We start from the raw sequence: 72,089 nt of genomic DNA, 5'->3' as shown, positions 1-72,089 counted from the left end.
ACTAGATAGCTACCTTTTTATCACTTTTATTTCTAATGATGTACTTTTTATAGGTCTTTAACTTTATAATAATTGTACTTCTTTTACTCTGCAGCTCAGCCCGTCCTCCTCCTCCCCTTTGTCCTTCTTCAAGCTCGTTTTCATTCTTCATTAACTGCCATTTTCCATTTCTTTCATTTTGTGTGAGTGTGTCATCTGTAGATATTTCTTCATATTCTCGGGTGGCTTAATAAGCCAGGTGCCCTTCTTTTTCTTTTCTTCACCCTGCAGAGCGGTAGTCCAACTCTGAAGAAAAAAATAAGCCTTATGGTCAAACACTACTTTTTTTTTACTCTACTGTGGTAGGTCTACCCCTACCACAACCTAAGTAGGCTCTACCCCTACTCTCTATTCTCGTCGGCTCTAAACCGACTAGAACTTGTACATAAACTTATCTTCGCGGAGCGGCTGACTACTCCCTTAAAATAAGCCTTAGGTCGTTCATTATTATCTTATTATCTTTTCTAGTGGAGCGGCTGACTACTCCCTTCTATAAAGAAGCCTCAGGTCATAGCGAGGACTTCTTAGGAGTGTGTGTCATAGAGCGTGAACCACATCCCCTTCCTTTGCCAGAGACTTATGAATGCGTGATTATGACAGGAGATGTATGAGTGCAGGGAAGTTCCTCGATCTATTCATCTTCTTCTCCATTATATCACTCATCCTCTCGTTCCATTTATTCATCCCCATTAACGAGTTTGCTCTTTCTTTCTTCTGACTGACTTACCTACCTACTTAATTACTTACCTACCCACTTAATTACTTACCTACTTACTTACTTACTTACCTACTTACCTTACTTCCTTTACTTTCCCCTAAACTTAACTCTTCACAAAAAAAAACTTTTCCGTTTAAGATTACGACAAAGTTTTTTTTTTCCGTGGTTTTTGGGGTAATGTAGCATCTCATACCTGGGTCCTAACTCCCAGTCCTTACTCCCACGGGCTGATGCTCTGGATTCTCCAATCGGCTATAATTCCTTAACGCTTTTGCGTTCTCTTTCTGTCTGATTCTCGTCTTCCAAATTACTCCCTGAAACTTTTGATATAAAATGTTTACTTTCTGGCTATCATTTCTAAATTCTCCCTAAACTCCTTCTACCCTAATACGGCCCTGACCCGTCCGGTTACTTACCTTGCTGTTTTTCTAATCATTTCATGTTTTTATAATAATTTCGAAGCTAATCGACCTAAAATTCACTATAAATTTTCCATTGACATATTTGTTTCTTTGTTTTGACATTATCCGTCAAACTAATAATTTACTCAAAATTCTTTAGCATGAAGTTTAGGTCGTATAGTTTTCAAGTAGTTTGTTCTAAATTTTATCTAAAAATTGTTACTGGTGAACAAATATTTTCAAATATTTTCAAAATTAATAATAAGGTAAACAATAATTCTAGAAAATGTTATCGCTAGCTATATAAGCGGCCCAGCGGACATCTGAATTCAGTTTGCTTCTAGTTCCCAACAAAGGAACATCAGTTGTAAGGGTCCGTGCGGGGCCAAGCCAGGCCCCGCACCATCAAGAAACCCTCGATCGCGCTCATTAAAAGGTTACCTGTGTTCCTGGCGAAGTCTGGCGCTCTCTGCACGCACCCAAGTCCGGTGCTGCTTTGCGGTTGCTCTAGCGGAGCGCCTCGTCTCCTAGGCGCGCGCTATCGGCGCGCCTCGCCTCAACAGGCGCGTGTTGTCACTGCGCCTCGCCTCTTTGAAGAGCGTGCTTATCAGCGCGCCTTACCCAGCGCGCCTTACCGTAGCGCGCGCTATCAGCGCGCCTTACCCAGCGAGCCTTACCGTGCGCGTGCTATCTGCGCGCCTTACTGTGCGCGTGCTGCCAGCACGCCTCACCTTTGCGCGTGCTATCTGCGCGCCTTACCTTTGCGCGTGCTATCTGCGTGCCTTACTCTTGCGCGTGCTATCTGCGCGCCTTACTGTGCGCGTGCTACCAGCGCGCCTCACCTTGCGCGTGCTATCTGCGCGCCTTACCTTTGCGCGTGCTATCTGCGCGCCTTACTGTGCGCGTGCTACCAGCGCGCCTCACCTTGCGCGTGCTATCAGCGCGCCTATCCGTGTGCGTGCTCCTGCCTTGCGCGTGCTATTAGCGCGACTATAAACTTTATTTTATTCTTTTTGTAATTTAAACCATCTGTAGCGTGTCATATTTAGACAATTAGCCGATAAATAAAGAACCTACCCCTGTTATATCTATCTTTTCCTTTCTACCTCCTCACTCCCAGCTCCGTTACTCACTCCTCCAATATACGTGGAGGAGGGAGTAACGTGACAGTTTTTTTAAAAGTTGGGCGCCAAAACTGTCACGTTACTCCCTCCTCCACGTATATTGGAGGAGTGAGTAACGGAGCTAGGAGTGAGGAGGTAGAAAGGAAAAGATAGATATAACAGGGGTAGGTTCTTTATTTAACGGCTATTGTCTAAATATGACACGCTACAGATGGTTTAAATTACAAAAAGAATAAAATAAAGTTTATAGTCGCGCTAATAGCACGTGCAAGGCAGGAGCACGCACACGGATAGGCGCGCTGATAGCACGCGCAAGGTGAGGCGCGCTGGTAGCACGCGCACAGTAAGGCGCGCAGATAGCACGCGCAAAGGTAAGGCGCGCAGATAGCACGCGCAAGGTGAGGCGCGCTGGTAGCACGCGCACAGTAAGGCGCGCAGATAGCACGCGCAAGAGTAAGGCACGCAGATAGCACGCGCAAAGGTAAGGCGCGCAGATAGCACGCGCAAAGGTGAGGCGTGCTGGCAGCACGCGCACAGTAAGGCGCGCTGGTAGCACGCGCACGGTAAGGCTCGCTGGGTAAGGCGCGCTGATAGCGCGCGCACGGTAAGGCGCGCTGGGTAAGGCGCGCTGATAAGCACGCTCTTCAAAGAGGCGAGGCGCAGTGACAACACGCGCCTGTTGAGGCGAGGCGCGCCGATAGCGGGCGAGGCGCGGTGACAGCACGCGCCTGTTGAGGCGAGGCGCGCCGATAGCGCGCGCCTAGGAGACGAGGCGCTCCGCTAGAGCAACTGCAAAGCACCACCGGACTTGGGTGCGTGCAGAGAGCGCCAGACTTCGCCAGGAACACAGGTAACCTTTTAAGGAGCGCGATCGAGGGTTTCTTGATGGTGCGGGGCCTGGCTTGGCCCCGCACGGACCCTTACAACTGATGTTCCTTTGTTGGGAACTAGAAGCAAACTGAATTCAGATGTCCGCTGGGCCGCTTATATAGCTAGCGATAACATTTTCTAGAATTATTGTTTACCTTATTATTAATTTTGAAAATATTTGAAAATATTTGTTCACCAGTAACAATTTTTAGATAAAATTTAGAACAAACTACTTGAAAACTATACGACCTAAACTTCATGCTAAAGAATTTTGAGTAAATTATTAGTTTGACGGATAATGTCAAAACAAAGAAACAAATATGTCAATGGAAAATTTATAGTGAATTTTAGGTCGATTAGCTTCGAAATTATTATAAAAACATGAAATGATTAGAAAAACAGCAAGGTAAGTAACCGGACGGGTCAGGGCCGTATTAGGGTAGAAGGAGTTTAGGGAGAATTTAGAAATGATAGCCAGAAAGTAAACATTTTATATCAAAAGTTTCAGGGAGTAATTTGGAAGACGAGAATCAGACAGAAAGAGAACGCAAAAGCGTTAAGGAATTATAGCCGATTGGAGAATCCAGAGCATCAGCCCGTGGGAGTAAGGACTGGGAGTTAGGACCCAGGTATGAGATGCTACACCATAATATTTCATTTTTACAATTAGGTAAGGCTTAACATTCACAAAACGGGTTCCGATAAATATTAAAGTACCTAGGTAACAGAAATTCAAAATGTCGAAGTCACCGCACGCCCACCAATAAATCGACAGCGCGGTTTCAATCTACGAAAAAAACGATTACGGCGCGAATATCGAAAAACAAATAAGCATAACTCATCGAGCACAGATCGGTATCGATTATTGGAGAGTGGATTCGATTAATTCGAGAGAAATAATACAGGGAGAGCGGTTAATTGCTTTGCGCGCTGATGACTTACTTCGGATGAGCACGGTGTATAGATTTAGTTGTACGAGTATTATTAATTTATGCTAAGATTGTTATTAACAAACCACTGTGCTACCTTAAGAAATTATGGAACGACGATATAAAGATGTTAAGAAAATAGAAATATTGCGGTTTTACTTACAAAAGACAAAGAGTTCGCCGTAAGGGCCAGCTTGAAAGCTAACGAATACCTGTTACACGATTTGGACTTTTAACAAGCATAAACTACCTTTTGCATGAAAATTATTAACGTAAATTGAGTTCAAATGTTCCTTTAACCCTTAGTAGATTCAATTAAACCGTATCATGGAATTTTGGTGGAAGGTGAATATTCGGAAGTTCATCAAAGATATGGCTATTGGCCTAAATCATCGATTAAACACAGAAGTACTGGGTAGAATGCACCGTACCACAGTAAGCGTGTTATTTTTTTCAAAAATGACTAAAACAAAACACAATATTGTCTTCGGTTACCGCGATAGTTACTCATGAAATAAAACTATGAAAACGGATTATATCGCGTATATTGAATTTATAATACATCCCGACGTTTCGAACTCTTTACAGCGTTCGTGGTCAACGGGTGACCCGTCGTTCGAAAGTTCGAAACGTCGGGATGTATTATAAATTCAATATACGCGATATAATCCGTTTTCATAGTTTTATTTCATAAAACAAAACACACTAGGTAGTAGTAGTATGTTCAAGCTTCAAACAATTTTTGGCATTTTAAGAATGATTTCATTTGAAGAACTGAGAGCTACGACATAGTATGTACTAAATATGTATGTATGTATGTATGTACATACATACATACATACATATGTATGTATGTAAATAATTGTAATTGACTTGTATTACAATTATTTTCTTCGTTTGTGTATTGCTCGCTTTAATGAAGGTCTGTCCAAGTGTCCACACACGCGCTTTAATTAAGGGCGCTCTACACCGGCGTTCCCCGCGCTGAGGTTTCAATTTAGCAAACCAAATGAAGAGATTCGCCGACACTGGAAAGGCGTAAAACAATTTTCATGGCCTCTTAGCAGTAACTAACCGGACAGTAGGGCTGGCGATTGTATTTTGAATACAACTAGGAGTGCAGTAAACTTTAATGGATATCAGTCAGACATTACTCACAAAATAATTAATTCAAAAGTTAATTTTCTTTAGGATTTAAGAGCTGTGCTCTTGTCGGTGGAGCAATCTCCAACTCGTCCGTTCCTTTGCCAATTTCTTAACCTTCTAGCACGACCACACCTAAACCTTTTCTTTTATTTGGTTGAAATAACTTTTTCTCGGTCTTTCTCTTCATCTTTTTCCCTCTATTTTTCCTTCTATGATGTTCTTAACAAACAGGTCGTGTCGTAGCAGATGTCCAATTTATATATACAAGTTATGCTGAATATTTATTATTTTATCATCATCATAATGTTCGCGATCCCATGACGTCTCCCATACGGCAATGCGGGTAAAGCCGATGTGGGTTTAGTGGGTAGGACGTCTCCCCCTTTTCTCGCTAAGAGAAAGGAAAGGGAGATGGGAGTTCCACATACCCCCCCCCCCCCCCGACGCCTCTTTAGGTCACAGGGGGTATGTGTAACAGCATTACCATATCGTTAAAAAAAAAGGTATAGTAAGTAATTCGCTGTCAACACGCTTACTTTTTCAGTTATGCTTATAAAGTTTTGACTTTTTTATTAATTATTAACACCAAATGGAAGAATTTTATTTAATGGTACCTTCCGATTTCTTTGCAGATATGTAGGCATGTAGTAAGCAGGTTTCCTAAAGATATAGGTAATCCATTCCCAAAAAATAATTGCCATTGTTAAATGAAATTCTATAGGTATATATATATATATATAATATACTTAAGTTGCACACCTAACCGCTATGCTACAACAACTTTTCTATTGTAGTTATAAATTATAACTAGACTACCTACCATACAATAATATCAAAAATACAAAATTTAATCAATGCCTTATTTTTACCCTGACACATTAACATTTGACTGACATTTAACATCGAATTACCATCCAACAGCCATTGAAATTTAAATTAAAAGACATTTGCAATTCTCTGATTATAATAAAGAAGCTTTAAACAACCGTGCCCCATTTATAATTAACCACAAACACAAGAATAAAGCGTACCACAAACTATTCTACTGGACAATGGTTATCTCCGCCTATAACTTCATTTTGTTCTACAACCGGTGAAAATGCTAATGCTCTGGCAACCCTGCATTGCAATTGGCTATCTGGCTAAATGCCGTGGCCCTTGGGCAAATTAAAACATCAACCGGCGCCCATGTTGGGCCGACAGCTTATCTTTCATATTTTGTCTTAGCTGTCAAATAACGCTCAGGGGGTACCAATTACGGTATCACATAGGTGCCTACTGGCGAAGGGTTTAGAGAGATTAAACTCATTTGCGACTGTCTTTAGTTGATTGGATATTGAACGGAGGCGAATATTGGGTCGTAAAAAATAAATCGATAATAATTTACTAATGCTGCTTTAATAATATATTAAAATGTGACTGATTTGTTTCGTCGTGCTGATTAAACTGTGATACTTGCTACAACGCATAAAGGTCACCTCAAAGAAAATTAATTAGGAAAATGATTCATATTTAATTTAAAGTTTGTGACCATGATTTCACTGAGACACAAATTAAAGGTAGAAATTGTGTTAAAATTATTATTAAATACAATTCATGGTGGTACTACGTAAACGAAATCAATAACTAGCTTAAATCTAAAATAGGCCCTTGAGGCATTGTACCAAGAATGCTGGCGGCATTTCCTCGCTGTATCGCAATGCTGATACGTTGTGCGAGGAAGCCGCCAGCTCTTCGGTCACCAGTTACGTCAATATAATACAATTTATTATGCATTTTATCAGATTTGGTGGTAAAAATGTGTGTTCAATCTTTGATCAGATCTACCTAAACCTACAGTAGTTAGGTAGAATACGTATTGGATAACATTTTTGGGATGATTCGTATAAAGGTAACGTAAGATCTTTACACTTACATAATGATAATGATAATTCTGATGTTTCTGATCATTCGAGTGTATTCAATCCGCTAGTCCCTCTCTGAAATATTCTTGGACAAATGGGCGCGCGGCGAGGATCAGTTATAGGTGGCACTCGGCAATTACCCCGCCGCGCCCACTCAAGTGAATTTAAATTAACTCTTAGCCCCTACCACGAGGAGACGAACAAAACGACGATATTTTCTATCAGTGATTGTCTTGAAACCCTCAGTCAGCCAGTCGAAACATTTCAGACGCTTGAGAATACTAGCATGATTAACACTTCCTGTTGACTTTACTGAAATTTTGGAAAATTACGTGTCTACCTTTATTTTAATACCTTATACCTTTAATATATGAACGTCAAGTTCAAAATAAAGAATTTCATAGTTCATAGTTCAATATCTGCTTCTTACCTTTTTGTATGTAGATAAAAGATTTGGCCTGTTTTTTTCACGTTTGTCACTTTTATTTCAAAAAGGTGTAGTGATTTCTTATAGTTTTCGCTATATTTAAGAGCGGCAAGGGAATCAAGTGTTCTTCAAGAATTATCTCACATTTTGAATGACTTCGTAATGCCATATGAGTAATCTGCATGAAACTAAATAACTATCTTGTCTTTCAGACTTCGATTATTTTGATTTTCTTTGTTTGCTTTTGATTTGGCCTTCTTTTGATTTCGAAGTTGAATGATATAGTGTGCTCAATAAATTTGTTTTTTTTTTTTCACAATAACAAATTACTCTTACTCTAAACTATACTATTCTAGAAACTAACACTAATAATAATAAGTTACACTTCAGCCGTCCCGAAAATCGTCCCGCGACCCCCCCGATGCAAAGGTGCCCATGACGCTCGCCGCGTTGCCACGTTGAACCGCGATGGACAATCTTTGCATCAGGAAGGACCTAGAGCGAGGATCCAAACCCCTCTCCCGCATGCGTCTCCCCACTTCGCTGAAAAAGGCCTTGGCCTCCGTACACCAGCACCCCGTAATTTCCACTGCAAGAGGGACAAATATATAGTTCGCCAGGACCTCATATTTCTCCCGCTTGCGAACTGCAGCCAACTCGGCTGCTGCCCCTGCCGTTTTTTTTAAATATTAACTTTTTTGATTTTTTTATAGCAAACGAGGAGATTTAAAAATAAGTGTAGATGAGTATCAATGGTATTACAAAAGTTGAGTTACAATACATTTTGTATAAAATTAATCGTCTGTGCAGAATGATTTAGGAGTTAATTTCGCGTTTGAGACGAACCGTTTTGATTGCATTAAAATATTATTCCGATATGTTGATTGAAGATTTTATGATGATTGTTTTTAAACTGCGGTAAAGAATAATAATGTAATTAAAACAATTTCATGCTATTAACATTTTACACTACATATAGAGTAATCCAGAAAGCTGTGAAGCAAACCACATATGTGTATTTAAATATAGGTATTTAATTAAAAACTGTATAGGTACGATAATCCTCTATGTGTTGGTTATTGATTATTAATTTATTAGGTACATGCTATTTAAGGTAGCGAGGCATATGATGCGGAAAGCCATGTGACGCGGAAGGTATTAGGAATTTAATGAATGTGGAGGGAAGTAAGAGGAAAGGAAACCCAAGGAAAAGGTAGATGGACTGTGTCAGAGATAATATGAAAAGAAAGCAGGTGAATGACGAGATGACAAACGACAGTAGAGAGGTATGGAACTATGGAGGAAAAAGACACACTGCGTCGACCCCAAGTGATGGGAAATGAGCAAGCAAATGATTAAAGGTAAAGGCATACTAAAAAGTGAATTAAAATTTTCGAAGTCTCATAAACACTATCAAAGATATATGTAACTCCGTAATAAGTCTAAGGAAAAAACGTGCCTCGGAAGATTAAGAAAAAGTTATACTCGAATAGATGGCTCCACACCTTTGGCCTAAACTCGGCTAGATGGCATTGACGAGACCGTTTGATATTTAACAATTTTTCAGTGAAAGAACATGGGTCAAAGTCATATGGCGTTCTAAAAAAACATTTATCCATATACACGGAGGCTAAAAAATAAGTGCATTCCCGTTGCCAGGCAGGTTTTGGGATTCTACTGAGCAACTTTTACTATGGGACCAACCCCGATTCCGAAAAAAAAAAATTTGGCCGTTTCATACATTTTGGCTGGTCCATAAGCCCTCCAGTGGTGAAGGCCGGATATACATACATTTTTTGATATTTTTATAAATTTTAATTTTTAATTTAAATCGTGTGTCGATAGATAGAAGTAAATTTACTGTAACTACAAAATTTGCTATGACAATAATCCTCTATACTATCTATTCTCTTTGATTCTACTATGTAGCTCATAGATGGTATGATGAGACTACTGAATTTCAATAACTGAACGTTTTATTATTGATTATATACCACTATTAGCTGTTGACTAAATGGAAATTAGCTTTGAAATGGAATACCATGTAAAGGTGAGGCCATACCATTTGTCATGTCATAGTTGCACCGGTGGCGTCCATTTTTATATTTAACTTTCGTTCTATGGTATATTTTTAGGGTTCCGTACCCAAAGGGCAAAAACGGGACCCTATTACTAAGACTCCTCTGTCCATATGTCTGTCACCAGTCAGGTGTTATCTCATGAACCGTGATAGCTAGACAGTTGAAATTTTCACAGATGATGTATTTCTGTTGCCACTATAATAACAAATACTAAAAAGCACGGAACACTCGGTGGGCGAGTCCGACTCGCACTTGTCCGGTTTTTTTAATAAAACGGATCAAGGAAATATACAAAAACATTACTTTGAGCATAGAGTAACTTATACTAGAGCGGTACTGTCATAGTAAATTTTGTAACCCCAGTAAATTCACTGCCATCTGTCGACACACTTTAAAACTAAAAATAAATATTTATAAAAATACGATAAAATGTATTTAAATATGCATAAATGATTTTTTTATTTGCATTAATTATTTTTATATGATTTTGACCCATGTTCTTTCACTGGTATGCGTTAAAATTATAAATAACAAACGAAACAGTCAACGCCCTCTATACGAGTGTAGGCCAAAACTAGTGGCGCCATCTGATCGAGAATCAAATTTTCGTGATTTTCGAGGCACTTTTTTTCCTTAGACTGTATCCATCTATTACGGAGTTATATCTATCTTTGCTTTGAGCTACAAATTTACTCGATAAGGGTGTACCTAATTGATTAAACACAGCTTTCGTTAAAGTACTCATTGTGAACATAAAATATAACGCGTCAAGCGTTTCTTGATTGATTTATTGATTGACTTGTGTATGTAGCACGTAGCATTCGATATATTATGTTATGTAATAAATAATAATGGTCATAAATATTACATGTTCAAGTTTCAACACGGTGCTAATTGTGTTGAAAATAATAATATTTTATTTCAAAAAATTGGAAACGCACCATTTCAAGTAGCCATGACGGGTTACTTGAAGCGTTAAACATCAGTAATATAATATCTACGGGTTCATTATATATGGTCACGTGTTTAATATATCGCTTATCGATCGATAAATATTTACTTCGTACTTATGTTTTATAGTGTGAGGTACATTTTAAACTGCAACAAGTCAATAAATAAATGATATAAATATAAAAAAATAAGATCACCCAAGTCATTCATTTTGACTGTGCGTGTGTGCGTGAATATAAGTCCAAACGTGTACGGACCCAAATTCGCAAGTGGTTGGATTTCTAATTCTAATAGAATAAATAGCTTTTTGAAAATCCGCAAGTAGTGCGCAATCAGGGCACATTTTGGTCGCTAATAATCAGCATAACCTCCCTAGACATCCACCTTAACCTATAATTCTGTTGTTTTAAATCCAATACGATTAAATTTTTACAATAAAATTGAAATAATTTATTCGTAAGCACAAAGACAGAAGAGAAAATTATAAAAAAACAGAAAAACAAGCGCATGCCACGCGCTCAGACACAATGGCTGACCGCTAACAGAAAAGGATCAATGGCTTTTGTTTAACAGATTAGGGTCTTAGACGTAAAAATCATTTGATAAGATTCATATTATAATAGGGTCATGTTTTTACCCTTTTGGTTAGGAACCCTAAAAATAATAATTAAAGCGTATTTTTTTTTATAAAAGTACACATTAGTTACACCTGGAGGTCGATTCTAAGTTAACAATTTATTAAGGGATTGTACTGGTTTTGATACGACCTTGACGATGCTGCTCTTATAGTGATTGGCGCGTATCTCACGCGCGACTTTTACTTGATCATCATTCACATGCACTCAGCGTGTGCTTATCAAAATAAGATCAAAACCGTGACAAATTATTAAATCTGATTCAGATTTCTATACTTCCTTATCATTTTTTTTTCTGGGAAAAAAGTTATTTATTTACATAGATATATACAAACAAAATAACATATATAAACGAAATTAATAACTAGCTTAAATCTAAAATAGGCTCTTGAGGCATTGTACCAAGGATACTGGCGGCATTTCCTCGCTGTATCGCAATGCTGATAGGTCACCAGTTACGTCAACCAAATTTCTGCAAACAACTTGTGCGCGCTAGGACCCCATGGACTTAGAATTTCAAATCCGATAAACTCCAATTGATTGAATTGATTGGTGAACACTTTAGTACTTATATTTATCTATCAGTGTGTGTGATTTTTTTAACTTAGCAATTCGCTATCATAGCTTGCAGGTAGGTACTTACAAACCGGTCTTAGTATATTATGTACTTATTCCTTAATGTAAACATATGATTTAACCAAGTGGCATATTTATTTGTTCGTTCCGTTGTTCGATTAGGATCTACCGCTTTGGTGGTCAAATCGGCCCACAAGCTATGCCCAAAGTATGCTAACGATCCAAAGGGTTGCGTACATCTGATAACTCGAATGAGTTATGTTTAACTTTTTTATTAACAATTACCAACTAATGAGTAAAGTTGACAGTTTCGTATTAATTATGACAAATTGTAATGAAGGCGGTCGGTTTTAATTACTTAAAATTTCCGAGGACTTGCCTGTTTCAAAGTAGGTCAATTTCAGTTGTTTGAAACTTTTATCAATTTTAGGCGCAATTCATTTTTTACTTAAGACGATGTTTGCTAGTTTTTTGACCCCCTCCCCTCCACCCCACGGTTGCATTTATACGTTGACGTGACTTGTACGTCGCTGACGTCTCTTTTCGGAGGACGATTTTAATTTTTTTACATTATTTAAATATTCAGAAAAAAATTCGTATAGTATATTTAGAAAATAGGCTAATATATAAAGACACTTTACTTTTTAATTTGTATCTACCAACTCCGTCGCCGTTACCTACACCCTGAACTTTAAATCATGGGAAAAATAAACGAACAAATTTAGGAAAAAATGACATCGTTTTTTGCCTGAACTCTTTCAATTTACAAGTATAGGCACAGGCAGGTACCTACTTGTACAATCAAAAAATACCAACGTGTAAACGACAAGTCCAGGCGACATAACTGCAGTGCAAATTAGACAAAAAGCCGACTAACTGCCAACGGAAGCAGTAAAGCTGTTGCCGCGCATTCCGATCAAAGCACCTCCGATTTCTATATAATACTAAATATTAATGTTTTTATCAAGGGCCTGACACTCTTTGATAGAGAAAGATAGTCTTATTGCGATTCCTATAAGAGGAAAGAGAAAATAGTGCCATGCTTTGTCCTTATCACCGACCGGGATTTTTTTCATGGTCGGGTTATGGCAGCATAGGTAGGAGGCGATGGCGAAATACCGAAATTTATAAGTGAAAGAGAAAAAGAATTATGCTGATATACATTAACCTGTCAATACATGAATATGTCTTTCTGTTATCCCTGGTCGCTCGGTTTCATGTCTATAACTAATATACTATGTCTATGGTTTTTATCGCCATTTTGTACTTTGTCACAGTGACAATAGTATGAGGTCTCTAGCAAGTTTCATATTGAATGTCACTGTGACAAGGTACGCAATGGGTCGGAAATTTAATTCTTTGACTGTACAACATATATTTAGAGTCGGTCCAAGCCAACTCTGCATGGCATATGCAATGACAAAGTGTGGCAATGTCATCATTAATGACAAGTTTCTAAAAATATATGAGTTTTAATAATGGCACGGCCTCACTTTGTTCTGTTCAAGTCGGTGAAAACTTATCTTAGACAGACTCGATCGATATACCTGCAAGCTTAGAGGATATAACCAAACGGAGTAGCCTTTAACGGGCGTTCCCCTCAGGTGGCCAATGGTCATACACAATGTAATGTAACGTTTATCTGACATGGCTATTTTTACGTTACGTATACATTTGACGTTCCCCTCCTCCGAAAAAATCGGCAGACTTTTTTGTACAAAAAATTACAGACAAGGCGTCTTTGTTCGGTTATATCCTCTAAGCCTGCAAGAGTTTTCGGAAAAGGCCAGACTCCGGGCTAAAGAGCCTTAGTTTTTACACTTTCCTGAATTTAGTAAGTGACGACATGACGTAGCAAACGTAGAAGTGAAACGGAGATATCTCCATCGTGTCTCACATATTACGCCGTCCCTCTCGTCAGTCATTCATCGTCGTTCTCTTAAAGCACCGCCTTGGTATCCTTGTCAGTGGCAACGTGCCATATCATACTTCACGCAGAAGTTGGCAACTTAGTGTGGACGGATCTTACTAAAGGGACCCACTGATTATCAGTCCGTCGGACGATATCAGCCTATCAGTTAAAACAAAACGTTGACAGTTCCGAACAACTGACAGGCTGATATCGGCCGACGGACTAGTAATCAGTGGGCCCCTTAAGAGTTGCGCAGTGGTTTATTTTAGATTTGGGGTTAAATCAGTTAAAGTTCTTCAATTAAATATACTTAACATACCTAACATAAATCAGTCTTTTGCAGCTTTAAGCACATTTGGACCACCCTACTCTTCAGCTCTTCAAGCTTCAACCGCTGAACCGATTTAAATGAAATTTGGTACGGAGATAGAGGTAGTTTTTATCGTTCATCATCATCCCACACAAACGAAGTCGCGGGCAGAAACTAGTTGTAAATATTTCCTAAGTAAACTCCTCATTACTTGAAAAAGGGCGTTCCCATCCACCCTACCGTGCATATGTTACTCAACGAGCCATCATTACGAATAACCACCAATTACAATAAATTACCGGCCGCGTGCAGCAATAAACGGCCATTTTGGTAAATAAATAAATAAATGAGTAATTAATGCGCGTTTGTCTGCGTTCGGAACGTCGCGGCATACGAATCTGTGCATTAAAACAAATTAACATTGGCTATGGTTGAGAACATACAGAGCGGCGCTACGTAGCGCAGCGCGGCGTTGTGAAATGTTAAATGTCTGCAAGTTTTTTTTTACTTAATACGTGTCACGCTTTGAAGAGCAGTCTTATCGCTAAAGCCACCGCCACCCAGCCTTCCAATCCAATGCAGGAGGCAACCTATTATTTACCTACGATCAAACCAGGCTTGAAAGATCTAGTTTCGTAGTATTCGTAGATGTTAATTTTATTTCCTGGTATTTTGTACAATAGTCCGAAAATCGAAGAAGGAAAAATTGGAGGCAGGTTAAAATTTATCTTTTTCTTTGGTCCTAGTCATCTGGCCAACGTTGCTCTTACGACATTCTGTTTCTCCATCTCTTGACTTAATGCATGCTCCTCTTAGCATCTCCCCCTTCTTCCTACCACTTTCTCTTCTGATAGTTTTGATGTTGCAGGAATTCCAACAAGTTCCTTCTTCTATTTTTGATGATTCTTAAAACGCTGTCCAATGTCACTGTAAGGGCAGTGGGGAGACACTCCTCCTTTCGGGCAAACTCGGCTCCGTTCGGCTCAGCATTACTCCGAGCAATTATTAGGGTTGGCACAACTTGACGCCCCTTTGCGTGCACGAGCACAGATAAGATAATGACTTGAATTTTGACAACCCTAAATATCCGAAAGGGATAGTGGTAAGGGTAATGTTCGGATGTCAACTGCAGTTGCTTTTCTGTTGGGGTGTCGTTGCTGCTGCGTTACTGCCGAAATTATGACTTTCAATCCGTCACTTTTTATCAAGGAAATTGACAGGTACAGCGATGGCAACAACGACGCCGCAACAGTAATGCAGCTGCACTTGACATCACCTTTGATGTCACGTTATTGTCATTGCGCACAGCTGCGTTGCGATTGTCATTGCATACCGCTGCGTTGCGCGGCGAAAAACTACTCCGTGTGTGCTCCGCGAATATGGAGTGTGCGATTGTTTTTTATTTCGCGACCAACGCCAATTAGTGGACGGAAGCACTGCGATGGAAAAAGTTGCCGGATTGGCTTGTGCCCATTCATTACTACATGAAGCCATAGCACTTAGACGGCCTTATAAACGATCTTGGTCAAAACTGTATGACTGAATTAAGAGTATTGTAATACAATGTTGCAGTTTAGACAGCTTTTTGTACTCCTTTGCAATTAATGTTGCTGTTTAGGAAGTTTTTTGCCAGTTCAGTTCGTGGAATAAATTAATGAAGTGAGTTAATTAAGTTTATTCGTGTGACATTTCTTAATGTTTGTTTGTGACTATTATTGGACTAAAGTTCGACAGGAAGCGTGGGAGACTTCACTTTAAAAATAAATTTAATTTTGTTATTGGCATTAAATGACCATGAATTATAGTCTAATAATTATTAATGACTGAATTAAAGGTATTGTTCCTATTTACACTGTTGCAATTTAGAGAGCTTTTTGCCCTACCTCTGTTCGTCGAATAAATTAATTACGTGAGGTGGATAATTTAACTCGTGTGGCATTTCTTTATATTTGCTTGGATTAATAACATATAGGACATATATTTAACAAGCGTGCTAGTACTCTTTTTAAAAACAAATTTAAAAAACGTGGTTTACCTACCTACTAAGAGCAGCATTCAGTGACAACTGTAAAAACTGTTAATTGCTCACTACAGAGGGTGCTTAGGAGAGAAGTTCTATTAAAAGACTGGTGGCTGTCTTTAGTTGTAGTCTTTTCCGGTATCTAGGTATTTGACCTCCAAAAACATTTATTTTTACTTTATTAGCTTTTTTAACTTTTTGCGCCTACATTTTAGTCTCGCTATGATTTATTTCTTGAGAAATTGACCCACTTGGGATGGCAGAGAGTAGAAATAAAATTCAACCAACTTGTTAACAACACAAACAGACACTATTAATTATTACCAATCATTTATTCCGATATGTGGCAGTTTCTTATATAGGTTCTATGACATACTAGCGCTATCTAGTTTGCGTCGGAATCAGCGACATCTTTGAAGTAATTTGAACAACAAAGTAAACATACTCTATATCGGCTCGAACACCTAATTGTGGTTGGTGCAACCGGCCCTTACTCTACGAATGTTTTTCTTCGATACGATGTAGGTACAGAAAGCTACGGGTGAAGCCGTAGATTTCGTAACACTGTTTTACTAATAGTCCCAGCAAGTGTGGGTAAAATGTTACATATATTTACATTCACTCATTGATTTTATTAGTCGTTCATTCAAATACAAATGCCATACAGCTACATCAGCATGTGTTAGAGTTTTGAATGATTCACGGTTAGTTTCACTAGACTTATATTGACCGTGATATAGATCGTGATTACCTTTTGTAATCACGTAACGTCACATGTGTGTTTTGCATGTAACTTCGTCGAAATATCTGGAGCTCATAAATAATACAAAAGGTAATCACGGACTATATCCCGGTCAATATAAGTATCAGTATATGTTATCCATTTATTTTGGTGCAAGCAGAAAAAAGGTAGTCATGGTAATAAAACTTCAATTTTGTACTAATAATTAAGTATATTTTTTATCGTAAATTTATTTTAACAGATGTATACACTGCAGGGGAAGGCTTTCACATTGTTATTATAAGAATAAATCAACCAGGACACGTGAAACAAATGAAAATTCGTATTGCTGTGAAGTACTTACTAACCCAGGTAAAAAAAAAATACCAAGAGAAAGGAAAGCATTATTTTCTTGTGATAGATTTGAATGTGATTATTTCAGCAAAAAACATTTCATGATAATTTGAATGTACTTACTATGGGTTTATTTTATATAATCATGATTCTACCATCAACTCTTGTAAACTTAGGAACTGTTTTTTCAGTTCTCGATTCTGTTCACAATAATAATCTATAGGTAGGTATTATTTTGTTTCACGGTCCAAAAAGAAAAAAAAGAAAAAACTGTCCCTTAGTTTATATTCAATTTACGTTAAAATTGTATATACAGACAGCGCATAAACCAGAGGAATTTTAAAAGGTAGGTAGTTAGGGAGCTAGAGAGGAAAAAGGTGTCATTTGAAATAAAAGCCTTAGAAGAAGCTAATGTGAGTTGATGTAATAGGAACACATATAAAGACAAAATAAATGTACAATTCTAAAACAATGACTATGGCTCAATTTCTCACAATTATCGCACTAAATAGGACTGTGTTAAAAAATCTAACATCTTAACTAGGGTGAGCTTATCTCTACAATAAGTTAAATATATCAATATTTACATTTACATTTGATATAAATGCATTATCAGGATGACGACGTACGACTTAAATTCGACAAGTTAACTGTTAATGGTTTACACATATTTTTTGATGAATTTAAAAATCATTCCAACCAAACTCATGGGAGAGATGAATTTCACATTTTTTGGCTCTGTTTTGAACGGTATTTTAATCAGTGGGGGGGATACTCCTCCTTTCGGGCTTTCTCGGCTCCATTCGGCTCAGGATTGTTCCGAGCAATTATTAGGGTTGACACAATGCGACATCTCTTTGCGTGCACGACCACAGATAAGATAATGACTTGAATTTGACAACCCTAAATAGCGAAAGGGATAGTGCCATACATTAGAAAGGGACAGCGTGATTCGTCCCTGTAAAATATGTATTGGGACGGAGGAGCAAATAATACACGTAAGCTAGTTGTAAGACCGATTGTTTATTTTCTACCCACACATATGAGTATATATATGACAGTCCCTGAATCGCTGCCAAACTTCAGTTTTGTAGGAAGTGTCCTTTCTGTACGGTAGTACGGGTTTCGGTACCGTAGAAGTACTAGAAACGAAGAAGTACGTAAAGAGAGACCGAAGCCCTCGTACGCGTATACGTATAACGCGTCTGGCCAACTCTATTGTAGCACCTGCAATAGTCTTTAAGACCAAGTTCGGCCTGGCCAGCCACATTCGAGCCCATAATAGGCGTAATCCATAATTGCTGAGGTCGCCGTCATCGAAACCGATGAGGAGGACTATATAGAAGTAATACTAGTACTATTATTTATTCTGTGTTTTAATTACAGCTAAATAATTTACTATTGTTACGGCTGCGTACAAACGAAGGTTTCAATAAGTCATAAGTAATTTATTTGCGAAAGATAGGGTACACATAGGGTGTTAGGATGGTGGATGTTGTGTGTGAATAGGGTACAAAATTTAATGCTTAATAATAGGTATATACCTTTGTGCTATAACTGCTATAAGTATATATATAGAGGCAACTTTTTGTATGCCGAAGGTAGTAAATAACCAGAAAAAATATTTAAGCAAGGTAATTTTAGTTTTGCAACTAAGTTACAGTAACGATGTCAAAATGTCGAATTTAGTTATGACCATTATGACCAAGATATTTTTAGACAATCATCGATGTGTACAAGGAAATAAAGTATTTCTATTTATAGTCCGTTTTTACGATAGAAAAATTTACTTAAAAGAGCTAGAGGAAACAAAAATACTTAATCCAAACTAAACTCTGTTTTATAATTTTCATCTTACTAAATTAAAATAAAGGTAAGGTTAAGCAGCCAAAGTGCATACCCAATTTTTTAATGGAATTCAATTTTGCAGCGGGGTGTACATTATATCTCGAGTATTTCAACCATATTTGCAGTATCCAAAAAACTATTGATCATTTCGGTGGCCTGCTTTTACCGAAAATGACGTCTTTGAACCTCTCAACCGTATACCTATGATGTAAATCTACCAATATTGTAAAAATCTGATAAGAATAGATAGGTACCTCTGATATATTTTTAGATTAGGAAAAAGGAAACAGGTGGTGTCTAACATTACATTAAAGTAATGTAGGCAGGTATATATATGCATGGAAACTATAAACAGAGTTTAGTTTGAGAAATACTTGCATAAATGTACAGAAGTCGAAAAATTAAGTATATATCGCAATAGGGAATATTACGCAAAACTGCGTAGAGGGCATCACTAGCACAATCACAGGGCCTGCCGCGAAACACGAAAATCGAAAGTTCAGTTTCTTCCTCTCTTTCTCTCTTGCGTATTCGATCGATAGATGGGCAGTGGATGGGCAGATAACCAAATTTCGATTTTCGCGTTTCGCGGTAGGCCACCTGTAAACAAACCGCCCTTGATGCATCAATGTCATAGTGAAAACTTATCAAAAATCTGTTTAAGGCATAGTATGGGCATAGGTTGGCTGGAAGAGATCGCTGTTTAGCGATAAGTCCGCCTGTTGTTACCTACCAATTTATATCTTTTCTCAATGTCTGTATCTTTTTTTCATGTAGTGTGCACAATAAAGCATTTTATTATTATTATTATTATTATGTATAATATAACATTTAAAACTTTCGCGTTTTGAACACATATTAATCACATTTAAAATCGGGTCTATAGCGAATTTATTTTGTTACCTTTGTTTTGTGCAGGGGTCGGAAACGTTCTTTTTCGTTCTTTTGTTTATAATTTCATTTTTAATGGGACGTTTTAATAATGCAAAATTGTTTCCTAAATACATGATTCAGTCCTACGTAATGAGCATAAAAAAATTCAAAATATTGGGCTAAATATTTCGGGGTTTTAAAAAAATATCGGTTCCGAGCCCTGGTTTTGTGGACGTTTCGGCACAGGTTTCACTGGTCGTGGTCAAAATAAATTCGCGATTGACCCGATTTTTAATGTGAATTATCAGTATGTATAAGTTACTCTATGATTAAGCATGTGCAATAGTGCTGCACTCTGGCGGCAGAACATTGCAGTAATATTCCCTATTACGTAAGTACTTTTCAGAAAATTTCTAATTAACAGTCAGTTCTCATTGAATAAATATGTAAATGCGTTTTATAGGCATTCATTTAATGTCGTCATGTCGTCAATGAATGAAGTCGTTTAAAAAGTAACTATTTCTTTTAGGTTTTAATACTAACAAACATTCATGAATGCGACGTTTCGCTCATAAACTGTCTCATAAATGTCTATTGCCCTAACGTTTGTTTAAGTCTATATATACACAATTATCAACTATTTTTAAAATAAATTAACTCCTGAATTTAACTTATACAATTGCACTTACTGATTTAAAGTTCGTTCAGTATACTTGTTACCGCCGCTGTTAGAGAAAGTTTTGAATCACAGACAACGAAATTTGAACACTGATTTTAAGATGGCGGCTGCTCGTTTGACGTTTCACGCGTACCCGCGTGCTCCAAACGTCAATGGGGCTGTAAAGAGTTCAAAATGTTCATGTTGATGGCGTGTTGGTGTGTGGGAGGTCCTCCAAGGAAGCTGAGTTGGGGGCGCGTGGCGGCAGCCATGGCGGCGAAGAGCGGGGGCGCGCCGCCTCCCCCAAACAGGGCGAATGATGGAGGCAGCAGCGGCCGTGCGGAGAGACGTAGTTTTTCGATTTCGGCTTCTTGCAGCCTTTTCGCTTTCGCGCGCCGATTTTGGAACCAGATTTTGACCTGGAAATAAAATTGTCTGTGTTACCCATCGTTAACTTAAGAAGGAGAAAAAACTAAAAAGAAAAGCGTGCGCAAAGTGGGTGTTAGTTTTTTTCAATGAGGAGAGTGGTTCGCCTCTTGGTCTTGTAACGGTTGAGTTGAAGTCAATGACTCAGAATGACGACGTGAACTCAGTACGTTCTGCAAGGGTGGTGGTACTGTTGAAGTCCTTTTTGCAACGTGAGAACTAGTGAGAAGGTTGAGTTTGTGATAGCAAAATACGATTAGCACTGAACATACCTGTGTCAGTGAGCCTCAGTGATGATGACAACTCAGCACGCTCAGCGATGCTTAGGTAGTTAGGAACTGCTTATCTCTGAATTTCCTCTCGAGTGCGAGCAGTCGCGTGGTGAAGAATGTTCTTGGCTTGCAATTTAGCTTGTGCAAACGTTAGCTTGCTGCTTTACCTGTCTCTGTGTGTTATACCTAGTTTATAGACTGAACATACCTGAGTCTCAGTAAGCCTCAGTGACGACGAGAACTCAGCACGCTCAGCGATGCTTAGGTACTGCTTATCTCTGAATTTTTTCTCCAACGCGAGGAGTTGCTGCGTGGTGAAGGGTGTTCTTGGCTTGCGGTTGGGCTTGTGTTTCCGAAGTTGGCAGCGCACAACGGGAGGGCCACTGGGAGGCCCTGCTGAGGACAAATAATCTTCATTTAGTTGAGTTTAAGTATGAATATGTGTTTTTGATACTCATGTTGAAGGGATTAGGTAATGTCAGTTACGACCTTGCTTCAGTTACAATGTCGATGGGAACTGACCGTACAGTTCACTGGAGGCCTTAAAAGTACGTGGTGAATTCTTTATTAGGATATGATCGAAACCCAAAAACAAGGCGTCAATAATTCTGGACAGAAGAAGACATATTTTATGTCATATCTCGAATCGATAGATCATTGTACTAAAGGAGCCCACTGACTATCAGTCCGCCGGACGATATCGGCCTTGTCAGTTAGAACAAAAATTTGACAGTTCCGAACAACTGACAGGCCGATATCGTCCGGCGGACTGATAGTCAGTGGGCCCCTTAAGCAAAGCTTAGCTCAGTTTCAGTAGTTCGGTCGGTCAAACAGGTGTTCCGAGTTTAGACTATGCTGGAACCAGTGAATTTTCCATTTACACTTTAATTAAAAATCGAGAGATTATTGTGTGCCAGACATTTTTCTTGATTTTTGCGACCCGAATTCTTATCAACAATATGTATTTCCTGAAAAAACCTAGACGTTCACCGTCATAGTCATCTTTAGGTAATTACAAATCCATTACCAATTTTTTATTTTAATTCCCGGAAGTAGGTTCCAAATCGTAGGACAAGCCATTGCGAACACGAAAACAAATATTATTATTTAATGGCCACCTAACCAGTTTACGAACGAGCCACCCAACGCTTCCCGTTTCAGCGCATGCGTGAAATGCATTATGCAACACTAAATTTTATAGGCACTAACCGTTAGTGTGGACATACTTGACACGTTCAGGTGTGTAAACGGAATAATACCAGTGATGCACCGGCTATAGGTTTGGCCGACTAGACGATTAGCCGGCATCGCCGCCCGGATGATCGATTAGTCGGCTGACAAGTGGGCCAAGTCCAGAATTCTTACATTACTAAGTATAAAGGTTACATTCAGATGGGAAATACAATCGTTTTGCTCCTTGCATCGCGCTTTTGTGATTAATGTGATTATTTCGGCCAGTTACCTACTGATAAAGGTATCTATAAGTCGTCCCGCCATCTTACCACCGTTCCTAACCATCTCAAATAATACAAATAAGAAAGAAAATACCTACTGATGATGATGATGATGATAAACCCTGAATAGGTATTTGAGTAAAATAGTTGTAACACATGATAAATAATTTTTGAACTCTGATTTAAACTTACAACGATTTTCAGTGAGTATGTGATTGCCTGCCTTAAAAACGTCGTAGAATAAAAAGCTCAGATTTTTTTTTAACTCACTGGTATACCAGTGAATTACCTGCCTTAAAAACGTCTTTAAAAACAAATCAGCAGTAACTTATTAAGTATTTATGGCCACAATACCTACTTCAATACAGTCTATTCAAATAAAATTATCTCACTTTTCGCATCAACATTTTAAACTGCCAACCAAACCAAATTAACAGACGCTGTCACATCAACATCGCGAGCCAATTTAATAGACCTCATACGCAAACCTCAAAGCAAATTTTTCAAAATCAGATACGCACCTAGACAATCCAATAAGGATTCTCCTTTCTCGTGCCGTGATAAAATACAACAATTTCAATGGGCACCTGCAGACGTATCAATGCGCGCCACCGAGCTTAATGAAGATATAATATCCATCGCGGATTTATTTTCCCGCGCGCCGCCATTTTGTGATGACAGACCATAGAGCATTTGTGTAATGGCGACCAATTAAGCGAGTTCGGGACGGTTAATAGGATTTAGTTGTCAATGTCGGGTTTAATTGGATTGTTTGTAATCTTTGTGAATGAATAAATTATTATTATATTTTTGCTTGTATGGGATTTGCAGGGGCGGGGGTCTTTTAGAGTTATCATGGTTAGCTTATCTTACTAACTTGTCAAACAAATTAGAACAAAACTATTATAATAAGATGTACCTGAAGGTACATACTTTACACTGGTTTAAGTATAATTGCAGACTACTTTGATGTCTTAATTTGGTAACATGGCGGCCATGGTATGAAATGTGTAGGTAACTATAAATTTACAACTATATACCCACACAAGGAAGACTATGGCAAACACGTTGCGTCACGTTTTTACTGATTTATTAGTTTTGATATGATATACTAGTGTCCGCCCGGTTTCGGTAGTGTCTAACCGAAGTTTCGGTTTCGGTAGGCTTCGGCATAAAAACATATTTTGGGCGAAAGATTCGGTTTCGGTTTTGGCGGTTTGGTTTCGGTCGGACACTAGTATGTACCTACAAGACACTGTTTATTAACATATAGTACACTTTCTGTGCATATATGCATTGTAATAAGTAACAAACGCGTAATTAAAAATCAATCAATATCACAAAAGGCGGTTAGTTCGTGACCGAGTACTTATTTCCTAATTCGATTTCGAATTCAAATCAAACTTCCTGCTAATAATAATGTGCTAATGATATAAAATATCAAGCGGCTCTCCATAACTTTTCTTCCCTTCTAATTTTCAGGCTTTGCCTCTTCTTAAGCAGATATTGGACAAAAAAATTGTTCATTTCTATAGTGCAAACAGTCCCATTCGGTTAATTTTAGACGTTACCATACAAACGGCTCATGACTGTGGCCAACGTTACCGAGGGAAGTTAGTTCAGCGTACAATTCGCAATAGTTAGTAGGGCTGTGCTATATTTACTCGTATAAGCAGGACAGTAGAAGAAAAGAAGGCGGAAACAGGCTCAACATGATGATGATGGCTGATAGAGCAAAGTGTTTCCCGCTCATCTATAAATTTTCTGATTGTACACCTACTAAACCTGTGTTATGTACAATAAAGTGATTACTACTACTACTACTACTACTACTACTACTACTACTACTACTACTACTACTACTACTACTACTACTACTACTACTACTACTACTACTACTACTACTACTACTACTACTACTACTACTACTACTACTACTACTACTACTACTACTACTACGACTACTACTACTACTACTACTACTACTACTACTACTACTACGACTACTACTACTACTACTACTACTACTACTACTACTACTACTACTACTACTACTACTACTACTACTACTAACCCGAGCCCGCGGGGTTTTGGCAACAGCTAATATTTAGTTCCTTATTTTATGGTCGCGCTCACTTGCTTACTTTTCAATTCAATTAACAATGTTTGTTTCAGACTAAATGCCCATAAATAATATATAAAAAAAACAATACACTTTGCCACCACGTGACAGTAAGAGACAAGTGCCCTGTCAATACCGATGCGAAATACTAGTCTGTGGCACAGACTCTTTGCACAACTACAAAGCCAAATAGCTTGATCTTCTTTTTGGGCACTTTTAAATGCAATACATAAATTAATAACCAAGTAGATATATTAATGTATATGTAATGTAAGGCTGCGTTTCCACCAGAGATGTGCTAAGCAGGACGCATAGCGGTAAAATTCGACTATTAATCGATACTTAGTATACCTACTTATTTGTGTTAAGAAAGTTACTTTCGTTGTAAAAACAATGCTTGTAGTAAAGATTCTTCCCAAAGATTCACCAACTGTAACCGAGCCGAAATAGGCCGGCGTACATAATGTCGCCAAACGCGCTGTACTCAGATCCAAGATAGTATTGTGCCGTCGCCAATAAGCTGCACCGTGGCAAATATCAACCATCAACATATGGTATACCACTTCAAGTTACAAGGACGTAGGTACAGTCGGCTTCGGAAGTTGCGGATCAGACTTTTTTTATTGGAAAAGGGTAAGCATTCACAATCTCACCTGATAGTAAGTGGCGACGCTATTTATGGAGCATAATACGCTTATAATTATTCTTTAAGTTTAATTAAAATATATATGTTGAACAATTATATGTCTTGTGGCATATATGTACATACCTACTTTAAAACGCAAATTGTAGAAATATATGTCGGGAATTGTTGAGAATTTGTGAGATGAGATGAGAGATGTTAAATCTTAGTTCAGTTCAGTTTATTTATTGGTAAAAATATTTTACAGGTCACACAGGTACATTTGAAATACGACAGTTATATACAATTAAATATGATTGATAAAATACATTGGTCAAAGTTTTCAATTTCTTAAATAATCATCGTGCAATAGTTGTCACTTGTCAATACAATAATATTTTAAATAATCTCTTTCATAAAATCATCAATAGAGTAACATGCTTGGTCAAGGAGTAGACATTTAAGTTTTTTATTAAATATTGAATCGCTTTCTGTAAATTTAATGTCAGTAGGAATTTTGTTGTATATTTTTGGCCCGATAACACAGAGACTTTCGGGCCTTCGCGAGTCGTTGAGTAGGAGCGATTAGCATGGGCATTCTGCGGCTGTCTGCGTCGCGGGTACAGGTTTTTTTATATGCATCTAGGTTTGCTCTAACGTATTTGCATGCTTCTAATATAGTTACCTATATGTTGTACTCGTAGTAGCTAGGTATCGTTTCACAGTGTATTAGTTATAACGGTAATGCTGTGTAAAGGATGACTCACGTTAGACCGGGCTGTGATCGGGCCGGAGCTTCCGGCGCTTCGTTTTCTATGGAAAGCATCACGTGATCACCTGTCATGTTATAGAAAAGTAATAGCCGGAAGCTCATGTCATAGAAAAGTAAGCGCCGGAAGCTCCGGCCCGGTCACGGCCCGGTCTAACGTGAGTCATCCTTAATACTTACTCAAGTTACTCATACTACGAAGTTTTTGACTCTATTACCAGTTCAAGACAAACACGACTAGACATGATCTGGAAAAAGACCAGAATAATAGAGTTGATAAAATGACGTGTCGTGCCATATTATAATGCTAACGTGTGGATAAGCAATCATATACGCATACCTAACAAATAAATTATTCTTCTTAAATTATTTTTAATTAATTATTCTAAGACCTACCACAACGTTTTGTATGGTAATAGGGGTCGCGGTTTCAATAATAAAGTTCACCCATATTCATGAATTCAAACATTCCCGAAAGGAAATTGAAATATTAACATGCGAATTGATTTAGGTCCAGACAATAACGGCAGGTCATTACTCCTTATTGGCAGCGAATTTCATTAAATTATTAATAGTTTAGTAATGCAGTTTGCAATCTAATCGCGTGTCCTAGACAAACTAAAGAACCTATACATATACACGGTGTTACTTGAGCCACTGAAAACCTGAGACATCCCAACAGATTTTTTTTAATTCTAAACTCATCTTGAGTATTTATTCTTTAATGCGATAAATATTTAAAAAAATATTCGTTGTTTAGTTTTCTTAACAATTCTATTCGACTGGTAATTCTACACAAGATACTTCGTCGTTTTAGTGACATCAAACAATTGCTAGTTACCATCGTAAACACTGTTAACTGACCATTTGCATACCTTACTGCAACGAGATACGAGATAAGGTTTACCAATGGCCAGTTAAGGGTGTTGCTCATTGACAAATAACGTGTCAAATGCTAGTTATTGATATTGCATTACAAACTTGTAGACTGAGCATGTAAAAATAATGAAAAAAAAATAAAAAAAATACCCCCATTAAAATATAGGTAGCGCAATCGATTCTCCTATCGATTCTGAACAAACTGTTTTTAGGTTTTCAGTGGGTCATGAAACTCCGTGTATACGTTGTAAATCCACCATTAAAAGAATGGTATATTTTAATATTTGTTTTATTTAAATAGCGCCATAAGCGCTAACATAATTTGGTTCTAGATGTTACGTAAAGAACTTTGAATCAAATATGTCCTAACAGTAACACTCTTAAGAGTCACACGATCACGCCCTCATAAAGCCGCTTCCATACAATCGAAGTTACGCTTTTATTTTAAAACGTCATGCAACTTGACATAAACATTTACGTAACATACTCGTATTAGACATAGAACTACCAGAACCAGAAACTACCAGACGGTAGTTTTCGTTGATAAACATTGTTATATAAAGAAAATAGACCGTGTAGAAGTTATGTACGGAAAACTAGTTATCTATTTTGACTGGGCAATTACCTAGTTAGTTAGTTTTACTGGGCATTTTCCGCAAGTCGACATCCAATGTGCCTATTTTGCGTGAATACGAGGTAGGCCTACTCTAACCACCCCAGCTCGTCCATGAAACCTAGCAATGTCTTCAGGTTGCTAACTGCCTCCTTCAGTGTGCACGGATTCCCTACCAATTACCTAGTTAAAGACACTTGATAAGTTGAGCATAACTGAAATGAAGTGAAATCATGGAACTGAATCGTATTCTCAAAGAGTTTACTTAAGATAGTTGTTACAAAAAACGTCTTTAAAACAAACTAGATAAGTAGGTATTGTAGTTTTTAAAAGGTATCTAAAAATCTAAATCTTATGAAATGATCTGAACTCTAGATATTGACTTTCGTCTCCCTTCAATAAGTTATGTAAATTGTACCTACAATTATGCAATTAATACATACATACATACATATAATTAGTACTTTAAACACAGATCACGTATTTTAGAAAAATAAACAAAAAACTTATCGATAACCGAAGAATTGATGCGTAACAACGCAGCACCCGGAATAGATAATTTATATTTTTTTTATTCTATAATCTATGGGCATGGCTTAGCTCTATGCTCTATGGTCGCTAGTGGCGCGTGGCCCGCTAATGGTTATGGCCGGAAAATGACCGGAGATGCATTTTCTTGCTAATTACCGTCGATGTAAGTGCCGACGTAATTACACAGATACTAAGAACATGACGTTTTGACGATTAATGTAGTAAATTCCTTTGAGTTTTTCACCAAATACCTACTATCTTACATTGTGTGTAGGGTTGCCATATGGAAAAATGGAATGTCCTGACAAAATTTTGGACATCACCCTAAAAATCATGATACCTATTTCCTGGACGGTAATTTGTTTACAAATAACCCGCCCGACATCGTCCACGATTTGACGACCAGTACCACGATAATTCGTTAAAATCCCTTATTTTGAAACCTTTCATGGGCCACAAGTCCCTTGATTCGCCACCATATGCTGTAGCTTCAATTTGCTTTCCTGTCCCCCACTCCAAACTTTTGGCTAGCATCTAGTGATTAGTTAAGGTTTCTAAAAAACGCAGACATAACAAGAACCAAAAATTCTGACATGTTAGGGGAAATCCTGGCTATGGCAACCATAATTGTGTGTGATTTATACAGTTAGCCCATGGTCTTTGATTGCTTGGGTAATATACACGCGATTTAAAAATTTATCTTTCATAGAGTTTATTCCTACAGGTGTTTGCTTTACAGATACGAGTATAAGTCTCTCTAAACTTGAAACTAACCCTGAATCATTCAAAACTGTTAGGTATAAGACGTAAAGACCTACTATTACTTTACATATATATATATAAGTAATTATATATATATATAAAGTTTATTTGTAACTCCTTAAACTGAAGAATAAATATGGTTATAAAATTATTTATTTGTTAAAATATTTATTCATCAGTTACCTGCTTAGTAAGCAGTGATACCGGATAGTCGGCTTTCCCGACTAGTCGGCGACTAGTCGACGTCTAGTCGGTACATCCCTACTGCTTACGCATTTGATAGGAACTTGGTGGGAGACTGGTCAAGACCGGGATAGTTAGGAGGAGGGAAGCGTTTGCCCAGCAGTGGGACACTCTAGGCTCATATAAATAAAAACATGTTTGTATATATTTCTTTATTTATTTTTATTTATTTAGTCACAATCATCACATGCACAAACTTACAGCTAAGATACCAAAACGCTTATGCGGTAGAGATATTAGATACAAAAAAAAAGAAATAAAAAAAAGTTTAAAGTAGTTTATTAAAAGAAGTTGAAATACTTATAGTTAAATTGTGCATTTAAAGATATTGCCGGTATTATAATTTATACATCAAACTATATTCGCTATTTCGTAACCTTTTTGATATTATAGGAGTAGGTATAAAGTATTAAAAGTTAGCCAAATTAATTGTCATTATGTTGAAAACAAAGAAATTACTGCTAAAGAAAGGGGGTTAAGCTAATATTCCTTAATACCCCCTAAACTTTAAAATATCAACTCTTACTGAAACAGAATACAAAAAAAACTACCTTAAAAGGAAAAGTTATTCGTTGGGCGAAAATTAACCATACAGTTGTAAGGTTAATTACCGAGTAACAGTGGAATTTCAGAATTCCAGTCATTAAAGTAAATTAAGGTAAACTCAAAGTAGAGATACCTTTTATGGCTCGTTGGTTTTCCAAGTATCTGATGAAAGAAATTAATCAAAAAATGCTTCCACACTTCATTGGGCTTTTCTTTTTTTACTACTGAGTAAGTAGGTAAATACTGCCTATATATGGTATAATTTGTAGTAAAAAGGACGAGACATTTTTCGATTATTTCTTGCTCTTTTTTGCCTTTTTGTAAACAAAATTGTTTATTTTAATTTTTAGGCTTCCTGTGTTTAAATGGAACCCATATATGTAGTTTCCGTCGTGATCTCTGCCCAGATGACTGGCCGCATTGCCTCTCTATCCAGCATGGTTGATGAAAATAATACAGGACACTGCAGCCTCGAAGGCCTATCCGAACTACCACTACTATTAATCGAGTCGAAACGATCTTGTTTATAATGATATCAAAATGAATGCAACCTTATTTTCTTTTGTTTATATCATTTTATTCCTTTAAAACCCAACTTGTTGATAAAATAATGCTATAAGCAAAACCGGCTACTGATTGTTACCACAGACTTATAAAGCTGCTGTTAAAGGCGGCGCGGAAAGGAAATATATTAATACTTAATTTATAACTCAGTTATTGTTTGTTAATCAATGGTTAGCCGTAGTTTTATGTCTGCATTCGAAACATAATTAAGACATAAAGACGTTCCTGGAAGACTAAGAAACTTTATTAAAATTAACAAAACAACCAAACTCAGTTAAAACTCTCAATCATTATCTTATCGCATAAAATTGTGCTTTTATGACAGCTTGACAGCAGCTTACGGTGGCAATTCCCTGTAATTATACAATTATATGTCGTAGCAAAGTAGTTGCGACGTTTCTACGCATTTTATTGTATTAGGAAACGACGACGGGTAATCATAACGTTGACAAATACACTCGCTAGGTATTTACCCATTTAGATATAATTTATACTGGCGATATCTATATTTAGCCTGCGATTTCATAAAGTTGAATGATTATGATGATTGTTAAAAACTAAAAACTGCCTACTCTATTTCCTTTTCCGGTCAATCTATCTACATATCAAATTTTATCTTTTATGTGTGAAGATGTAGCAGATAGATAGACTTTCGCATTAATTATATTATTTAGTAGGGATTTATTTTACCTATTTAATTGGTATAAATTCTATATTAAATTCTCTTAATGGTTTTGTTAGATTTTTTTCAAGTTATAATTATAAGTAATGTTGTGTACCATTTTGCAAGAAGCGCTGGTGGCCTAGCGGTAATAACGTGCGACTTTCAATCCGGAGGTCGCGGGTTCGAACCCCAGCTTGTACCAATGAGTTATTCGGAACTTATGTAGGAAATATCATTTGATATTTATACCAGTCGCTTTTCGATGAAGGAAAACATCGTGAGGAAACCGGACTAATCCTAACAAGGCCTAGTTCCCCTTCTAGGTTGGCAGGTCAGATGGCACGATGGCAGTCGCTTTCGTAAAAACTGCCTACGTCAATTCTTAGGATTAGTTGTCAAGCGGACCCCAGGCTCCTATGAGCCGTGGCAAAATGCCGGGATAACGCGAGGAAGATGATGATGTTGTGTACCATTTTGCGTGTAAATACAACGTTGACAAAGGGTTATATTATTATTTAACCCCACCTATTTCATCAAAATATAAAATATAAAAATGAAGCACTCGGGTTCAAAACCTAGTAGGGGCATTTATTTGTGTCTTTATCTCAAATGAGTTATGGATGTGTTCTATATATTTAAGTCTCTCTCTCTCTCTCTTCATAGCTATCAATCCCACATGGTGGTGGGGTCAGCTTTCCTGCTTAACCTTCTCCACTTCGCACTGACCACGACATCGTCCTCGGATACTCACTCAGCTAGACAGTTCTGTTGAAATTGTCACAGATGATGTATTTCTGTTTCCGCTATAACAACAAAAATACTAAAAACAGAATAAAATATTTAAGTGGGGCTCCCATACAACAAACGTATTTTTTTTGCCGTTTTTTTAGTATAGGAGTTCCATACTACTGTGAAACTTGGGCGCTCCAGGGGCTAAAGGAGGCAGTTAGCACTTAGCACAACCTGAAGACATTGCTAAGTTTCGCAGAGGAGCTGAGGTGGTTAGAGTAACGCTACCTCGTGTTTCACGCAAAATAGGCACAATTTGTCGATTTGTAGAAAATGCCCAGCAAAACTACTTACGTTTTCTTTCAAATTCCTATTCAAACTGAATAAGTAACTAAAATAGTTACAATATGGGTCCACGACTTGTTATTCAAGACGAAAACTCGGTCTGTTTTTCATTTTGTAAATTTTTGACTCGTCCCGTTAAATAACCTTTTCTGTCTTTAAATTGTACCTAAATACAGATGTCAAACACAATGAAAAAATCAACCTTAAAATACAGATGTCGCTAGTGACGTTGTTCACAGTTGCAATTGCTAAATTCGCGTTGATTGGCGGATGGTCAGCTGGCGAAATTGGTAACGCATTGGACCTGCAATCCAACGATGTAGGTTCGAGTCTCGCGTTGGCCAGAGTATGATCATCGATGATTTTTTCATTGTGATTGACATCTGTATTTGCAATTAAGAAGGGAATGGTATTTTTTTTCATATTTTCCTTCATAACTTTATTTTTTTCACTAAGAAAAAAACAATTGCTTTGTAATGTTCAATTTGAGCTCTTTCAAATGATGTCCCACTTGACCTGGTAACTAGTTTGAATTTTCGCCCCCTCTTTAAATTGGGTATTTTCCATAATTAATAAAAAAAATACACTTTAAATATGTCTGGGTTGTTCATAACTATTTTGAATTTCAAATCGATAGCTGAAGTAGTTCTCGAGATATTTAGCAATGTGACAAACAGACGGACGGACAGTCGCACCATAAGGGTTTCTTTTGTACCTATTTGGTACGGAACCCTAAAAAGGAAAATATATTTACATTTAACCTTTTCTGTACTTTAAATTGGAACTTAATTTCCCCTTTTTATAATCTTTATGTAACCTTTCGTAAGGCGTTCCAAACATCCCGACGCTTGTTCGGTCTAAACGCAGGCAGAATTTCACAATTTGTCCCCGCTTTTTGCCGCTCAGTAATTGGCGCTCACCTGCGGAGGCACTCCGACGCATCCAAATATGGCAACCTGCTCGGACATTGCGCTTTTTAAGAGTATCTGACAAATGTGTAATTATTTATTTAATATTGGCGGCGGTACGTTTTTGGGCACAATTCGCGTGCCGCGCGGACTGGCGAGCCACTCAATGTGTTAATGCCGTATTTAAAGATGGCCGACGTGACTATACCCCTCGCGGCGAATGATGGTCTATGACAGTTCCTTCAAGTCTCTTTTGGATTTAAAAATCAATCGATAAAATATGTTTTTACCGTATTTTTATTATAAACCCTCAAGAAAGTACTAATCTTCCAAAAAATTACTACCTACATACATTTTACGTGAGAGATGCTCCTTAAAAATGAGTCATTGGGACCATAATTCGCCGCGAGAGGTTGGTAGGAAATTACCAGGTAGGTAGGAAATTACCAGGTAGGTAGGAAATTATCAGGTAGTTACCCCTTTTTCCGCATAAACCAGTATAAACATGTTCTCTGATTATGTGTAATTGTTACAGCTAGATCTGGAGGTCAAGTTATATTAGAAATAAGCTCACTGTCCAGACGAAGTGGTTTATGAATTAAGCGACTGTGAAAGTGTTACAGTTACACTCTACTATAAGGTACATCTTATCTTGTCTTGTTGTTGTCTTGTTGTAAGGTCATCTTGTAAGTTAAATAATTAATTAATTAGGGTTGATAGCCTGTTTATAAATAACTGCTGCATGAACATGATTCATGTGCGCAGGAATAGGTAAGTAGACAGATTTTCTTTAAACTGCTTTTTGGGAAAATCTGCTTATTTTTTTTTTTTTGAAACTAGAATTTTACAATTGTAGTATATAATTAGCTAGGCAGTAAATAATTATGTATATAATAATTGATCCAAGTTGGTCTTTAATAAATGAACCATTAGTATTTGTATTTATTTATTTATTTGTAAGGATTGCCGTAAAATTGTAAATAATGTATATATTAGTTAGAATAGAATAGAATAGAATAGAATAGAATAATGTTTATTGTATAACTGTGTACGTACAAAGGTGGTAATTAAAAATAATAAGTATCAACAGTTGCCTGCTAGGGCGTACAATTATGGTAGACAATCTACCTATCTTAATTATATAATTGTTCTAGAAATGTAATGTTTCTTTTTACGTATAGTTTAAGATCTCATTCCCAGTCCTATTATACTTAGTCAACGCTATGTACTCCATAATTGTCGTACTGTATCAGGTGAAGTACTTTGACACAATTTTAATGCAACATATGTAATACATACGATGTGGCTGTACTTAATAAATAAAATAAAATAAAATAAAATGAATTTATGTATATATTTATTTAAAACTCAGTTCACGCTATACGCTATGAACTTTGCTACCTACATACTTTTAAGTTTTAAAAAGAGAAAAGTAATACAAAACACACTTTAACAATAAAACTTATTAAAGATCGGTTACTGAAAGTCTGGCAATTTTAACGGATTTCAAATAGCTTTTTTTAATTCAATTATTTTTTATAAAGTTCAAAATCCAGTTATACTTTCTTTAAACTAAAATTACATATTTGATACTATAATAATGGAATAAACCGTTAAAGTAAAAAACAAATTGAAGTTCTGTACTTAAGTAGATTTTCTAAAGAAATATTTCAACTAAAAAACAATGTGAACGCTTGTCTATTAAATGCCATCTAGATAGGTACTATACTATATTCTCATAGAACCAGGTAGATTAGAAATTCCAAATTAAAAAGAAATTAATCTACATCGAGAACGGCATTAATTAATTAAGTGTAAGCAATTAAGGTACTGTGTCGTGGATTGTTTTTCTCGTGTTTCGAGGAACGAGGGAAATCGCGAGACTGGCCGCGTAGCCAACATGCCAATCGCTTAAACTCCGTAGCGATCGGAACGCAACTGTTATTGTCGCACTAATACGGAAGAGTGATAGAGAGACAAAGTGTTTCGTTGTCGAAGCGATAGCTATTGTCACCTTGGCTAGGCCTGGTTAAAGGCTTCTACAAACGTTGCAATAAATGACGTGTGATCTTAGATCATTGCCGATGCCGGCAAGTAGGTGCAAAGAGGATATAATAGGATAGAGCGGTACTGTCATAGTAAATTTTGTCGCCACACTAAACTCACTGCCATCTATCGACACACATAAAAATAATATAAAAATGATTCTTTTTATTTGCATCAAATATTTTTATACGATTTTGACCCATTTTCATTCACTGATATGCATTTAAATTGTTAGATAACCGTCCACGCCGTCTATCCGAGAGTAGGCCAAAGGTAGTGGCGCCATCTGTTTATAAAATTTTCTTGATTTTCGAGGCACGTTTTTTCCTAAGACTGTATCCATCTATTACGGAGTAGGTGCAATCTTTGGTAGGTGCAACGAATTCAATCGGTCGGTCCCATGCGATTATCGGTGACGTTTAAAGAGGCTATTAGAGCGGTTTCGCATTACGTCCGATCCGAATCCGATCCGAACCCGTGAAAATATGGTCCGAAGTAGCCGTAGAACTATTTCTATGGTAATTTACGCACTATGTCATCCGATTTCGGAAAGAAATCAGACGGATCTAGTGCGTAAATTACCATAGAAATAGTTCTACGGCTACTTCGGACCATATTTTCACGAATTCGGATCGGAAGTAGTGCGAAACCGCTCTTAGATTTACTTTTATTTTTTATTTAGGTATTAGGTACAGACAACAGTACAGACAACATTTAATACATGAATACAATAATATAAAAGTGGTAGGCTCCATATTGGAATGCCATCCAAAGTATGCACAGCAAGAAAAATAAATAACAATGAGCAAAAACTATCCTAAAATTATAAAAAAATAAACAAAATATTTTACAAACATACTAAATTATAAAATTACATACATGATTGTAACATTTATTTTAATTATTTCCAAATATGCAAGTTTACAGTTCTAAACCAAAGCACTTACATACTACAATAAATCATATTATTAAATGCTAAACATGTTAAATTGCTTACCATTATTGTGCAGTATGATGGCCAAGAACTAACGACTTGCTTCTAATAGATACTTTATGAGCATTGTGAGTTAAAATAACGAATGATGGCTTATAAATTATATAGTATAATGAATGAAAAATGCATACAGATTTTTAGTGGCCATGAAGCGGCGGTAAAAAATAGTAGTTTTAATTTTACAAGCGTACCCGAAAGAAGCTCTTGAGTCAAAGCTCGATTAGGCCTCCTATCTCATTATATTATGTTTTAAAGCCTTACGGAATACAGTCACTAAACATTTTATATTTACTATTTCATGTATCATCTGTTATTCAAAGCAGCATTACCTACAACCTACCTACGTTTGGGTCGATTTATTTTTGTATACTAACCTAAAAAATATATAAAAGACCCGCGCTTGCGTTTTATTTGTAGATTATGATTTCTGAATTCGTTTCAAGTTACTACCTTAATTAACTATAAACCTACCGTAATTACGTAATAAGTCAAAGTAATGATTCTACAAATTGACAAGCCACCTTAACGTAAATACAAGACGACATTCACACGGCTCACTATTAGCGCTCAGAGGTTGCTGTTCCGATTGCTTACCTACTTATATGAGTGCCCGCGACCAGTGTAAATATGCTCTCGGATTTTAGATATTAGTCTATAAACATGTTACATATGATTTTACATGTTAAAGACCTTACGGCGTTATTCATAAAAGTCTGTCAAATATAACTCTATCAACTCGCTTGTCCCTATCCATCATTTTCACATTTCTGTTTGTTAGATAGATACAAAATGTAACGTATGTTAAAAAGAGGTTGTTAAGTATTATGAATAAACAATATTTTTAATACCTAAGTTGTAAAAAGTGCACTCGCAAAACCCAAATGAAATAATGTAATCTGAATATTTTTTCCTTCATTTTCATTTCCGTTACCAAATTTCAAAGACGTTGTACGGTGTAATGGAATGGAAGACACGAAAAATGTATTTAATAAAATGTATGGGAATTTTGTGACAATTGTTTTTCTTATTAATATCTAAAAAGCTCGTGATTCTGACTGGAAATATCATAAAAATTCCCAAATAGTGTACAACTTTGAATAAAATCTTCCATATGTGACTTGCTAGAGCTCAGGAAGCAGAAGAGAGATTCCAGTCCTAAAAAACTAGCTTCGAACTCGGAAATTTGATCAACTCTATAGCGCTTATACATCTATACGGTCGCCGGACACTTTTTGTAGGGAAACCGACCGGCTTTTCGGTTTTAGTTTTCGAAATAAGCGCTTACGGCTGCGTCCCTGATACAGCTTAATAACTATATAACTTTTTAAATACGTACAATTTTTATCCTAAAGCTATAAATTACCTCATATAGTTACATTGGTTCACCTGAGAGTTTGACGCGCCGGAGTTTCGTAAGCAATTCGTATACAAGACAGATTACAGCATATATTCTGTACTCTATCTCCTAAGAATACAAGCGAAGTTCCTTTACCAAGCAACCTCCGTCTGTCACGATCTTTCCTGAAAGATTGACGTGAACTTTAAGCCGAAGGGTTAAGGTTCAAATTGCTGATTATATGTAAGATTCTGGAAAGTAGTGCCAATCTTGTATCACGCGGTATCCGTAATTGCGATACTTTTATGGTAACTTGGGAATTTCTAGCTTTACTGCGACATAGATCCTATTAAGTGTTGCCACGTGCATAAAAATTTCTGTTAGTGCGCTGGCGAATTTAAATCAGAGTTAAATTATGGGCGAGAAGTGTAAGTTTATGGGACAGATTATAAAATACTACGTAAGATTTTTATTTTACTGAGTACAGGTTGTCGTGACTCGTGACTTGACACAAGTCGCATCAAAATTACCTACGTAGAGTACCAAATTAAGTTATTAGTGCGTTGTGTAATGAAAGTTTTGGTCGGTTTTCTTGTCCGTTAAGTTGATTTTAAGCGGTTTTTAATTAGTATTCCATTGCCCATCCAAGTTCCGATTCAATTTTCTTAAAAGTATGAGCGTTTTCTAAACTGTATGCACATAAAACATTTTATCGAAAAAAATCTATATCGTTAATATATTTAAATAAATAAATAAATATTATAGGGACATTCTTACACAAATTGACTAAGTCCCACGGTAAGCTCAAGAAGGCTTGTTGACTCAGGAATAAATATCTGTGTTCATCACACAAATAAATGCCCTTACCGGGATTCGAACCCAGGACCATCGGCTTCACAGGCAGGGTCACTACCCACTAGGCCAGACCGGTCATCAAAATTCATTTAACAATGAATGAATGAATGAAATTGTTTAATCCAGAAAATATTTCCATATGAGGTTAAAACATTTACAACGAATTACATAACAAACAATGTCCTATTAATATTGGTTCCATTACTGTTTTCTTCATTGTTAAGATCGATAGAGCTAATATATCTGCTTATGCAAATCCCAAAAAAGTTAATCAAATAAATAAATATCAAATATAGAGTTTTGAATGATTCACGGTTAGTTTCACTAGACTTATATTGACTGGGATATAGACCGTGATTACCTTTTGTATTATTTGTGAAATATGAGTTATGTGAGTTATGTATCGGGAGCTCACAAATAATACAAAAGGTAATCACGGTCTATATCCCAGTCAATATAAGTCTAGTGAAATATCAAATATCTTTATTTTGCATGAAATATGTATTGAGCAAAAACTATTATTTGACTTCTGAGCACCTACATAAAACATATCACTGTCCCAGTATGAGCAGTCATCTTTAAACTTAAGTCATTGTCAATAGAGATGGCAGCGGAGTGTCATCCATTGGGCATTAGCATGTCGAGCACTAGGACGTATACTTTACAAATATTTATACTAGTAGCCCGCATGATTTATTAGAAAACATAACGCAAATAATTTACTAGGTAATGTATAATTACACAAGTTCAAGTCATTTAAAGTGCTAATTGGTCACAAAAAAGTGCAGCTCTAAATTTTGCAGAAACTTTTATTAAATCTTTCAATGTCTAATCCAATCCCGTAATTGCTGAAAAATATTGAAGTCATTGAAATTCCATAATGAAATAAAACAGCCAATTTTTTTGGTTAGTACGGGTTTGATCCCATAGTTAAAATTGTTCTGTATGTCACTTATGTCCTATATTTTCACCTCGCCACATACGGCTAAGGGTTGAATAAAACACGCTTTATAATGTAAAACAAGCAAATCCTAAAAAGTAAACAAAATAACCCTAATGGTCGGGGAGCCCAAGAGGGGATTTTTGTAGTTACTCGAGCGCGTCAGATTAAGATATGAGTGATATTTTGCTACCCCGTGGAGTCTACCTTTACCAATTTTAGCCGTCTATGTTGAGCAGTGTAAAACGCAGTGCTAGGAGAGACCGCCGAGTGAGAGCCGCGGAGATAGCCCAACGAGCAGAACGTGCAGCTACCACGGGGAACATGAGGGAGCTGTACCGTGCTGGTAAGGAGCTATGCAACAAGCCACTACCCAACCGACCCATAGAGGACAAAGCGGGAAAGGTTCTTACCACACAGGAAGATCAAACATGAGCACTTCGCTGAAGTCTTCCATACCGCAGTCGACGGTGACAGCGAGTTCGAAGCTGATGAGAACAAGACGGTTGCTTTGAACATCAGTGTCGAGACTCCAAGTAAAGCCGAGATATCGAAGGCAATAAGAGCGCTCAAAAGTGGTAAAGCACCAGGCAACGATGGCATACCAGTAGAAGCTTTAAAAGCGAATTCGGAAGTTGTGGCCGATATAATGTATCCCTTGGTCTCTGCGATATGGGAAACTGAACAAGTGCCGGAAGACTGGAAAGAAGGCCTAGCTACTAATAAAGTTGCCCAAAAAAGGGAACTTGTCCCAATGTTCCAACTGGAGAGGAATAAACCTGTTGCCGGTGTGCTCCAAAGTCCTCTGCAAGATCCTGTTACACAGAATGGCGAGTGCTGTCGATTGCACGTTAAGGGACGAACAGAGTGGATTTAGAGCAGAGCGGTCTTGCATTGACCAAATCAACGTTTTACGTATGATTTTGGAGCAGTGCAACGAAATGCGCAGCGAACTCTTCACTCTGTTTGTGGGCTTCGAGAAGGCGTTCGACAGAGTCAAGTGGGCAAGTATATGGCGCATACTGAGGAAAAGAGGTATACCAGACAAGATCATAAAAATTACACAAAATCTTTATATGGGTTCCTCTTGTAGACTTATGTATAAAGGGCAGTTGTCAGACCGTATACCTGTCACGGCTGGGGTGAAACAGGATTGTTTGCTGTCGCCGTTGTTGTTCCTTGTTGTTTTGGATGACGTGATGCGCAGAGTAACAAGCCAAGAGAGGAGGGGGCTCCCGTGGGTTAATGGAGGAAGCCTCGAATACATTGACTTTGCCGACGATCTTTGTTTACTCGCAACATCACGGGAACATCTTCAATCCAAGGCCAATGATCTTGCAGGATTTGCTGCAGACGAGGGCTTACGCATAAACTGTTCGAAAACAAAGGACATGCGCCTTAACACCTTGGATGCAGCGCCAGTATATGTCAACGGTGAAGCAGTTGAGCAAGTTGAGCGATTTACGTACCTAGGGAGTGTGGTCGATCCGTCAGGGGGAGCGGACAGCGATGTCGAATCGCGCATCAACAAGGCGCGAGCAGCATATGCGCAGCTGAAGCCTGTATGGACGTCCACCGTGATAACTCGTCGTACGAAAATCAGGATGTTTAACTCCACGTCAAGTCGGTCCTGCTGTACGGTTGCGAGACATGGCTTGTGAGGAAAGATGTCACCAATCATCTGCAGGTGCATAAACAAACGCCTGCGACGCATTCTAGGGATTTACTGGCTACGAACCATCTCAAACGTCAGACTATAGCAGATGACTGAGCAAAAACCCATAGGACGTGAAATCCTTGAAAGGAAGTGGCGTTGGATCGAACACGTACTCCGTAGGCCGGACAACCATCTGGCCAAGCAGGGTCTCCGCTGGAATTCGGCTGGCAGTAGACGGTCGGGGAGGCCGTGTACTACATGGAGGCGATCAGTTGAGAAAGAGGCTGGCTCAACTGGACTCGACTGGAAAGAGCTGGAAGTAGCCGCTCAAGATCGTGACAAATGGAGGATTCTTCTGCGAGCCCTATGTCCCTAATGAGGGATAACAGGAATACATCATCATCATCATCATCATGTTGAGCAGTTGGTTGCTGGGGGGTTCAACAAATCGTTAAGCAGATTGTGGATTTAGTCATTTTAGTCAAAATTAATGCTATAATTGTGCTATTACTAAATCTTACAATTATTTGTACACATTTCCTTAATCTGACGGTTTTAATGTGAAAATCGGGCGTCGAAATTGTGGTCGTCAGATTAAGAAAATGCGTACAAATAAGTGTCATATTCAGTTATAGAAAAATTAGAGCATTAACTTTGACCAAAACGACCAACCCTCTGAAATTTAAAAAAATCTGTAGACCTGCTCGGTGGAAAAGAAAACTTTATATAACCTTTTTTTCTTCTTATCATCTAATCTTTCGATTCCAATAGGTCTCTACGACGCTCGAGTAACTATACATTTAGCATCGCCGGCTCCCCAGCTATAAAAAATCCATAAAACCATGACACGGTCACGTACGCCATCGAAAATGGTAATTTGCTTTAACCGCTGACTGTATATACAATTGTACATAATACGCTACTTCTAGTTTTCTAGCTTCAGCTGGCCCTTAACGAGGAATCCGCTAGGCGAGCGCTAATTTCCAATAACTTTTTCTGTTATACTATATTTAATCGCCATTGACATGTGTCATGATTTATGGCTACCTGTCAAACATGGCGACTGTGCTGTCACAGATGGTTCTTTTTTGACGTTTCAATGGCGACAGGTTTGGAAATATGGAATATTATCAAAGTGTCGTACAGTCAGCAACAAATAGTATCTTCCACCCTCAAATACTTTTCACTACTTTTCAGAATATAAATATTATCTCGACAATTTGCATTCAAAAGTATCTGCAATAGTTTAATTAGTCTACATATAGAGGGACGGTTTTTGGTCTAGAAGTCTTCTAGAAATCACCACTTTCGCGCTTGTCATCTCATATATTTGTGTTCAGGACATCACACTGAATGCACTGATACCAAATATACCCATGTCTGCGACGACATGAGCGAAAAGTAACCTAAAGCCTGTTCCGCCAAGCTACTAATAGTAGATATATATCTTTTTTTGTTAAGTTATTAGAGAATGGTTGTCTCTGACCAATGAAGACCAAACTAATGCCTACTTTTGACGCATAGTCTGGTACGCTAACTTTTGATGCTGATTGTACTTATTATTTGTCGGATGATTGTGGAATAAAACTAAATAATAAGCTCCACATTTATGTCTATGCTTGAAAAAAAGTATACAGCCAGCTAGTCACAAAGGCGATCAAGAATATTTGAGAAGGTTCTTAAGTCATTTTGTATATTATACACAGGGGGTTTGGTTGGCCATGTCACCAGCATGCGCCCGGCTCGATGGGCTAAATTGGCACAGTATGGACCGTACGGTACTACCTATCAATCTCCTTGATACTTCATCTTGTACAAGATGAAGTATCAAGGAGATTGATAGGTAGTGACATCGACCACGTAAACAGTGCAGCAACAGTGTTGCAACTGGCAGGGAAAGGGAACAAGGTACTTAATGTACCTACTGTTTGGGGCAAATCTTTAATTTTAAGCAAAGTAAAAAAACACTTCCTAAATAACATTCGATGGGACTCAAACTTTGTACATCTAAACAACTTTTATCAAGCAGATACGTCTGTGAGTGATACCTACTACATTTTTTAATGTTAAAGGAAAAATGGAAAAATCCCACCGGACCGGTGTTCCCAGTGGGCGTAAGTTAAAAAGTCTTGTCTTCAAGTTGTAAAATTTTTGGTTTGGTTTCTAGTTTTTACTAAGATTCACGAGCTCTTCCTATCGTAATAGGATGAGAAGGAGAGTGTCCCATGATGTTTATTTCCATTCCGTTTCCATTTTTTATAGACTAAAGGAACGGTAACGGAATTGAAGGAATGAAAAATGTGTGAGTAGTGTTTTTCTCGGGATCAAAAAAGCTCCTGATTATGAGTACAAATAGCAAAAAAAATACTAAATCTGAAAAAAGTGTAGTGTACAGCTTCAAAAAAATAGCCATGGGTCATCAGTTATCTGCGACTAAGGCCTGTGTAACCTGAGTCAAAACGGTGTACAGCTTCAAAAAAATTGCCCTGGGACATCAGTTATCTGCGACTAAGGCCAGTGTAACCTGAGTGAAAACGTTGAAAATTAGGTTTAAACAAAATAAATTCGCGATAGACATGCTAAAATTATAATTGTATATAAAAAGGTAATGCTGGTAAATGCAATCGCGACACGTGACCAATCGCTGCATCGATAGCACTCTTCTATTTGATTGGCTGCCTTCACTCACGTAATTGGCGCAAATCGGGGACTTCACGCTTCGCCGCGCCGGCCATTTCATTACCTATTGCTGATTTATTATTTGATAACATTATTTTTAGGGATGCGCGAGATATGAGGCACCTTACAAGGTTTACCGATGGTCAAGTTTGCCCCTGGATAGTCTGGATGGTACGAGTATTAGTCCTTAATTTACCCTCCTTCCTATTTCCAGAGTAAATACTCTGGAGAGCAAAGGTGGACGGATTTCAGGTGCTTTATTGCCACTAGATGGTAAATAGAACTACGGACAAGAATGGATTATTTGTTTGCTGCGTTTTTAATGAGACCTGTCATTAGTCTAATTCTGCAATTTCTGCAGTTTATTTATTTAAAATTAGTAATTAGCCGCGCTACAGCATGTAGAAAATTTCCTGTTTGCGTATTTGAGAACATAAATTACAATGGCTGTAGAGATGTAATGCATAATTGTGTTCCATCGTATTTTCACGGAAACGTACGAACGTGTCTTGCTGTTTCAGTCAGTGTCAGTAAAAAAGTACTGAGGTTGACTGAAGTAACATGACAAATACGAACGTTTCCGAGAAAATACGATTGAAAACAATTATAATTTGCACTACATATGTACCTATCATACTGAGGTCGACTTTTCTTATAAAACACTAAATGGCCGTAGCGACGTAACCACTTGACTGTCTTGACTTGTCATCTGACACAAGGTGTTAAGTTCCATTGAAGTTGTAGTATTTTGAAATCATGCTAAAAGTGATTTGCGTCGAAAGAAGCAGAATGGAACCCTTGAAATATAATCCAATTATACATATTATAACCAGCACCGATAAGGTTTCAATAATTTCTTTTCATTACCTATTGATTATTTTTTATTTGATAGCAACCGATGCATGGCGTAATTTTAAACTTGGGAAATTAAATTGTGCTGTGTCTAATGTGCCGTGGAATAGATTTTTTAAACGCGATAAGGGCTAAATTAAATTATCGTATTCGTAACAACATTTAATACCTTGCATTTATTTAATACGCACCGTGAAACCATCCTTTTTTCCCTGAAGGGTAAATTTTCCTACTACAAAGTCATGAATTTAATAGGTACACAATATTAATTCGTGGTTTGACGGGTGGCGATGACAATATCTACGTTCCAAGGCAAATGTGTTAGACGATTTAATAGTATGTAAAAGCTAGTGTTAAGACTCAATCGCTGACATATATTCGAGTATACCCGGACTCGGGTGTTTGTAAAATTTAAACACATCCATGATCCATCGAGTTTAACAATGATAAATCCGTATCCTGCTCGATTGTGAATTCGTAATAATTTTATTAGAAAGTTTTGCGAGCCATTATAATTAATATTTAATATCAATTTTGTAAAACAGTAAATAACATCCATGCATAGATCGTGATCGGCAACGCAGGCTTCGTCAAGTGGACACAAAAGCAAATCAGCAACAGGCTTCGTCATCGACTTACAAATAATGTAATCCGCAACAGGCTTTGTCTAGCTTAACCACTAAATTAAACTATTTAGGCTATGGTGCCACCCCGGACCGTAGCCGGCCCAAACGTCCCCATGACACTGGCAGCGTTGCCCCGTTGAATTGCCAAGGAGATCTGTTGGACCAGGTACGATCCGGAGCGAGGATCGCAACCCCTATCTCTCAGTCGCCGACCCAATTCCCACACAAACTCCTTAGCTTCCGCATCCCAAGGTCCTGCAGTCTCCACCGCAACTGGTATAAAATCATACATTGGTTCCAAGGCAGAGTGCTTCGTATGCTTCTGTTTAGCCGCATACTCCGCAGCTGAACCAGCAGCACCGATGGTGTGACTCAGATGGTGATGGTGATGGTGTGGTGTGATTTTGTAAAAAGTGAACCAATTTGAACATAGGTTAGAAGACCTGGATGCGAGACATAAGCCCTCTCCTACACGTACAACTTCAACTCCACTGCGCGTCGTGTAATACTGTATTATGGGCCTTGTTTGTGCCACATCGACCAAGTGTGATCTATTGTGGCGGCCCTTTAAAGTTCATCTATCATCACTAATGCCCATTGAATCTAGAAATTTCCTTATTCTTTGGGCTGTAATGTGCTGTACCTCATTGCTTCGCCTCAGCGCGTCGTGTAACCGCGTTTTAAAAACGAAGTTTGAATTTGCGAGCCATACCCAGGTGAGGGGTCCTGTCACGGTCGCCATGAGCCATGAGGTGAGGGATAGAGGGGTAGTCGAGTGAAATACAGGCGCTCTATAGAATCCGTTTTCTACTGTCAATATAATAAACTGTTTCCTCTCTCCGCTCTACATCTATATATCTATGCTCTATGCTATACCTACACTACACCACACAGGCGTTCCATAATCCGGATCCCGAGAATAAAAATTGACGGAGCCGGACACGGCGAGGAGAGAATGATGATTACAAATGCCCGCACCGACAAAGGTTGTGTCGTGTTACGCGCAAGTCCCAATTTCGTGTACATTCTTAAATGCCATCGGACCTAAACGGAGCGTCAATTTATTATACACTAATTGGGAGTTAAGAAACAAAAACTATACTTAATTTAATAACGCGGCTTTACAAAATAGATCATTTATTACTTTACAAGATATCATTAACAACACGTTGAAAAGGTTTTTGTTTTCAGTAATGACGTCGAACCATTTATTTTGACAAGAAAAATGAAGTGTTCGAACGCGGTTGACAGAAAAAGTTGGGTGTTAATTATTAAATGCCAGTTGGTGTTTATTAATGATTCGTATTGGTTATTAATTTCAAATTGCTACCAGTTATTGGAAAAACTAGTTTTATATTATTGATTGTATTTCATCAGATTGGAACAGCCAACCAATAATTAACACCCTCCATTGCGCCAGACACTTGGGTATCTTAAACTCGTTTCTATATTTTGCAGGGGCTCAGTATGGAGAATCTTTCCTATTTTAGCTGTACCTATATTAATTGGAGAGAGACGTATAGTCTAGTCGAAAATAAGGAGTTCTAGAGCAGAGCTCAACGAGGGTGCGGAGTGTTAGGGTCGGCAACGCGCATGTAACTCCTCTGGGGTTGCGGGCGTAGGTACATAGGCTTGTCTCCGACGTAGTATAAAAAAAAAAGACTAACGCAGCGTGTTACGTAATCGAACAACTCGCGACAGCGAAGCGGCGCGGCGCGGCGCGGCGGGCCCATGCATGGTGTTCGCGTTCGCAACGAGATCGCCCACGTATCACATAGGACACTTCTATATAGGTATAGCCATTGACATTGACATGAACCTGTAAAGTAATTTCTCGATATAACTAATTACCTTTTTGACGTTTTTTTGCAATGCTGTTTGTAGTTGCCGCGCTGCAACACTACAGCAGTACCTAATGCTGGTGTAGTATGAAACCAAATGGTACCTTAAGACTAAAGTGGTAGTGGGTCTCACACATTGCACGTAGGCCGTATGGCGTATGGCCACTGAGGTAGGAAGGTTTGAGTGCCAACCCTGGAATACGCAATGCCAAAGTTCAGAATAATGTGCCTGAATATTAGAGAGAAGGGTTAGCCCTATAGTTGACTGGTAGATAATGCCATTTGTAATTTTTTTTTTGTATTTTGTGCAATAAAGGTTAAGTAAATAATCTTTTTTTAGAAGAAGATTATCGATTTTCGGTTAATTGAATCGGTATTTCATGGATAAATTGCGAAGTGGAAACGTAGAGACTGCGGAAAATGCTCATGCTGGTGTATGATGGTTGCGAGACACATGACAATCTGAAATGGAGTTAAATAGAAAGGACAAATGATGTAAACAAATTTTGTTATCTATTTTAACTAGTAAATTATATAAATAAAAGGTTTAAGTCTACAAACTGTTGATAGAATCATAGTTGTCCACAATAAGTGCGAAATGAAGGTAAATTGGTTTGTTTGTTTGTTGTTTACATTATTTGTTATTATTGAACTACACTTTATCTAATACTTTCAAGTTTCAACCCCCCTGTGTGAAATAGTGACTTTTGCTATATCTAAGTTTAGAATAAATTTAAAAGTGGAAAAATTACTGCCTTGGATGAGACTTGAACTCCGGACCTCTGGATCGATACTCCAGCGCTCTGCCAACTGAGCCACTAAGACCTCATCCGTTAACATCCTCATTCATTCTCGTTTAAGAAGTGTAACGCTCTTACGGTAGATGTCGCAAGGATCCCCTAGAACCATATGGTGGACAGATTCGCTGGCTATGGATGAGGTCTTGGTGGCTCAATTGGCAAAGCGCTGGAGTATCGATCTAGAGGCCATGAGTTCAAGTCTCACCCAAGACAGTAATTTTTCCACTTTTAAATTTATTCTAAGCTTAATAGCGTCGTTTGCAGACGTTTCTGCTTGTTAACAATTAATTTTGCTTTATCTCTCCATCATATGCCTATTGGCGGATCTTTAGCTTTACGGCCACCCCACACTAGCATCTTCTGAGCGTCGGCGTCTAGTCAGCTCTATGGAAAATAGCGTCGCTGCGCAGTTGCGCCAACGTTGCGTCGATCAGCAGCCATAGAGTTGCCGCCGACGCTCAAAATACGCTAGTGTGGGGTGGCCCTTAATGGTGCGGCCAGTGTGATCTCTTTCATTTTCCTTGGGTAGCGAGAGACGCCAACACGAATATTCGCCGAATCCCGATATTTGTGGCCGCACCCTTAGATCTATAAACTGGTCTGCAGTAAAGGCACTAAACGGACAAGTTCTGTTATTACAAATATTCATGACATGCTTTACCATTCTTGCAATAAAAACTTTATTTTAATTCCTTTAGACCATGAAATAAAACTATGAAAACGGATTATATCGCGTATATTGAATTTATAATACATCCCGACGTTTCGAACTCTTTACAGCGTTCGTGGTCAACGGGTGACTGAGGAAAGATTACAAAATGCAAAAATACCCACATACTAAAATAATGAACAATCATAGACTACAAACTTTAAGGCTGGTTGTACATGCAAAATCGGTTCATAAGGCTAGTTATACACTATAATTATTTTTCAAGTAAAGATATATATATATACGCGATAAAAATAAACTATGCCGGCTCCAACCCTACACCACGGACCCGAGAAGATTTAATTCCCTCCTAAATTGTAGGAGGGTATCCCAATATGGGACCGGCAACAAACTCGGCGGGACACATCTTTTCAAAACATCAGAATGTCCAGCATCATCCAACACTACGGTCTCACAGTCTATGTCTCGCTTGCTCCTTTATCAGGTGGACTACAGGATCCCAAGCTGGTGGTAGAGAAAAGCCATCTTCCCTATTAAAGTTTGGATATTTCTTAATCTCAATGGCCTCGCGCAGCATTCTGGGTATGTAACGCTTCTCCTTGGCAAGAACCAGAGGCTTATCAAACTTGATTGAGTGATTGGCTTTATCCATGACATGCTCACAGACAGCAGACCTAGGTCGACGGTGCTTGACATCAGCTATGTGTTCCTTCACCCGAGTGGAAATGCTCCGTTTCGTCTGCCCGACATATGATAGGCCACACTCCTTTAGACCACTTAGGTAAGAATATTTGTAACAGCTCTCTTAACAAGAATAGATACCATTTTAGTCACTTAGGTTTTCTATACAAGGCGTGTAGTACCGGTGTGTTGTACAGTACCGGCCAATAATATATCACCTCCATGTTTTTACGGTACAACTTTTTAGGGTTCCGTACCCAAAGGGTAAAAACGGGACCCTATTACTAAGACTCTCATGAACCGTGATAGTTAGACAGTTGAAATTTTCACAGATGATGTATTTCTGTTGCCGCTATAACAACAAATACTAAAAACAGAATAAAATAAGTATTTAAGTGGGGCTCCCATACAACAAACGTGATTTTTTTGCCTTTTTTGCGTAATAGTACGTAAACCTTCGTGCGCGAGTCCGACTCGCACTTGGCCGGTTTTTACATATTTGTAAGTGATTTCCACGATTTCCACCTCACTACTTTAGGTAGTCTAGTAGTAGTCCTTTGTGCGAGCGAAGAGAAAAATTGGTCTCATGTAATGGTTTTTTCATAGTTATTATTTTTTAAATATATAGTCTACTTAATTTTTTTGTTAGAGCTTTTTTAGTAATATGCCGTCTCCTAATGTCATTCACAGTATTTGTAGTATTCACACATTGCAGTATTCATCATATATGTATTAATATTGTAATTATTATTTTTATTACAAACTTTTATTGTAATGTAAGGTCAGGGTGGCCAAATCCGTCAGCAGATCATTTCCGTCCAACGGCGTTTACGGGTATTCAAACAATAGTACACACTTACTGACTCGATAAGTAAAGCAGAGAGAAAATAGGTATAATAGCTACTCGGGTACGGGAACACATAGCTGATGTTAAGCACCGCTAACCAAAGTCTGCAGTCTGGAAGCATGATAATGGGCAAAGAGTACAAAGACGTAATAAAGTTTGATAAGCCTCTGGTTCTCGCTAAGTAGGAGCGATATACGGCGCGATTCGGGAAATGAATTAGAGATTCACTAGATATGAAATAGTAAAGATATGTGACATCCTACGGGTAAAAGTACCTTATGGCGGTTGACGCCAATTAATATTGGATGGCGCCAGCCGCCATAAGGTACCTTTTGCCGTGGGTACGTTTTACGAGAAATGAAATATGTCGTTCCAAAGTCAACACAGTACCTACTCGTAAATTATTTAACTTTCAAATAGGCTTACTATTTATAATTCAGTTGTCCTCATCAAGAACTTCAATGTCATTACCTAGGTCTTTTAAAACAAGCATATGTAAACAAATGATCGTCTTCACGTTTTTAATTGAACCTATTTGAATACAAAGGCGACCTTATGGCTTTTTTTTACTCGGTCATTAGCATGGTAAATAAGCAATTACTAACTAAGTAGTAAATCTAGTGATTGTCTGATTTGAATAAGGTCTGGTTGGAATTAATTCAATGAATCAACGAATTTTAGTAGCGGAAAATAATCTATAATATTTTTTCAGGTACATTTGCATAATATTTTTGGTTATTTCTCTTTCTTTCAATAATTATAACATACATTAATTGGTGTATGTGGAGTCCCCAATCCGCATTGTGTTAACGCGGCTGCTTATATTGCCACGTGCAGTGAATGGGACGTAATTATATTTCGTCGTGATAATGATACAATCATTGTTTACATGATATAAAGTCTAATTTCACGAATTTTCGAATGAATGCCTGCAAAAAAATAGCAGTATGATAGTATTGTCTTCGGTTACCGCGATAGTTACTCATGAAATAAAACTATGAAAACGGATTATATCGCGTATATTGAATTTATAATACATCCCGACGTTTCGAACTCCCCCGCCCGTCACCCGTTGACCACGAACGCTGTAAAGAGTTCGAAACGTCGGGATGTATTATAAATTCAATATACGCGATATAATCCGTTTTCATAGTTTTATTTCATGAGCAGTATGATAGATTTTTTTCCGCTAGTGTACAGGGGGGTCCAAACCTCGACATCCAAAATTTTTTTTTAGATTCCTCACGTCGTGGGCTATCAGAATATACTCCATCTAAGTTAGCCGATTTTTCGTAGTTTTCGGGTTATTATATTTTGAATTTTTAAACTTCCGGGGCGAACCAATTTATTTTTTAATTCGCAGCCAAGTGAGGATGGATGGTTTTTTAGCACCTGCGCCGTTTATAAAGTATTATCTGACAAAAATAAACATTCAAAAAAGTCCAATACTTTTTTTTTAAATAAATTAATTGATTCACCCTGGAAATTCTTAACAAAAGTTAAAAGTTCAAAAATTCATAACTCGAAAACTACGAAAAATAACATTGAATTCTCGTGCTCATTTCTAAATAACAAAAGAAGATTTTTTTGATGAACTTAACGAATACATTGACTTCGTTTATACAAACATTACCATAACATTGCTTTACAAGAAGCCCAAGCAATTACTGCAGGTTCAATCAGACAAATGAAAACGTTGACCGCCGATTATCATTGGCTCATTTCAATTTAATTGTCTGAACTAACTTTTTACTTTCACTTTTCCTATATCTCGTTTTTTGGCGTTAGAAAAGACCACACGAACTTGCCGTGACTTTTTGTATAATTTTTATCCGGAAACTAGATCAGTGAAGGTCGATCTTACTTCGGATCCTCTACTATTACCATGAAGAGACATACGCACAGACTGACCGTAGTGACCGTGGTTTGTTGTAATGTAATTAATTATAATTGATGTATTTATTAATGAGTTACACGCTCGTGTAGACGTAAGTGGAGTGTCTGTCAAGACATGTCTGTCAAATGAATTATATTTAAATAAATGTGATTGTCTTTTAAGAGGGAAGAATACGTACTCGTCCATACAAAAACAGAAAATGTTTTTCCACTTCTAAATATTTTCCATTTTCAATAATTTTTAGTACGTTATTGACACAGTGAAAAACTTGGTTTATAGGTTTTCCTTTTTTTCAAAATTTGCAATTACCAAAAAAATATATTTAAAAAGCGAAACCTGTAACCTAGAATATATTATGCTGAAGCGATTGACATCATTATCAAAGTGATTTGTTAAGATTTAGTTAGTGGTAACCGTTTTCTCCCGAAATGGAAATTTCATAGAAAAAGTACCGTTATTTCGGTAGGATCACAAAGCTTAACCCTTCTTCCCACTTAAACAAAATTACACATTATTCATATATTTACTTCACGCAGTTAAAACGTTTTCAAGTCAATTCGTAAGGCTAAATGTTATTTTATTACAATATACATATTAGTTGCCATTTAATTCGAACCTTTCTTGAACCAAATGAAGTACTTAGCAAGTTAGCATTTCTTTTCTTTCATAGTTTTTTTTTAAACAAATGAAATTCATCCCAATTTACTTATACAACAAGGTTCAAATTAAAAATCCGAAAATTTTGTATTGTGGACGAGGATAAAGGTAAAATGACAAATATAAGTGGAAATTGGTTGAACCTACTGCACCTTAAATGCGATTACGTATAACGTATTACTACCTATTGCTGAAATTTCCATGAGAGAATCCATTAGAACCATTACTTTGTGTCTTGACACAGATTCGTTTCCTAATTACAGCTTGTCACTATTCCAACCGCGTATCAGATGGTGTGTCAGGCGGATCGTCTTTTGTGACCAGTCTCTGCTCGTTTGTTACGTATTCAATTGTTGCTAATGCAAAAGTAACTATGTATTTTTTTTATCGTATGACGATTACAATACTCTGTACATTAATTAATTATTTTACAATGTAAATCTACATTTTTCCAAGTAGGTAATGGCTGCACGCCTTAGGGTTCATCCATTAATTACGTCACACGAATTTCTAGGTTTTTTGGCCCCCCTCCTTGTCACATTTGGCAAACCCCCCCCTGGTGTGAAGTCACATTTTTTCAACGAAATCGGCAAATGGAAATAAGTATTATCGTTCCAAAAACTTGTGACCCCTCCCTCCTCTTTGTCACAACATGTCACATTTTCTTAACCCCCCCCCCCCCCCCCCCCCTCTTAACGGGGTTTTAAAATCTTTCACTGGGATATCGTACTACAATAGTGGGCATTCCAAGACGATATGTCGAACAGTTATATGGCAACCGTACTGTCTTCCAGATCTCGCGGTTTTAAAGTGTTATCGACTAAAACAAAAGTAATGGTTAAATTTAATAGTACCATAATAAAATCATAAAGAAATACTTTTAATCGTCCCTCAAAAAGTCTGATTTGCACAGCAGAGAATACTGTTTCGCAAATGCTGTAATTTTTTTGCTGTGTTAGTTTTTAGGTTAGGTAAGTATTTATTGACGATCGTTTAATTTTGAATAACATAATATTTATATCTTAAAAATAATACTGAACCAAAAATTAACTAAGGAAATATAAAATTAATCTGAAAATATGTAGCGGCATGTATTGAAGATACTGGCAACATTTATGATTAAGTACAATTTTCTTCGTAACATTTCATAAAGTATTTTAAAAGTGCAAGAACGTACGTCACTCGTTTCCAACGCAAATCTGACAAGTTGACCAATGCGGTTCTCGATAAAGTTCCTCGTCACGGAGCAAAGCGTGTCGATTGACTTTAAAAATGTCAGTGACCCGTTTTAATAAATTTCATAAGTCTGAGTCTCACAAGAGTTTTTTATATTTTATCAGCAGATCGTAATGATTATAATTTGAAAAAACTTCCAACCATGGTTCCAAAATCTTGGTTGTATCAAACCTGGTAAAAGAAGGTGGAAAGTTCCATAATTACGGATAAAAGGGGATAGTCGAATCACAAAAAAGGAAAACGTGTAGGGCAATTCCGCCTACCTTCTAGACTTTTTCTGTCTTCACTAGTCAGTCACGAAGATAGCTGTAGTACCTATAAGTAACCGCGCGAATGTTACAATGTAACGATCATGGCAATTACCACTTCCCGAGTAGTTACTGGACACCTGATAGCGGAAAGAGGCACGAAAGAAGCCTGGCGTCCGTTAACTCTATGAGCGGACGACATTCTAATAATAAAAATCTTTATTGCTTTTAACCTTAGATGTTACATATTCTAGCTCTGGATCGGATAAGTGGTGTATTCGACAGGGGGCCTGCCCTGAGCGATAAAAGGTCGAAATCAGATGTTAATTTTGTGACAGCACATTATAATTTCTGCTCATCTTAGCCCTTTTCACGGTCGCATCATAAAAGAACTCAGGCGTATCCAAAAATTTACGCAGACACTAGTTTTCCGAAAATCTGTGATCTTCATCCAAGGAAATTTTACCGAAAATCTATGTTTTTTCGAAATAACTTGACCCACTCAGCACAAAAATTCAGAGTAACCCATAAGCCCTTTACACACCGCTTCTTGTATTGGCACTCACGATTTGTTGTTAGGGTTCCGTACCCAAAGGGTAAAAACGGGACCCTATTACTAAGACTCCGCTGTCCGTCCATCTGTCTGTCTGTCCGTCTGTCACCAGGTTGTATCTCATGAACCGTGATAGCTAATAGACAGTTGAAATTTTCACAGATGATGTATTTCTGTTGCTGCCGCTATAACAACAAATGCTAAAAACAGAATAAAATAAATATTTAAGTAGGGCTCCCATACAACAAACGTGATTTTTCTGCCGTTTTTTTTTGCGTAATGGTACGGAATTTTTTGTGCGCGAGTCCGACTCGCACTCGGCCGGTTTTTTGGAAACCGAAAATCTTTTGTTCGGGGTCTTCGCCCTCGCCACTTTACAACAGAAAAAAAAATCTCAGATAACTAGGTAAATACTACTATCTAACGCTATAGACAAAAAAGTATTTATCCCACTTTCCGATTTTGTATTAAGTTGAAATTGAGTCACCTAGATTAGTTAACTTAGGTGACAAGGCAAAGTTATGATACCATCAAGCAGATGATGGAGATAAAACAATTCGACCTGATTAAATTAACGCTCGTTAGAATCGTCCTGATAAACGTAGATGACTGATGGTAAAAAGTAGAGTCAGTTATTGCTGCTCATTTTTTCCCGGCCTATTTAGCTTCTTTAGAAAACTGCAAAATTTCACATGAATGTCCTGTGACATGACGTCAACTTACCATTGGGTGATCCAGTTCGGAACATAGGGTTAGGAGCCATCCAGGGGAACGCTCCGAACGGCCACGTCGGCGGCGGGCCCTGGTACAGCCGGGGCAGCATCGGCTGCGGCACCACCACTCCACTCCTCTCCGTCTCCTCTCCGTTTCCACTCTCCCGTCCTTCTCTATCGTCTTCCTCTCTCTCATCTCCCGCGTTGGAGTCGACGTCCTCGATGTCCACGTCACTGTCGTCCGTCTCGAGCGTGTTGCTCTCATCGTTGCTGTGCTCCTGGTCCTTGGAGGGCTCCTTGCTGCCCAGCAGCGAGTCCACGCTGAAGGATATCCGACCCTTCCCGCCGCTGTCCGCGGCCTCTGACCGCTCGCATTCGAGCGAGGTCTTCATTTCATCTACTCAGCATTTCAGATGTCAATACGCCATCTTTACTTAAAATTTTGCAAATTTTACCGTTAAAACGACAGTTCAATTTGGATTCTAATTGAGTTTAATAGGATTCTTATTTGGTTTCCGGAAAAACGTCCGACCGTCGGCGGTTTTCAGTTGTTGCAAAATTTCCAGCTGTCAAATTTAGAGCATTGGAAAAAAATGCACTATCGACTGTTAATTGATATACACTCAGAGTCAAACTTCACTTTGAGGCACAGTCACAATCGCACAAATCGCGTCAACTATCGGATTGAGCAATCGGATATTTAGTTTCCAATTTGTACGAACTCGCGCAAATCGCGTGGAAGCGCGGTGAAAATCGCGCCAGCATTGGGGCGAGTGCCGACTTCTCTGTACCGAGCGAGAGAGACGGTATTATACACCGAGGAATTTTAATAAGCGGCGCGGCTAGAGCGGGACGACGATACGAGCCAACATGTGTGTAAACGCGATATTGAGTAGGCGGGGCCCGTCGCGCTCAAATTAATACTCTCTGTGGAATACGCCTTATAAAATAAAAAGTGTGCAATATCTTTTGAGTTCTATCAGAAACTAATAGAGTTTAAATTCGCTTGGGTTTATAAATAATAAACTGACGTAATAGAGTTGAGAGTGTCGGATTGCAGCAGCTATTGTGTTGAATGAAAAAGGAGTAAATAGACTGGTGCCGTAGGCGGAGAGGGGCTTTACGATTTAATTATTCGCAAACGCGGAGGCATTTTGTAGCTCGCTAATGTCTCATTGTCATTAGGCCCGCCATGTTTGATTTGTTTATGACAGTAGGTGAGAACGGGTGACGTTTTGGAAACAAAACGTTATTTGTTGGCAGTTGCCTCGGAAGTGGGCTGGCGCGCTCCTATGAAATTCGAATGTTGGAATTAATACTGTTTTGTATGAGTTAGAAGTTTCACTTCAACTATCTTATTGGCTCAGCTATGTGTTTGTAGTTACCTATTGATGTTTAAGGGGATTTGCGATAAGACATACACAATTTACACAAAACCGTTTACAATTAACCGGCAAAACAATCGATAACTTTCGATTTTATAGTCATGCTCTAATTACTAATATCTATAGATATAAAATATTATTTAATGAAATCTGTTAAAAATAACTATAACTAGGTACAAATCCACCTCATGGATTTGATCTTGAGATTTTCAATTATGTGACTTATTTTTTACGTTCTACTTTTTGCACTCCAAATAGAATCTTTAATTTTGAAAACTGAATTTATTATTTATTTATAGTAATTTATTTTTATTAAACGATAACGAAGCTTGCTAATTGTCATTAAATTTGTCCCGCCATGTTTGATTTGTTCGATTAGGTGAGAACGGGTGGCAGGAAATTGGAAAAATTTGGAAACAAAATAACAAAACGTTATTTGTTGGCAGTTGTCTCGGAAGCGGGCTGGCGCGCTCCTAATATGAAATTCGAATGTTGGAATTAATACTTATTCTTGAGTATGAGTTAGAACTTTGTTCAGTTGATTTTCAGTAGATACCCTCCTACCTATTAACCGTAGAATAAATTGAAGAAAAATTATGTTAAGCCACAATAGACCCTGACTGTAACCGCACCGGACTCTTTCAAATATGTACAAATGTTGTAGGTACTTATACTTTTACTATATATGTTCTACTTTTATTAATACTTCACTTTTAATACATAATGATACCACCCCTTAAAAGCTACATTTTATCACTTGAGATTCGTTGAGGGTGGCGTTAGGGAAATATTTTGGTACTTATTTAAAATTTATCGCTGAAAATGGTTAAAAAAATATTTTAATGGAAGTGGCGCTTGTTAGGTAAACATTAGTGTTTTCCGTTCGTTAGAATATTTTAATCTGAAGAAATTTGAATGTTAAATGACAGTTGGTAGGTATAGGTACCTAATTTTCTGTACTTCTAACTATGCCAGTTTACAACATATTTATTAAATTATGAATCTCCTATCGTAGAAATCAAGTAAAAAAATCGAAATTAAAATAATTAAAATAGGTGCCATTTTATTTATTTATAACTAAGCTGGCAATTTTTGTAGCTACAGCATTTCTTCTAAAAACTTTAGGTTTCAGGCTTTGTTCAAAATACAATCGTAACTACCTAATTACAGGTAGGTATCCTTTAGATGAGTTACCTACTTAGACTGGGTATGATAAAGTATCTATACCTATGTCTTACCATAAGTCTAACAGATGAAATGGGCATGGGATATAAGAAAAAGCAAAACGAATCGTTTCAAAAATTAAAATCTGCTATATGAATTATGAATGATTCTATATAGGTAAATGCTACGCCAAATATTGCATGCTTTGTGAAGCAGAATGTAACATCTTTATATTGTAAGAACTTGTTTTGTGTACTACATTCTTGCAAATGAATAAATGATTTAAAGATTTTAATGATTTTGTACCTGCATAATTAACTATTATTTTTGCCAGATAATGCTTTAGATGCAATAAGACAATAATTATTCAATTAGGTAGTTAATTACTTATCCTTTACAAAACACTTAATATTGAACCACTATTTAACAATACTGTTAGCAACTATAACTACATTGCTACATACATGTGTACCTCGTCACAAAACATGAACACATATTTATCAAACCAACCATCGCATCAGACAAACTACTCGACTTCTGTACAAAACAAAAACACCAGCTATGTAAGACCCATCACAAAATTAAATCTCCCAAATCAAATCGTTAGCGCCATGTCACTTAACACCGCGTTAATCCGATTACAACGATATCTGCCATCTCTTTGTGAACCTACTATAATGTCCCAATTTAACATCAACCCAAAACCTACCTTATAACCATCCAATAAAGTTTAAATTGTAGTGATAAAGTTTGGGGAATCCGCAAAATATTCTCTTATCAATTCGCAAATATTAATAAAAGGCGATCTTTATAAAGCGCTCAAACGAAACTCGACCTTCTGTAGCGTGAATAAGATTGGTAATTAAGTTTTATGGGGACTGAAAAGCGTCCCCTCCAGCCAATTACTGTAATTTAATCGCACAGAGGGATTACCGCTATTCTCATTGCTTAGTTAGCTAGCTTCAAAGAGATAAACCAGCTAAATGTTACTCCAATGCTTGGAATTAAAGCTAATTTCGGAAAGCCTAAGGTCTCCATTTTTGGCGCGGCGTGCAAGCAGTACGTGACGCGCGCCCATCTTGAACGCTACTTACTTGCACTGTTAGTGTCAAAATTGAGACCTAGGCTCTCCGAAACATGTCGCGCGAGTGACTAAAAACACGTGAGTTAAACCGTAAAATTAGCTTAATGTTCAATGCTTGATTTGCGACACTTAAATACTGGTTTTGTTAGAGATTTTGACTCGCATCGGGGTAGGTGATGGAATAAGACCCCTTAATTGAAAGAGTACGTAATGATAGGCCAATGCGGGGGTTTATTACGGAGCTGTTTATGTGCGACAAGGGGATTTGACGATTTTCGTTAACGACCGACATGTTAATAGCTGAACAACGCTGTTGTTGTTATTTTCAGGAGATCTGTTTGACTGTTAAAATTGAAGCGCGTGAGACGATTATAAACCTGCGGTGTCAGCATGGTTGCATTTTTATCCCCTGTCACTATGCTTGTCACTTTCGCACTTACATACTTGTTAGACCATGATAGGCATCTTGACAGGCGATAAAAATGCTACCGTGCTAAACCTAAGCCCGGTCGGTAGTCGGTAGTGACCCTGCCGACGAGACAGGAGGTCCCGGGTTCGAATCCTGCTAAGGGCATTTATTTGTGTGTTTATCAAAAATATTTATACTGAGTTAAAGTTATGGGTGTTTTTGATGAAGTAATGATATACAACTATGTATAGTGTATTAGGTATATGTATCTTCGTAGTACCTACTCACAACATATGCTTTTGCCACGTGCGAGAATATTATCCTACAAAACAAAAATAAATAATGTTCCTTTTATCTGACACGATAAGTGAAACATACCATGAAACTATAGAATAGAAATTATACGACGTTATAATTTTAGAGAAACAAACAGAAAGAAAAATACAGTTAACCAAATATTTAGTAATAACAATCCAGGTTAACCACATCATTATTAAATATAATAAATAATACCTACAAATTACTTATTTACTTGTTTGTGTAACAAATTACTTGTTTGTGTGCCTGATTTCCTGTGTTTTAACAGTAATTATTAATTATCGTAATAAGCGGGGATTTCCAATCTGCCGAATTATTTAGGCCGAATATGTAAACAAAGGTTTTCCTGGAGTTATCGGCGATTGCTACTGGAATTTAGTATTTTTAACTATACTTACTTAATTAAAATGCGCTCAAAAAGGGGTTAAAAATTAAAACTGTTTAATATGGTCAAAAACTAACTGAAATGGTTAAATATTTACTTACATTAATAAAATAAAAAATAAATAAAAAACCTTTTTCAGTGCTCGCAGATATGTTAATAAACAGGGGGGGTTACCGCAAAAACCGAAATTCGCAAATTGCGGGGATCTTTCTCTTTTACTCAAATGAAGGCGTAATTAGAGTGATAGAGAAAAATGCCCGCAATTTTTCTCTATCACTCTAATTACGCCTTCATTGGACAACAATCGGGGACATTGTCTCTAATTTTTTTTACCTCGATCCATACGAGCTAAACTCCGCCTCCCATAAATAACCAATTACGATGCATTAAGGATTCTTTATATTAATAATGAAAAGGGTAAAACAATAACGCTCTATCCTATACATTCTCTTTGATGTAGGTAAGTAGGTATAGGAGTGAGGCATGTCGCACGATAAAAACCGTAATCACAACAGGCCTTCTATAATTAGTTATATAATTACATCACACTAACATAGATATAGGTAGCTTAATAATAATTTTTGTACTAACACTATATGGGATCTGTGTCTGAAATAAATATTTTCAATTCAATTTCAATTCAATAATTACATTTAACAGATACAATTTTACCTAGCACCGCACAAAACAATCTCAATGCAAATTACAGTGAGAACGCAATAAAAACTGCCATTAATAATAACTTTTAATTACAACCCTGCCACATTAAGCTCAAGTAAATTGTGAGATATTCCATAAACTGAACTCGAGTGGCCCTCGTAAGGAAAGGGCTTAAATTAAATTTATACTGGAAATAAGCGATCTTTTTAAATAACGACTTTCATATTCGGAGAGCGGACAATTTAGCGGAGATGAGGGATTTTTTTATTAAAAAGTGGGGATGATATAACTGCCCTAAGTGGGGAGCGGCGGCCATTACTTCGCGCGAAATGAGTTTTCAGTTACAGAGTTTTTTCAGATGGGTACGGGGTGATTGTTTTTGAGAGGGAATTGGTGATTTATAATGATTTTCAGGCAAAGAGAGTATATTGCTGATTATTTAGAATCGGGATTTTGATTAAGTTATTATCAGGAGTCAAATCGACTGAAAACTGTATCTAATTAGAATAATTTTTTTATAAGAGTGAGGTCATCAAGTTAACATTTTTTTTGCAATCGCGAAAGTGCTGTGTTTTCATCAAAAATAAGACTGATTCTAATAAAAAAGACAGTGACATATTACTTATTCTGTGACAGTGTTCTCAATTTTCCACTTCTTAATGATTTCGATTCAAAACGAGTACCTATACAAAATATAAAAAGTCACACAGTGTAATACGAGTAGAAAGTTGAGCGACTTGTAGACGATAAAATATGGCAGACTAATAAAACTATCACTCGCTATGCAATTATGACGTGTAATATCAAATATTATTATTAATAAATGAGTATGAGTATGAGTATGAGTATGATGATATTTAAAGTACCAACTTCCCTTGCAAGTAACAGGTTTGCCTAAATGCGAAAATTCGATTTCCCAACACCCCGTGCACGGCAGAAAATGGCGGGCTAATAAAACGTGCGTCGCCCGCTGTCATCGTAAAAACATCCCGCCTTAATATTCCGCCTTTGTTCTATCCGCCCGCCTATTTATTCGTTTTCACTGCACTTTTCATGCGGAAGTTGTTTTTCTATCAACACTCGAAATAGTACATTGTGTATTGGTAGTAAGGGGGGTAAACAAGATTTTACGAACGAGTGTGAAAGATCGTAATTCCTGTACTACCCGTGGCAAACACGATGTTTTTCATCCCACTTATGAGGAAAACAAGGAAAATATATATATAACTTCTGCCTTATTTCAGACGTACATCGAAATTTAGGAATTACGGACCGCATCGCCTGGCAAGTGTGATGAAAAATACTACTATGAACCTAAGTAATAGTTTGTAAGAAGAGACTCGAAATAGTTGCCGGTATTTTAACGCAGGGAGCAAAATACGCTTTAATTTTTTTCAAGCTTTTCTTAAGACCCATCTACTTACTATGTATTCTTTAAAATAGTTAAGTGTAAATAACAATGTACCGAATTTTAATTCAGTGCCCAGATTTTGTATATAAAGTGAGATAATCCACGACTAAACAAGAAAGGATTTTTGTCAAATAAATTCACACTTCTTCAACCATCTAATTTTTTAAGCAACCTTTGTAAAGTACTAAAGATGTTAAAAAACCCTTTGACATTTTTTCCAAAAGCGTCCACCAGATGTCCCGACCGATTTTATTACGATTTGATGCCATAAATAATTAGATTAGTCGCGTATTTATCATCAAGGAACGATCTTTCGTGAGACGTCAGCCATTCAGCAAACGGGTGATGCTCATGGGACCCATTCAATGCCATACAAGCATTCAGAAGCCACTAATGTTATCTAAGACTTCAAGTTAAGATGTCATATTCGATTGACTTTACAAATATATCACGTGTAGTTTAAAAACTAAATGCCAAGCGACTTTTGATCAAACTAAATTGACAGAAGAGATGTGGTACTCTTTTAGTAGTGTAAGCTTTTCTTTGTTGATATAATTTTATTGTTGTTTATTGTCGTTTTTTCGCATCACGTTTTTGTGTGGAGTCAAAAGGTGTGCTTTACAAAGGCCTTTTTGCACGTGTTTCGAGCACGCGTTTAAAATCGATTGGAGCTTTCAGACTCGATTCTCTTGTTTTCCATTGTTTGGGCTATTTATGGCACATTAGTCATAGTTAAGATGAAACCTGATTTCAGCCGTTAAAAACCGTGCTAAACGTTATTTTAAATATCATTTTGAAGGGTTCACATTCATTTTATTTCAAGGAACAGTCGAGTAATGTTGACTTAGAAATTGTAACTTAGGTAACTAATTGATAATGATAATTTTAGGATAAGGTACACCTTGTAAATCTGCACTACTCGTAAGTGATCGTATGAATAGTATCATATCAATATCAAGTACCATACCATAAAAAAATCTAATTTGAAAACCGTTGCTCTAGTAACTAGTCTAGTTCTTCATTAGTTTCCTATCAAACTATGAAAAATTGTCGGCCATATTTGAGTCTTCATCAGCGTATAAGTAGTCCATAACATGTAAATGTGGGTATGTAGGTGTTGAATGGACAAACACAATATCATTAGCAAGTTTAATTACTCGATAAAGCCCGCGTGGGACCCGCTGCTTTCTCAAACCTCTATAAAATTATCGACTCCCTTAACAGTTATCGAATTCAAAACTAACTAAATACACCAACGACTTGGAACGTATGGACTAGGTGTTAGTAATACTGAGACTCACTGAAGTCACTGACTGAGACTGGGCTAAAAAACCCAAGGTAGGGCAAAAGGACAAGTGATAATTTGATGTAATATTACCTTCAAATACTTAGAATTTCCGATTATTGTTTTTTTACATTTAATTTTAGTTTTTGTCTGCGACTTAGATACAATTATATCATATCTTTTTGAGTAATTTATCGAAGATAAGTAGGTATCTCCATTCAAAATTACTAAGTACCGGAAATAAGACGGTTACCTTTATGGGCGTTTTCTAAAATAAATATTGAAAACCTGATTCTCACAGATCGTGGTTATTTTGGGTTCTTTCAACTCAGAATCACTAGCATATTCAATTTTAATGATAAAAAAAAATGTCCCAAAAATTTGTACCTATGAAAATTTAACGTTCCACTACGTCACGCACATACAAGTGAAAAAATTGTTCACACTAAAAGGTGATGTAATGGAGTGGAAATTTTGGGACATCTTTTTTTTAATGGTGGGATAGAGAATGCTGTCGATTCTGAGTAGAATGAGCCCAAGAATGTCCAGATTTGAATGATTCAGGTTTTCAATATTTTTATTTAAAAACGCCCTTATATGTAGATCATGTCAGTTTGAATTACGTTATTTTTGAAGTAATTGCGTGTGTTTAGATTAAAGCTAAAACCGAAAGCCTTAATAAGGGCCACAGTTGAGCTTCCAAAATGCATATCCACACTTATTTTGTCCACGGTTGATTAACAGACATTATCGAGCGAGCTTCAAGCCCCGAGGTACTCCGGACCACACAGGGCGTCAAGCTCCTTAAAAGCACAACAGTTAAAGGCGCTAATGTGAAAATATCACAACGTTCCATTTTTAAACAAACACCGGTGAGCCATAATCCTCAAAGCCGGTGGCGCCCTGTTTATTTGCAATTCGAACGTTACCAAACCTATTCTATATTCAAAAATCGTTACGTTCTTTGTTCGGTTAATATTTGCTGGGGATATAATGCGTCCATATCAAACTGAGCTCCATCGTTTAGTTCGTTTCTTTACTTGTGCTACGTCCCAAAATCTTTTATTATCAAAGCGACTTAAAGGCTTTTTACTAAGGCTCAAAATCGAATGTCATTTTTTCTAAACAGAGGCAAAGTGAAGAGCGGTCGAAAAATGTGGGACCTCGGTAGGTCTGTCTTTAATGGTAGGTTTAAGTGATGAGTTTAAGTGGTAGGCTAGTGTTTGGATGTTCGTATGTTTGCTCGAGGGATCTCTCAAGTTTAACAAGCGGGTTTATTTTTACTTACAAGCCGATGTTTGAGTCGCTCGTGTATTTAGTGTTAAGTATTTGACGTAGATTTGACTCGCACGAGTTTTTAGCGGAATATTTAGCGGGTTGTTCTTGGGGTGTTGTTGGTTGTCTTTTTTGTTGGGGCACTTAAACAGGCACAATGAAGTTAACAAGGTCTCATCACTAAAAGGTATGGTGTTTTGAGGTGTCTTGGAAAGTGGAATACTTACCTAATCAAGGATGTATACAGGTTTAAAGTCAGGGGGGGGGGTCCCACGTTTAGAAAAATATCTACTGTTATTGTACCCATGACCCATACTTACCTAATCCCTTGTGAGTTCTAATCATTATAATTTGTCCCAATCATAATTTCAAGGCTTTGAGCAGTCACCAATCATTCGTCATTATTTACATTTTTATTTATTTATTTAGAATCTTTATAAGAGGGGAGAAGCGGTTTCTATGTGTCAATTTTCAGCTAGTGTGTGTCTGTTTAATACATTTAGCGCCACTTGCACCATTCCACTAACCCGGGGTTAACCGGTTAAACCGTTAACCCAGTGTCAAATTGTACTGGTAACCATTGTAACCCCAGGTTTTTAGGTGGCGAGTCTACATGCTAACATTGCTCGGACTTGAATAGAACGAAGTGTGGGAGTATTATAAACATCATATTTTCATAAAAACATTACACTAATGACAGTAATGACATTTCCTTACTTCGTCCTTGCAAATTCCACGCAGAGTTAGCGTAGTCCGAATTTAACTGTAACTGTTAATTGACTCCTATTAGCAGCCCATTATTTTCTGAAATAATGTTCTTTACATTCCTATTCACTGTTTAACTGCTAACTATGTATATAGCAAGCTTAATAGAATTCCGAATTACGTAATCAAATTAAATACCGAATGCTGGGATCGAACCGACATTAACTGGGACCCCATTTCCACCTCATTACTCGTTAAGGGCCCTATTATGTACTTTATGTATTCCTAAATTACCCATCACTTAATGGCTGTCTGACAACTGGAGCTCGTACCTGAGCCGATTAATTCAGTTTAAAATAAACCTTGCGTTATGGTAGTAGGGTTTAAAATTGTATTGACGGTAAAGTCAAATGTGAGGTTCAATAAGTAAAGAGTCGATAGGGATTCTAACTGTGGGGGTCTTACCCTATAACCAGTTTAAATGAACTACCTCGCCCCGTGGCATTTTGATTAAACACATACGTAGAGGGGTGTGTAGGCTTGGGTGGGGGGTCAGGTAATACTGGTAGTTTAATTTCATAATCGAAGTGTGATTGTATGATTACGCTTGTTCAAATTTCGTTTAAGTCGGTGTTAATGTTTACAAGTTGGAAATTGTGTTTATTGAGTGTTTATTATGATATGGCACCTACTTATGTAGATAACCTTATATTACGAGTATCGTATTATCTAATTGAAATTTATATGACACACAGCCACACAGGCTTCATCTACAAATGTTTCAAATCTTTATTTAATTGTGATAGGTACGTATATACATAGGTATAATAGATATGATTACTTACTTTGAGACAAGATTAGATTTTGATGAATTTGAATGGTTTGGATACAATTTGGGACACGAATAGTTTAAAACCTCTATAAAAAATCGAAAACTTTTTATTCGCGCAAAAGATGATACAGACTCTCAGGTGCATTCTTTGCTCAGAAATATCCATTTTTTTGTGAAAGCCGCAAAAATAAACCTTTAATATATCCAAATCTTTGAAAACTGATTATTCTCCATTGATTCTCAATAAACTGACATTAAACAAATCACCTAATAAGTTTCAAACTTCGAAAGAATGAATGAAATGAATGAATACAAAAATGAATGACAATATGACAGTCCCAACCGCATTCTTAAGAAGCGAGATGACCTAGCGAATTCGATGGTTAGGGTGCCCTCGATTTGGGATGGCGCGGACCCAGATGTCCAAACAACACCCGTTTGACTCTCTTTGTGCCGTCAAACGCCGCGCCGGTCTATTGTAAACGGGACTATTATTGAGAGTGCTTAATATACTCCTGGTGTAGGGTGACCAGTAATCCGAAAGTATGATTTTTTATTTATTTATTTATCATGCACTTTTCCAATATTTTTTCAATCTAAATTATCGGTAGGGATTAGTTTGTAAGTATTTTGACGAAGTGTGTGTGTGTGCCGATTTAGTTTTCTTATAGAGTTAAGTAGGTTGAAATCTTGACGAGTTTTTTTAATGATGTAGGAGACAAACGAGCTAAGCTACTTATAACTTAATATCGTACGAGTAGATAGGTACATATTATTAATCTGGCTTAGGTACTTACTCATTATTTTAGCAAAAAAGCTAAAATATCTACGTTTGTTACACGAGTTCTCTACTTATCTTAGTACCTATAGTATGCTAAATAAAACACTATTATAATAGGTACCTATTTCTATAATTGACGTCAAACATTTTGAATGAGATTCGTTTAAATGAGGATAAAATAGACATTTGGTATGACCATAAATTAGCTAATATTGTCTTCGGTTACCGCGATAGTTACTCATGAAATAAAACTATGAAAACGGATTATATCGCGTATATTGAATTTATAATACATCCCGACGTTTCGAACCCTTTACAGCGTTCGTGGTCAACGGGTGACTGAGGAAAAATTACAAAGTGCAAAAATACCCACATACTAAAATAATGAACAACAATAGAATAGTTTAGAATAGAATAGAATAGTAATAGAATAGAATACTTTGCATGTACAACTAGCCTTAAAGTTTATAGTCTATGATTGTTCATTATTTTAGTATGTGGGTATTTTTGCACTTTGTAATTTTTCCTCAGTCACCCGTTGACCACGAACGCTGTAAAGGGTTCGAAACGTCGGGATGTATTATAAATTCAATATACGCGATATAATCCGTTTTCATAGTTTTATTTCAAAAATTAGCTGTTTTATAGCCAATTAATTATTACAGTGTGCGGATTATTTACAAGTTTAAAATACTGCTTCGAGGTTCCTACAAATAATTGTAGTCATTTATTTACCTATAAAAATGCAATAAATAGGTATGAAGGAAAGGTAAGGTTATGGTTTTAGCAGTCGGTGTATATAAGTATTTACCGTAGCATCGACTTAGCCGAATTTGGCAGTGACGTTTCAATTGATTCGATTTTGTGATGATTTTTATGATGTTTTTAAATATGCTACATATTAAGCCGAATTTGAAAGATGAAGTTTTGTTGGCTGTTACTATGGATAGTATGTCTGCAATAAAAGGCTTTTAATTTTTAATGGGTTTAAATATTTCAAACGTTTTGCTTGTTATTACTTTCTTACGGCTCCTTAGTGTATCTTATCTCTCAGTCCATTACATTAAAGAAAAACTTCAATAAAAAAAACTTGGTCACCCTACCCCCAAAATGACACCCATAAGAGAGCATTCCATTTCCAAATGTGCGTAGCATTCACGCTCGCTTTAATGACCGGCTGATAGCCGTTTAAAAACGAATTTGCTCACTTCTGGTACATTAAACAATCATTCACTCAACCATTCGTTCATTCGCTCACTCGCTTGATGCGATATGGGGCAGATATGCCGTGGGACATTTCTAATTTCGAATTCCGAAATTGAGTTTTGATTTAATGGGAGATATGGAGCTAAGTTGGATTGTGTTTAAATTTCCTCTTAGTTTTCCCTTTCTTGCCATGGTAACTAAGTGTAGAGAAGTACGTATAGTTCAGATTTTTATCAGCTGACTGAAAATAATAACCTTTTGTTCAATTTGTCGTCAGTTAACAACCTTATACGCTTTTCCCGAGCTAACTTTTTCGTGTTTTAATAATATCAGGAAGTAACCTGTCTTAGGTTCGTTTTTAATTTTCACTAGAAATATTAAAATGCTACATGAATTAAGTAAATAATAGAAGCTTTGAAGAGGTAATGGAGCTAATCTAATGAACATTATGTTGTAATATAAAAGGGACCCAATTCTATTTAGCGTTATTGACAATTCATGCCATGTTGACCAATTTTGTGAAAGGCAAAGATGTCAAAGGCCATCTGTCGAATTCAGGAAGGCAGGAAAAGATAAAATAAGTGACATACATACTGTGCCCATGTGCCAATTTTAGGATTAATATTACATTAACTGGTCACAGTAACCGTTTACTATCTAACGTATACAGTGTGGAAAGAATGAATGGGCCCTGGAGGGAAAGTGCCTTAAAACCTTAAGTTAGCTCATTTTGCTTAAAGGAAACATTCTTTTATTTTTAAAAAGAAACAAAACTACATTCAAAGATTTTTTTAAATTCGCTTGTTTCACCCGGGAATCGAACCGACTAAAAATAAAAAACACTCGTTATTTTATTTTAAGTACTATTCGATACATAATGTTTCTTGGAGAAATGTTATGTATCAAATAGTAGAATAAAATAGCGAGTGTTTTTTTATATCCAAAATATCTCAAAATATCCATAAAATGGAATATTAGTATTCAAGAATATTTCTAGACAAAAAAAATTGAAAAAAAAAGAAAAATTGTTGAATGCAGTTTTCTTTATTTTCAAAAATAAAAGCATGTTTCCTTTAAGTAAAATGAGCTAACTTAAGGTTTTGAGGTACTTTCCCTCCAGGGCCCATTTATTCTTTCCACACTGTATATCACACCATTACTGTACTTAAACCTGATGATAGCCGCTGGTGGGCGGGCTCTCAGCTCAACCCGTCTGATATCTATTTCCTTAAGTCGCCACGATTCATCATCAGTTTGTTTAGCGGCGAAAGATCTCTGCTCTGCTGATCCTGCTTCTCCCACAGGGGTCAATGCAGTGCTCAGAAGTTGCCCTGCTTTTTTGCAGACAATTTTCATACTCATACTCATACTCATAATCTTTATTGCATATCACATTGTATCTTAACCTATACTTAACATAGAATCGTGTACAACATGACACCCTGTAGGGCACAGCAAACAGTTTATTCAAGAGGAGAACGAGGTTTTTGTACAAGGTTATATAATGGGTACTTTATTAATTATAATTATTGGTCGTGAAAAAATTCATTTAATGTATAATAGGCTTTTTTAATCAGGTGTTCTGCTAATTTTTTAAAGAATTCATTGTCGGACTTGGTGTTTTTTATTTCGTTACTAATTTTATTGAATATTTTTATTGCCATCGAGTTAGGACTTTTTGAATGTAGTTTTAGTTTCGAGGGGATAACCTGCACCAACTTATTTTCAAACCTGCTGGCGTAGCGTCGGGGTATGTCTGAATGTTTGGTATAAAATTGAGGGTATTTTTTTACAAACTTACATGTTTCCAAAATGTATATTGATGTTAAGGTAAGTATTTTTAGAACGATGAAGTGGGGCTTACTACTTTCCGGTATATGTATGTTAGCCAAGATTCGAACACATTTTTTTTGTAATATGAATAGGCTTTCTACATCTGTGCTATTCCCCCATAAAATGACACCATAGGTAAGCCAAGCATGGGCGTAGGAATAGTAAGCAGTTAAGGCGGTGTTGAGGTCGCATGCTTTTTTTAATTCGCATAAGGCATACGTGAACTGGGACAATTTCGTTTTTATTTTTGCTACATGCGCTTTCCAATTAACATTGCAGTCAATTTCGAACCCTAGAAGAGGAGCGGTATCAACACATTCTAATTTTATATTATTGAAGGTGAAATTTATGTTAAGGGGGGTTTTTTGATAAGGTCTAAACTGTAAGATTTTTGTTTTTGAAAAGTTTACTTCCAAATTGTGATCCGATAACCAGTCAACTACGTTTGTTAATAAAGTGCTTAAGTCTTGTGTTATATTATAGTCGTCTGTACACGAGGTGAGGATGGAGATATCGTCGGCAAATAAAGTACACGTCTGCTGTATAGCTTTTGGAAGGTCGTTTATATATATTAAAAACAGGAGACATCCTATTGAGCTTCCTTGAGGTATGGAATGTTTCATGAATTTTAAATCCGAATGTGTGTAATTTATTTCGCCATTATTTTGATCGTAGTTTTGTATTTCTATGCATTGCTGACGATTTTCAAGGTACGATCTAAACCAATTATGCGGAATACCCCTAACACCTATCCCATATAATTTATGTAATAAGATATTATACTGGACACGGTCGTACGCTTTCGTCATATCGAGTAGAATTCCGATCGCGTATTGTTTATTGTTTATAACGTCAATAGCATGCTGCATAAACTTGTACATAGCTAAGACCGTTGAACGATTTTTCCGAAAACCGTTTTGACTATCGTTAAGGATTAAATTTTTTTCGCAGTAATCATATAATCGTTTACTCATAGCGGTTTCAAATATTTTTGACGATGAGGGTAATAGCGCGATTGGTCTGTAGTTATTAAGTTCTACCGTACTATCTTTTTTATGAATTGGTTTAATTTTGGCCGTTTTTAAGAGATCCGGGAATACTCCGAGTGAAAAAGACTGATTTATAAGGAGACAAAATGGAATCGCGAGTTCATCAGCGCATTGTTTTAACAATATAGGAGGCAATTCGTCTATTCCACAGCTGTGTTTACTTTTTAGGTTCTTTAAAATAGATCGAACTTCATTTATATCTACTGGTCGAAGGTAGAAACTGTTTACGGGAGATTCCATGACCGGTCGGCCGGGCGGTGCGGGGGCCGGCGGTTCTATGCGCCCCACCGCTGCAAAAAACTCATTGAATGCATTCGCTATCTGTTTAGGACAAGACGTAAGATTATTGTGGATTTTAATTTGTAAGTTACGTACCGGTTTGCTCGCAGATTTATTTGTGCGTTCTTTTATGATCTTCCACATTGATTTAGTTATATTATCGGAGTTTTGCATTTCTTTAATGTATTGAAGCTTTTTAGATTTTATTATTGCGTTTTTTAATGTTTTTTCGTATTGTTTGTAATGCTTTATTATGACTGGATGATTACATTGAGTTGTCAATAATCGTAACAATCTTTTATTTTTGCAGGAAACCCTTAAACCCTTCGACAACCATTTTTTCTTTTTTGTATATAATTTTAATTGCTGCAGCGGAATACTAATATCAAGAATGTGTTTAAGTTTGTTTATGAACATATTATAATTATAATTAACGTCTTCGCGACTTTTTAACAACTCTAGCCAATTTATTTTTTTCAAGTGTTCTTTAAATTTATCTATGTTTTGTTTACTAAAAACCCGTTTACTTATTTTCCAAAACGGGCGTATTTTCCTTAGTTGACATGTCAATTCTAAGGCTATTCCTCTGTGGTCGGAAAAGCCTAGTCTTGCATTTTTTTTATTATTCCCGTATATTTTTAGTCCGACCGACGATACGGTTAAAGTCGCGGGAAACCGTTGGTTGAGGGCAGCGAATGACCGTTCGTTGTGGAGATCCTTGGGGAAGGCCTTTGTCCAAGCAGTGGACGTCTTCCGGCTGAGATGATGATGATGATAATTTAGTTTCCAATTTATTGTGATAAATTGCTCATTTGCTATCTATTTACCTAGATTTAGTTATAAAATTCAACATGTATTGTGTCAACAACCCTATTATAAATATAATTAGTAAACTTGTACCTAATAATAAAATAATGCACGTTACCACGTGGTAACTCAATATTATTAATAGCT

At 37.1% G+C, this 72,089-nt stretch overlaps 1 protein-coding gene across 2 annotated transcripts; it reads right to left on the bottom strand.

Moving 5' to 3' along the window:
* Nucleotides 1–20,340: 20,340 nt before the first annotated feature.
* On the bottom strand, nt 20,341–56,447 carry LOC134750546 (muscle segmentation homeobox-like). 2 transcript variants are annotated; one of them, XM_063685745.1, is made up of 3 exons: nt 55,085–56,447; nt 21,404–21,591; nt 20,341–20,916 (listed from the first exon to the last, which is right to left on the bottom strand). In XM_063685745.1, the coding sequence occupies exons 1-3, from the start codon at nt 55,464–55,466 to the stop codon at nt 20,668–20,670; spliced, it is 819 nt and encodes a 272-aa protein (XP_063541815.1). In that variant the 5' UTR covers nt 55,467–56,447; the 3' UTR covers nt 20,341–20,667. The 2 variants fall into 2 exon arrangements, with proteins under 2 accessions (XP_063541815.1, XP_063541816.1); XM_063685746.1 differs by having other exon boundaries at nt 21,404–21,588.
* Between the last annotated feature and the right edge of the window lie 15,642 nt (nt 56,448–72,089).

This window comes from Cydia strobilella, chromosome 20 (assembly GCF_947568885.1).
Source record: "Cydia strobilella chromosome 20, ilCydStro3.1, whole genome shotgun sequence".
NCBI classification, from domain to species: domain Eukaryota; kingdom Metazoa; phylum Arthropoda; class Insecta; order Lepidoptera; family Tortricidae; genus Cydia; species Cydia strobilella.
The sequence above is the reverse complement of the archived record's forward strand: the minus strand, read 5'-3'. Positions and strand labels throughout refer to the sequence as shown.

What these genes read in the sequence shown, in the direction of transcription:
- LOC134750546 (XM_063685745.1), bottom strand. Translation starts at nt 55,466, where the DNA reads ATGAAGACCTCGCTCGAATGCGAGCGGTCAGAGGCCGCGGACAGCGGC. An exon ending in CCGAACTGGATCACCCAATG is followed by an intron (nt 21,592 to 55,084) that starts GTAAGTTGACGT and finishes ATTTGTCCTCAG; the next exon opens with CAGGGCCTCCCAGTGGCCCT. An exon ending in TGAGGCTTACTGAGACTCAG is followed by an intron (nt 20,917 to 21,403) that starts GTATGTTCAGTC and finishes TTTTATTTCCAG; the next exon opens with GTCAAAATCTGGTTCCAAAA.